The sequence below is a fragment of the Prosopis cineraria genome, unplaced genomic scaffold (assembly GCF_029017545.1).
Source record: "Prosopis cineraria cultivar Desert tree isolate PC_DT_omini unplaced genomic scaffold, ASM2901754v1 PC9, whole genome shotgun sequence".
In the NCBI taxonomy this organism is placed as follows: Eukaryota; Viridiplantae; Streptophyta; class Magnoliopsida; order Fabales; family Fabaceae; genus Prosopis; species Prosopis cineraria.
The window spans coordinates 20,975,882-21,046,051 of NW_026555340.1; the positions used below are offsets into that span (position 1 = coordinate 20,975,882).

Genomic DNA, 70,170 nt, shown 5'->3' on the forward strand with positions numbered 1-70,170 from the left:
TCAATAAAAAATAGTTTCTAAGAGAAATCAAACACGCTCTTAGTCTCTTAATTGTCATGTTAAATTTGCACTATATCTCAAATGACCACCTTGATATTAAGATTTTTTTTACAATCCACCTTCTCTGTAATTTTTGACATGATCTGGATATTTTTCTTTGCATGGTTCTTTATGACGTTATATTAAAAAATTATACTACATCTAAAAGAGAATAACTCTTGCATTATAGCTGGACACTCGTGTATATTTGATGGCAGCCGAAATATATTGTTGCTATATCCTTCTTCTTTTAAAAAATATAAAATATTTTTAACTGATTTTATTTTTAATAAAGTAATTACTCATCTTTAAACTAACTTTATCTTTTTATATTTACCCCTATTTAATAAAGTATTTTATTTTAAAATAAATATAAAGTAATTTATTTAATAGGGATACTTAAAAAATAATAATTATACCTTAAAAGATTAAAAATACCTTACATTTTTAAATATATAATCTTTTAAAATGTCTTATATTTTAACGGAAGGAGTATATTCATAAGGTCTAAATATGACCTTTTTAGATAATCATTTATCTAGCTTTGCAGTGATCATTTCTTCAGTACATGTATATATAATCATAATCTCACACTCGAGAATCATCATCTCATTATTATTATCTTGAAAACATATTAATACTGTTTTTTTATGGAAAACCAATAAATGTATCAGACATGAAAAATCTAGTCTAGAGTGCAATAATAATAGACACTCAAAACATTTAATTTTTCATATAAAAAAAATTGGAGTGCTGACGTATCAATGATTTGTAGATGAAATCTAATAATTATTTGACCAGAATTTTTATATGGGTATAATCACACAAAGAATCTGGAATAATGTGGCTAATAATCATTAATCAGTGTGAATTATGTTATGCATGAATGGCTAATAATCATTAATCAGTGTGAATTATGTTATGCATGAAGTTTACGTAAGACGGTGAGAGGCAATCACGAAATCAGTTTGCCAGAATCTCATCATGCTATTTAGAATATTGCCTCTATATGTTTAAATAATATATGTGTGGAACTTTGGATCATGTGAAATGGAATTTATGTTTTTTTTTTGTGGAAATTCAAACCTTATTTTCCATATTGTAATGGACTAGCTCTTTAACTAAATTCAATCTCCGTTGGTCAAGGTTGATCAATCTATGATATCTTTTTTTATGTATTTTTTTTTGCATAGATATGGACAAAATTTTATATTGCCGAATATTTAACATTACCAAGGCAAATTTTTTTTTTTGCGCTTGACATGGAATTAAATTAAAATAATTACGAATGACAGAATAATGATAAAAAAATCGAATATGCACGATGCTCATTTTTTTTTTCCACGCAACGTAACCATCTAGTATTTGAAATTATCATGGTAAATTGAACATTATCAGGCAAAATTAGGAATCCTGACATGAATTAACCAACCACTTAATCTAAATTACTATTCATTCACATTTGGCTTTTGCCCTATATATTTCTTATATAGGAAATTCCTTACAAATTGGGGTTGGATTACTGGTTTAGTAGCTTTGTTGTTACTCATTTCATTTCTATTTGTAAGAAAAAAAAACTGTATTATATAATTAAGAAAATCAATTAATTATATTAATTGTATCTAAAAATAAAAGAATTGGATCACAATATCCTTTATTAATTATATTAATTAAGTCTTCATTGGTTGTTTCTTATGACTGTGAATGATGAAATTATAAGGGGTAATTTAAAAAATTTAGAATAAATACATATTAAAAAATGTGATTTTGTTTGTATAAAAAATAAATAAATAACGATAAATTTTTTTTTATAACTAAAAACAGAAGAAGTACGTGTTACTCCTAAAAATAGGTTGTTTCCAACTCTCCTTAAGATGTGTGCTTTTATAGAGCCCATTAATTTGGCCCAACTAAATAAATCTGAAAAATTTTAAGGTGATATTTGAAAGTCTAATTTTTTTCTTTTTACTTACTTATTTGAGCCACCAAATATGCTTGAACAAATTTAGGCCAAACACGAATTGAACAAGCTTAGCTCAAGTACTTGATTTTCTTTTTATTAGTAATAAAATGAATTTAACATTCACTTCATCCTTTATTTAGCACTTAAAAATTCTCTTCTAAACTCTCAATTCACACATTCGGCACTCCTAAATCAAGTTTCAATGTTCCAGTAACTTTTTGTTTTTAATAATTTTTAAAAAATTATTAAAAAAATAAATACAAGAGGTTATTTGCTTCATATACTTTTATTTTTGCCCTCTCAATGCCTAGTATCACATTAGCAATGGAAGAAAAGAAAGCGTATTGTATTGTTACGTTGCTTGAAAATTTTTAATTTTAAAATAAAAATTGAAAATAATTAAAAAATAAAATAAAATTTTATTTGACATCCAAGATGTTAGAGTCAACTTTGACTATATAAACTTTTTTACATATTTAATATTTTAAGCTCAGCTCAAATTAAGCACTGTTGCCTGAATTAATTACTATCTCTAGTTTTACATAACATATAAGTGAAAGAAAATAAAATGATAAGTGAGTGTAACACAAATTATAGCAGCCTGAGCCTTTTAAAAATTATTTTAGGATTTAATTCTTAAAAATATACATGAAAAAAACATTATTTAAGAGATGATAATTTCTTAAATAATGTGTAGATTCTTTGAGAGATTAATATTGTTAGCTGTGCCAATAGTTTAGATAACAAAAGAGAAAAGAAAAGAAAATGCCTTAACAAAAACTTGTAAAGGCAAACGGTTATTATTAATTATTTTTTCTGGGGTCATTTTCGGGATTAAAACAAAAACAAAAAGAATAAATATGATATTAATGATTCGCGGTGAGTATGTGCGTGAACTCGTGAAAGCCTGGCGATGATGGCATATCCATATTTAGGGGTCATGAGAAAGGCATGACCATGAGGGACACTTATTTAGGGACAGTGTCCCAAAATATTAACTCATTTCCAATGTTACGGCACCAACAAATGCAGCGGACGGTGGTCCCCACCCTTTAATATCCTACTTGCTACAGGGCAGGTGGTCCCAGAGCAAAACAAAGTCATAAAAGAGTAGGTAGGTGATAGTCACGTGACTCGTCCCTCCAAAATTATTATTATTATCATTAATTTTGTTTAAAAATAATAAAGAAGAAAAGAGATAAGATTGGATATGCTGTGTCCTTTGCCTTTGGTCTCATTCCCGAAGATCCCCACACAGTGTGTGTCGTTGTGGCGTTGAACCAAGGGTGAAGTTCATGCCAAAATCATAGTGCCCACATTTAGAGCAACATCCTCTCTTTCTCTCTCCACGTGTCATGCCCCATGCCGTGGTCACTCATGATGACCAGGTATATTCTCTCATCATCACTTGCTTTGTCGTATATTCCCTCTTATTTTTAACTAATTTGATCCTCATTAACAAGTGCGTCCTAACTAAATTTTACGCCTATGTGATATACGGAAATACATTAGAAGGTGGTAGAAAGAATTGGGAATATAATGATTTTAATTGTTTTTTTAAAAAATTAATTTTATCATAGTTTCCGCACATGGTAGAAGGCAATTGTAATGTTTTTTTTTTTTTTTTTTAGTTTTGATCAAAGGTGTTAAAAGTAACTTACGAATATGATGGAAAAAGCTGCTACTCTCTCTGTTCCTATGAGTAACCTTCTTGATAACGCTAGTTGACTGAAAAGGGCTTATTGGACGTTAGGAATATGCATGCATGCTTGGATATCAGTTGTGGAAAATGACATTGCGAAAACTCAGTTTGGAAAATCCAGTTTAGCAAAAGCAAACATTTAATTTACGATGGGAAAATATATTGAAGTTTGAGAAGCAAAACCAATTTAGCAAAAAGTCGCTAATAGTAAGGCATTCAATGAAAATCAGAGCTTGCTGTGGGATTATTTTTGGTCGTGCTCGGTTTAGGTCTATTGTGATCCTTGTAACTTTGGAAGTAGGTATTGACAATAAGAGGATGGTGAAAAAAAAAAAAGATTTGAGTTAAAAGAGGTTATAAGGCTTGAATCTTGATGAATCAAGTTCTATTTAGGGGGAGACTGACAGGACAATGGCATCTGGCTCCTTTTTTAAATATTTTTTTCTTAGTATTATAGATATTATATATTTTTGACTTTCAAGGTTTATATAAATTTTATAGCAAAAGATAGTCATCATTTCTTATAATTTTATCAAGTTTTGATTTTAATTTTTATGTTTTTTTAATATTTTAGAGGGATCAAAAAGCATTGAAAAACTAAAACTACAGGAGTTTAAAAAATAAATGTCACCAAATCTTACTACAATTATAGAGATTGAAAATATTAAAAAAACTACAGAGAGTAAAGCAAAACTCGATAGGACTATTTGATACTTGTAATTTTCTTTTCTTTTATTTTCTCCCACTTTTCTCTTCATTTAAACCAAACCTTAAGCTTGTATTTTTATAGACCTGGCTAAACATTGCATAGATTCAAAAAATGAAATACATTAATGTGTTTTTCCTGATTTTTAAAATTATTTTAAGAGTTTTTTTTCTATTTTTTCTTCCTATATCCAAACAAAAGCTAAGATAGTAACTAGGAATACAAAATTATTCTAAACATCTGTTATTCTGTTTGGAATGTAAAATTTAGAACAATTTGTAATACCATTCATACACCATGGATGAAGATCATCATGTATAGTTGATTTTTTAAGTCTGTCTAGACACAGGCATACAACAAGTAAGTGTGTTGGTGGATCACTTGGGTTTTGTTTTTAGTTCATGCAATTTTTTAATATTATTTTCTATTTCCATGCTTTTAAAAAGATTGGGTGATATTTGTTTTCAAGTTTCATAGTTCTAGTTTTTTCAGTATTTTTTTTCCTATAAGAAGTTGAAAACAGTAAAGAAAATTAGAAAGATTAAAAGTAAATTTGATAAAATTGATAAAGATTAAATTATATATTATATATATATATAGGGAGAATGCCAGTTAAGTTTCAAAAGAAAAATTTAATGCTAGTTAAATTTCCAACAATTTTTTGAAAAATTAGTTGTAAATACCAATTTAAATAGTTATAAAATTTAAAGTTCCAATTACAATATAATATTTACATTCTAAATATAACATTGGTTTTACAATTCAAATTATTATTATAATTATTGAAATTGATATTTATAATTTATTTTGCAGAAAGACTTAACTGTTATCAATTCTTTTTTTTAGGACTTTACTGTCACTCTCCCCCGCTATAATACAACAATTATTTTTTGTTATATAATAAGGAGCTTTAAGACATAAACAACATAAACGAATTAAAGCCATTGACAACTTATTCATGCACACATGTACATGTATATATTCCATAAAGCATATATAATGTGAATATATAGCATTATGTTGAATCTCTGCGATCGCAACACCAACACGTATGCCTTTACCAAGCAGGTATCAAAATCCAAGACAAATTAAACAATACATTTTCTAACATGAAATCCGATCTGAAACGCTGTACAGTTGTTTGTCAACAAGCCCTAACCATTAAAAAAAGACTATGTAATACTAATTAATAATATAATATATAATATAATATATATATAAATGCAACTACTGCTGCTTTCTTCTTGCTTCATTCCGATGCAAAGAACAGTAATATACTCAATTTCTTTTTAAAATATAAGTGGTTTTTAATAAAAAATTAGCATAATAAATGAGAGGTACTCCCTCCTGTGAGGCATTTTATCGATAAAACATTTTTATTTTCAGGAAAATTGTTTATTTTTTTTCTCTTTTTATTTTCAGTTTTAATTTATAATAAATGAGGGGTACTCCCTCCTATAAGGCATTTTTTAGAAGTTGGGTGTTAAAAATATAAAATATTTTTAATCTTTTAAGGGTGCAATCATTATCTTTTTCTTTCAAAAATGCTCTTATTGAATAAATTATTTTATATTTATTTTAAGATAAAATATCATATTAAATAGAGGTAAATAGAAAAATAAAGTTAGTTTGAAGATAAGTAACTCTTTATTAAGAAATAAGATTTAGTTAAAAATGTCTTACATTTTAAATGGATAAGTAATAATTTACAAAAAACAAGAATCTAAATTAATAAATACAAGGGGTAAAATAAATTTTTTTATCACAAATATTAATTCACTTATATTTGCATTGGAGGGTGCATATATATAGCACACAATTTAAGTTATTTTGTAGACATTTTAATTTGTTCAAAATATAAGCATTATATAAGTATCATATGTTTTTTCAACTACATCTCCCACTTTATTGAATAATTAATGAGATTATTTTGAAACAATCAACTATTATATTTATTACTCTCAAGAGCACAATAATAAAGATGAAAATTTTTTTTTAGAAAAATTAAAATTTTAGCTAATTTTTTAGAAGCAAAATTAATCAACAATATTTATAAAGAATCGAGAATATGGGCAGATACAAACACTTCGTAGTAGCATGGGGTTCGTAGTAGCATGGGGATGGTTTTGGTCGTTGAAGGTAAAATTTAATAAATGAACTTCAGTTCTTCTGACAATATTTGGAAGTTGTCAGATGGAGACTCTGTATTTTTACGTAGTAGTATGTGAATACTATGATTTATTATTAAAAAAACATGATTTATTTAAACATAAAGTAAGACCTCGTTCTTATTCTAGTTGGTAGTTGACTAGTTATTTTAATGGACATATTCCTTAATCGCAGTGAGCTGTGTTGGTATTATCCGTAAATTATCACAACAAAAGGCCAAACTTGTTCTTAATTATGGCACGACTTCACACAACCACTGGACGGTTTCTTGTTTTATTATTATTATTATTACTACTACTTAGTCTTTTATGATATATATTTTATAAAATATTAAATCGTAGCTCATTATATATATTGATAAGTTAATTAATTGTATTTAAAATTAACATTATCTTTTTATGTCTCTCCTTTTTTTAATGTAGTGTGTCTATTTAAAGGTGAATGATTAAGTGATTTAGTTATTAAAAATATTTAAAAAAAACTCATTAATTACATATTAAAAACTAAGTATGTCTTATTATTTTAAACATTTAATTTTAGAAAAAAATGCTTTATATTTTTAATAGAAGGAGTAGTAAAATGTAGGTCTTCTTTGATTAGCTGTTTTCAAAAAATTAAAAAAAACCCACTTAAAAATGTGTTTTATGTTATTGTTCTAAAAAAACAAAAAAAGAGAGTTAAAAGTTGATTTAAATAACTAAAAAACTAGAACATCTTTTAAATGTTTTATTTGTTACTTCTTGTCTATAAAAGTGAAAAGAAAGACATAAAACATCATGTTTTCATTAATGATAATTATGTTAATAAAAAAAAACTATTCTTTTACACTTTATTTACTAATTTAGATATATTTATTAAAATAATGATTCATAAATTTTTTTCTTCCATTTTTGTTTCCAAAACTTTTTTGTTTCCAAAACTTGTTGTAAAAACTACACCAGATATTTGTTTTAAGAACATAAAACAAAAAGACAAAATCAAACAAGCCAGTAATTTTTTATTAATTAAACTATCCATCCATCACAAAAAACATGGTAAAGTCAATCAAATTCTTAAATCACAGTTGATTTCTTGCATTATGTGTGTGCGCGCTTGAAAATATCATTAGGAATCTAAGTTGGGGAGTAGTGCATTATTGAAAATGAAGAAGTGGTTAAGAGAGGCTTGTCTTCATATTTGAGAGATGAGCTTGAAGGCAATGTGTTTGTTTTATATAATGTACTCTTTCTCTTAAGAAGTTTCTTCCATGGCTGTTTCTGCAACCATCTTCTTTAGTTTTGCTATCCAATTACATTAAATGGTGATTCTATGTGTTTAATCATTGATTTTTTGGGAACATGTTGAATCAAAAAAACTAATTAGATTTCTAGCCTCTAGGGACGTTGAACTAATTCATTGTACATGAGGAAAAGTTGCCAACTTGCCAGTAACTCACTGAGTCAAACATTTTTAATAAATTACAGCTAGACCCAACCTTCATTTTGTTTATATATATATGAAAAGCCACCCTATAAATATTCTATACTCCATTTGTTAAAAATGTAAGTTATTTTTAATCAAATTTTACCCTTCATAAAGTAATTACTTACTTTCAAACTAACCATATCTTTTCATATTTATCCCTATTAATACAAACAATAAATATAAGTCACTATTAATAGACATTTTTGAAAAAAAGCAATAATTACACCTCGAAAGATTAAAAATATCTTATATTTTTAAATATCAAACTCTTTAAAAAATACCTTACATTTTTTAATGGAGAGAGTATTATATTACCAAGCCAAATTCAAGCACTATCAAGTTGAATTCGAGGACACTCTTGCAATGTGATTTTTTTTCCTATCTACAAAATTTAAACTATCAACTTTATTTAAAAAGAATCCAGTCTCTTGTATGCTAATTAACCATCATCGATTTATTTTTAATGCAATTATATGATATTTATTATATATATATATATATATATATCAATGAGTAATTGAGTATATCTCTGAGGTATTCAGGACCAATGATAAATTTTTTTAATTAAATTGTCATATACACAATATATGATCGAGATTTGAACTCCTAATTACTTTTTCGAGTTAATACAAGTATTTTTTTATAATGAAAAATTTAAATGAGTTAAGTCATTGATACTAAGATTTAGTAGTGTTGGGGTTTTTTTATTCCCTCTTTTGATACAAGTAAGTGTTGTTTTGGGGTGAAACTTGATACCAAAATTCGGATCTTGGGTTAAAACAATAACTGGGCCCGATCATCTTGCTTGTTTATCAGAGTCCAGGTTCGGTTGTAATGCTGCTTTTTGTATGTATTTATTTAAGTCATTTCTAAAAGTAAAAGTAAAAAAAAAAAAAAAAACAACACACAATAATAAAGGGCCTACATCAATGCAAATAAGTTAACAAATAATTTTTAATAAAAATTTTAAGCAAATTAGATTCAGAAACCCATTAAAGCTAAAACATATTTCCGAATTTAAATAATAGTTATATAGAGATGCTTATAAATTCCCTCATACAGATAGATATGCACGCACATATTCATGTAGCTGTAACCTCTCGCTAATATGGAAAAGTTTAATCTGGCCACATAAGATTGGAAAATAATATTACAAACAAAAATATACACAATTTAAATAAATATTATTAATTTTATATTATTAAAAAAACAAGGGAAAATTACACACAAACTATGAGAGAGAAAGAAAAAATAGAAATACACTAGCCTCTCCTTCTTCGTCCTCGACAATATTATCTGTAGGCGGGCTTACATAAACCATATGAAAAATTCAAAATATAAAAACATTATATATACAAAATTGGCACTCATTGATGTATTACTAATATTAAAAAATAATAAAATTTGAAGATTAAAACTTCCAGCTTAGGAGTCAATATGCCACTGAAAACAAACAAATGAAGAAAGTAATCAATGTGTTCCAGGCTCAACTCCAGCAGTCTTCAATGTCTCTGCAGTTCGAGGACTACCAAAACAAAAAACAAAAAACAAAAAAAGAAACACTTTCTGTCAATCATAAGTTACTATAATGAGATATTAGCATATTTGATTTATAACAATTAGATTGGTTTAATCTAATCATGAATATTGCGTATCGATATGTGACTATTTCCAACCAGCTCAATTTATGTCATGTCTCATGCTCATTGTGTTCTCTGTTATATTACAAAGCACCTCTGATTATCTTATTAAAATCAAATTGAATTCAATGAGTGTCCTAATTACATTTATTTAATGAGTGTGTCAATTATAATTGTTAAACTTTATCAATATTTGACAATTATTAAGATATATTTTCTTCAAAAAATTTAAAATAATCACACGATCATAACACTCCTTACTCATATCGTTCCCTTTAAAAATATGAGATTTGATGCTTTTTTAGTATTATATGACAAAATCTTTGATAATCGTTCAATTAAATCAAATTATTATTATTATGGCACATGAGACACACATTGAGTGAGTGTACTTGAGTCTCTCACGAGATCTAAATCTAACTGAAATCAAGTAGAGGTGGTTATATAATTAATTTGTTTGGAAACATAATAAACTTATAATTTTTTACGCCTACTTAAATGATTTTTTTTTTTAAATTTGCACTACCATTCTCTTTCATAATTAAGGAGTTTAAATAGAATTAATAATAAAAAACATAATTAATACCTTACCAAGTCTTATATTAAGTATTAAAAAATCTTTTTAGAAGGTGAAATATAATGGGGACTAGAGAAGTACAAACAAATTAAGATTGAATTGATCAGCCTGATTTGATTAGTTTTTGATCGATCAAATAAATGAAGAATGACTACTGAGTGAAAGGGTTGGGGTGGACTGGATCGGAGAGGGTGTTTTTTTGTTTTCTTGGATGTGAGCAACTTTTCGAAGCATGGAACGATTATGAACTTGTCGGCAGAATCAATGGTGACGTCAGGTTCATCCACCTCGGGCATGGATTCTCTTCTCTTCTTGTTCACATGAACACTTGGAGACCTACAAGTTGCTGATATGCAGTGTGTGCTGCTAACATCACAGCCACACTCACCATCCCAAATACTATCTGAACTGGTGCCCACTCCCCAATCCTATGTAACACATAATTTCACACTTCAATAAAACTATATAAAACGAAAGTTCTGATGATTTAGGGTTTCTATTTTTTTTTTGGGATTTATATAAAATCCTTAATCTGCAGCAGCCTCTGACAATCACACTTAATCACTAAAGACTTGAAGTATTGGAAGAATAATTAATAATGATTAAGTTGAACATTTTGTTTATAAAAGATGATGATAATTATATATTTAGTGACCTTTAGAATATTTTTAAAATTTTTAATTTTTATTTGTACTTTAAATGTGAAATTTCTTCTTTAGTTTTTTTTTTCATAGTTAAGTTAAATTTTACAAAAAAGTTGTGGGCTTAGGGTCAAGCTCGGAGCCATAATAATTCAAACCAGGCTTTAGAAAAGTACAAATACAATAGGAACGTGGTTTTTTGGGCTCGAGCTCTAATGGGCTCGAGCTTAGCCCATTAAAGTTGGACCAGCCCATTTCTTGGTTTTAATTAGAATTATGATGGGTCGGGTTTCATACTAAACAAAGAATCAGAATTCATACTTGTGGCTGGAATTGGAAGCACCATGAATGTTTGCATGATGAGCATGTTCTGCGTCCAACGTGGCAGGTTTCATTTTTGGGGTTGTCGACGTGGCAATTGATCGTCTTCCTCCTCTCAGTTGTCCCACCATTGATCTCAAGCTTCCCTGCAACACCATTCCAACAAAACACACACATATATACATAAACATAATATATATCATTTTCACATGGCAATAACAGTCATTACTATGTGAGTCTCATGCATTATATAGCACTTGTTAATTAATTACCATTCTGAAGGCCATTTTCTCTGATCACGTATGCAAATTTTGCAGCAAAATTATAGTTTTGAGTTTGCTGGTTCGGATCTTTCTCACAGAGGATGTAACCATTTATATATAGATCAAGAAGCACTTGATATAGCCATTAATTAATCTGATGACGTGGATGATTCGATGGTGTAGATAGGAATTTATTTTGCTAATTAAGGAGGAGGCTGTGGATTAACCAGAGAGCTAGGGTTGTGCCTTTAACAGCCACTTGTCAGGGAAAACATCATTGAGTAATTAATTAAGTAAATTAATTGAAGCCTTTACTTAATATTCTTCTTTATCTATGGTCACTTTGAATCTTTGAGACCCAATGGAGCATACAAACTCAAGTTTTGGATTGCCTAATGATACTCTTAATTTCCCTTCCAGTGTTCAACTTCATGCATGATTATTAAAAATCGAATTAGGCTATGCTTGTTAGGTAGTGTTAAGATGAATTCTTATCTGAGGATATTTATGGTAGAATATTTCTGATATTTACTTTAATATAATTATAATCTGCAGCCTATTGTTCAATTTAGATGGTTTTGTTAAACTTAGATTGCTTAAATTTTAAATCTTTAACTATTAGTTTTTAATATTTTAATTATAATAATATTCTTATTGTGGGGTCTTGTTTTTCTCAAAATAAAAAAAATTAGAATTAAGGTATATTTTAACCTTTAAACTTTTTTTTTTCAAAAAACATTGAGCACATTGTATTGATGATGGGACAATTTTAGTCTTAAACTATTTGTTTGCAGAGCAAAAAACCTCTTGTGTTAAACAACCATTAACATGTTATTTTTCTATTGACGTGGCATTGCGTGTGACTCATGCATAGTAATAAATAAGATTCTAACCATATCATTTGGTACTAATTTACTTTTGAACTTTTTTTTAAGAGTGCATGACACCTTAAAATTATTTTTTAGGAGCGCTAGCCACCTTAAAGTATTGTTAAAATAAAATTTAATAAATATTATAAAAATATTAATTTTTTAATATTTAATAATTTAAAATATTATTTATAAATATTCACCCAAAAATTATAAATTATTTTTAAAATATTAACTGCTCAAACTAGTTTTTTAAAATTATATATGACCTGCAATATTTTATATATCAACAATATTTTTAATATTGATTGAATTCTTTAAATTTTTTTGGTCATTCTCTATAATTTTTTTTTAATCAACTAACATTTTTCCTCCAAAAGATTATACCACTTAATTTAATATTTTTGATATTTTATAATTTTGTATTGAAAAATAAAGGGAATGAACTTCTAAATTAATGAAGAATTTTTTTCTCCCACCATCTCTTCATTATTCTCTTGTTAAGAAACTTTTTTTTTTTTTTGTATCACATTAATAGAACTAGCAATATCTTTCAAATGAGCATTTTTGCTGGCATATTATTAGTCATGATTTGTCATGCTTTTTATTTTACCCTTAACAGTGCAGCATGCAAAGAGTATTAATTTTAGGTGATGCAATATTTTGGAAAAAAAATCATCAGTTGGCAACAAAATTACAGAGAATGATCTAAAAATTTAAAAACCTAACCAATATTAAAAATATGATTAAGTTTCGATTTGCAAAAAAGGTGTAATAATTTAGGCACTATCTCAAAGAGAGACTAGAAGATCGATATAAAAAAATAATAAGTCATTTATAAATTTATAAAAAAACTTGTTTGAGATGTATATTTAGAAAATAATTTATAAAATGTAGATGAATATTTATAAATAATAACATTTAAATTATTAAATATTAAAATATTTATCATTTTAGTAATATTTATTAAATTTTAGGGTTAAGGGGTAAAAATGACTCATGAGTTTTTAAAGGGAGTATTGGGTATCCTTACCTTTAGTTAGAGCAATGTCACCCTTGAACTTTTTAAAAAGGGTGTAATTTTACCCTACCACCAAGGTTAATCGTTTGTTGATCATTTATTCAATTTTATTTGTCACGTGACAACGCCTAGCATTTTTTAAAATTAAAAAGGAAAACAAAAATAGGTGGCCTCTCTCTCTCTGCGTTCTTCTCTCTCTCCCTTCTTCCCCCCTCTTTCACCTCTCTTTGCCTCTCTCCGGCTTCTGTTTAGCAGAACCAATGGGGATCCGAAGAGGCTTGAGATTAGGGTTTAGATGCAATAAGAAGAAGGTTTTAAGCAAAAGGAGAGTAGATACGAATTAGAAATCTAAACATCTGAGGCTAAGATATGGCAACGAGAGTTCACACTCGAGAGGCAATGAACTTGACTGAGGCATTAAGCGATGCAAGAAGGTGAGAGTGTGAATAGCCATAATCAATAATGTAATAAGGGATCAGCTCTGCATCTATAGATGAACATTCCACCTCTAGGTTATAGGGTTACCTCGCTTGAGCTAATTTCTTCGACCCCCCTCAGGTTAGGTCTAGCCATGATGCCTTAGAGTTTGGTTTTCAGTTTCCTTATCTAGACCCCTACTATTCTACTAGGTTAAACAAAATTGGAGCTTAATGCTCAAATAGAGTAGTAGAACTAAATTAATTGGCTTGAAAATGATTTTCTTTGTCAGGTGGTGAAAGAAATGCTGCCTACTATGCTCATAAAGTGAAGAATCTTTTCTACCTTTTCCTTCAAGTTTTGCATTTGATTTAATTGTGATTCAATCTTTTGGCTTTTTATAATTTCCATTGCCTGATGGTGTTTTCCATCAAGCTATTTGAAGTTGTGCCATTTACCCATGTAATGCATTTGGCTGCTCAAGTTAGTGTGAGGCATGCAATGGAAAATCCTAGATTTTATGAGAAAGGCGGTGAGAGGAGAGGGGGGGAAGAAGGGAGAGAAAAAAAAGAAGAGAGATAGGGGGTCATATATTTCTTTCTTTAAAAAAAATTACAATTGCCAAGTGTCACTACACGACAAAAAAGGGGAATAGATAGTTAACCTTGTCGATAGGATAAAATTACACCATTTTAAAAGTTTCAAGGCAACAATGCTCTAGAAAACTTTTAGGACATTTTACTCATTAACACTAAATTTTATTTTAATAAGATTTAAGGGTGCCCAATGTTCTTGAAAAAGATTTTAGGGTGCCCAATACTCCCGGAAAAAGAATTCAAAGGCAAATTAGCATCAAAGGACGTGACCAAAGTCTTACCTATTACTATATGTGAGCTCCATGCGTATGTCACGTTAGTAAAAAAATAAAAAAAAAAAACTATTGACTAACATAAGGGGGTTTTTTGCTCCTTGAAAAAATAATTTAAAAAAATTACTCCACTTATCAATATAAGATGTTTAATGCTTATCAAAAAAAGTTTAGGGATAATAATGCACTTTAACCTTAAAAATTGTATGACTTAGGCCCATCATACGAGGAAAGAGAGTCGTGCTATTTATAAATCATAAATAGTATAGTTGTTAAAATATTGGATATTAGTTAATACTACATTTGGATCACAATGTAAGTGATTGTTAATTAATTTATGTTTTTTTAAAAAAAATTGGTGAAATCTTGATTTTCTATTTTTTTCACCTTTTCAATCATGCTCTTGAGACTAATAATTATAACAATTGATTTATTCAAAGCATCATCATTAATTACTCAATAAAAAAGGGTATAATTGAAAAATTATTGAACACATACTCAGTGCTCTATATTTTAAACCAAGTAAAGCTTTTAAAAAATAACTTACATTGTGGTACATAGAAAATAAATAATTAGCTATTAATCATTTAGTTAAATCTTAAATCATTATTAGGGTTATAAGCTTGAGAGTTAGAGGGGGAGGTTGAATTCTTACCTTCTAGAAAGGATAGAAAAAGACGGAAGTCAACGCCTTTAAAAAAGAAAAAATAACTCCTAATCTAATCTTTTCCTATAAGAAAAGGAGATACATACACTCACATATACAAACATGACAACGTTAAGTGTAAACCTAAAAATTCTTCAAATAAAGGAGATGACATTGCTATGGGGTAACCAACCATTGTCAGGGAGGTTCCCTTTGTTTAACAATAACATGATGAGTTCTATCTACCTTATCTGTATATGATGTCTTGAAAAATTATTTTCTCATTATAATGTACTCATTTCTTTTTTTTTATAAAACACTTCTAAATTACCTTATTAAAGTTAAGGAGAGATGGTTAAGTTATTATTTTATTTAAAAATATAATAAACTTTTAATTTTAATTTTACCCCTATTTAAATGATTTGTTTTTTAATTTACATTACACTCAATCTCATAAACAATCAATATTTTTAAAATCGGACCAGACCGGCCGATCGGACCGTCGACCAGTCTGGTTTCCAATCTGATTCAGAAGAAAAAGCCATTTTAGGGGTTGAGTTGGGTTGAGCCGTTTCGAACCGACGGTCGGATCGAGAACCAGAATCAAGCCGAGAACCAGATACGGTTTTCAAAAATCAGACTGTTAAAAAAACTTTTTTTATTTTTTATCAAATTTTTAAAAAAAATGACTAATTTTTTTAATCATTTGATATTATGTTGTATCATGTGGCTTGTTAAGTCATGATAAACTTAAAATATTTGATTTGTTTAAGTTAAATAGTAATTTAATATGTATGTCTTATATTTAGATTATTATATACATATATAATTTTTTTTAATTTAATTATTACGTCACCGGTTGAACCATGTGAACCATGAATCGTTGACTTTTTTGGTTCAATGTCCAGTCCGACCGCCGATTCAAAATGATAAATAAGTTAAATAGTTTAAACAGTTATGGCTTCAAGCCGTTTTATGGCTTAAACTGTAACATTGTAACCAATAAGTTTAAACAGGGAATTATTAAAAAAATATAATTAATATCTCATCATGTGTCTTATATTAAAGATTATTAATCTTTTCTAGAAAATGTCTCATAAGAAAGACATGAACAAGCATATTATTGTAATCATGAGTAAAGTTTATTCATTTCCTTCCCCTTATTCAGTTTTGTTTGAATTAACAATAACTTAATTCAGATTTGTCAAAACATTAACTTAATTCAGATCGTTATTAAGGGCTAAACACATGCTTTTGATTAGGGCAAGTCTATATGATTATTCAAAATTACCCATCAGCGAAACACTTTAGTGGCATCACTTTAGTATGCGAGAAATAAATATAGATATATGTATTTGTAATTAGAGAGGCAAGCCCTTAAAAGCTAACATATACAAGGAGTACTTGGGCCTGTTTCGTTTTAGTTCCATTTTTTATCTTTAAAAACTGTTTTATTATAATGAAACAAAAGGAAAATATGTTTGGTTATGTTAATTTAAAAATAATTTTAAAATTAAAAAACTAGCTGATAATGAAGATAGTTCATCATAATAATTGGTTCAACTTACTATATTTTTCAATAATCAAATGTAGTATTTTTTTAAATGAGACAAAATAAAAACAAACTTAAAATGTTTCCATTTTTTTTATTTTTAAAACAAACATAAAAATACTTTAAATTCAAAATATTTATTCAAACAATTTTTTTATTTTTCTTGTTTTTAAAAATAAAAAATAGTTTTTTTTCAAAAAGAAAAAAACTAACCATATTCATCTCTGATGTTGATGGTTTAAGCCATAACTTGCTACCTCATTCTCAATCATAAATATTACAATTTACTAATTGCTTGGTTACTTAAAATGATAGAAATGGAATAAATTAAAAAAATATGAATAAAATAAGCTAAATTATACAATCTTCCATAACAAGCATTATAAAATTTAATCTTACATATTATAAACATGGGAATCATCACCCCTATCACAAATATCATGAATTATAATTCTCAACTTTATAAATTAAATTACTTTTTTTTCTCATGTATATGGTTAAATTTTCTCCTCTCCATATCTTGATTATTTTATTTTTATATATTTTTATGTAATCCATTCCATTCTTTTCATTTTTAATAAGCAAAATGGAACTTTATTTTACAGGCTCTAAAGGCAAGGGATCCACTCTTTTTGGTTCTTTATTCTCCTTTTTTTTTGGGGACAGAATTAGAAGTTGGAACTAATAAATATTTATATTTTTGGATGATGAAATAATATAAGAATATTGGAAAAATCCAATCAATATGCTTGGGGTGGCGCGGTGAATAATCTTCTTATTCTTTTTTTTGTTGGCCAAGAATAATCTTCTCATTCATATGTTGACTTTCTCTATTATTCAATATTCCCCGTTTCTTTCTTTTTCTCTATTTTTTCCAGGCAATTAAAACGTGGTTTACAATTTGTGTGCGAGCAAAAATATCATTACAAATCTTTTGTGAGTTTGTCTCATCCTGTACCTAGGTTAAAGTTAAGAAACCAGTCATATTATTTAATAATACATAAAATTAAAATAATATTTAATATTTTATAACACATGAATTTTAAATTTAACTGCATGGTACTACATACATATAATGTTAATGTCGATATTAACTAATTTTTTATATTTATGTATTCATAAATTTTAAAAAAAAATAAAAAAATAAAAATATATTAACAACATTTACATCACATGTTGCTATATTTTTTCCTCCCTTTTTTTTAAATAGTTTTATAAATTTTTATATATTCTCTCTTTAATTTGAAACGCAAGGAATCTAAAGCATATGTTTTTATTTGAAAATTTTTATTATCAAATTTAAAAGGTTGCAATATGTGCTGTCAATAAATTTACAAGTGTTTGCTTTTTTTTTATCACTCATGGTTTTTTTTCCTGAAAAATTAATCTAAATTATAAAATTCTTAACAAATTACATTATTTATAAATGAGAAAATTAATCTTTTAATCCCCCAACTTTTAACTCACTTGTAACTCAATCCCTCAATTATAACTCGTTGCGACTCAGTCCCTCAATTTTTGATTTACTTATAATTTGGTCCTTATTTTTTAATTTTTTTTAAATTTTTTTATCAAATAAGAGGGATAAAAAAATGTTCATATATTATTCTAAAATATCCTCTTCTTACTCATTAATTTGAGATCTAAACTAACATGAAAAAAAATTAACAAAAGTTGAGGGACTAAATTGTAAGTGATTCAAAAGTTAAGGGACTGAGTTATAGGCGAGTCATAATTGAGAGACTGAGTCACAGCGAGTCATAGTTGAGGGACTAAGTTACAAGTGAATTAAAAGTTGGAGGACTAAAAGACTAATTTTTCCTTTAAATTATAAACTGTACAATTTATTTTCCGACTTCACACAGTATGTGACATGTTTCTTTTTTAAGTTCTATAGTACCTCAGTAACAAATACATGAAAATTGTTGTTTCTTGTCTACCATACTTCCAAGTTCTTTTAAAAAAAAAGAAAAGAAAAAAAAAGTATTGATACAGTAGCATAGATTCTTTTTGAATTAAATACGATTCAAAATTTGAAATTAACTAAGTCGTTAGATCATACCCTCATGTACTTTATATTGCCATTTAATTTAATATTTCTCTTCCATAAAAAAATATAAGATAATTTTAATTGAATCTTATCTTCTAATAAAATAGTTACTTGTCTTTAAACTAACATCATTTTTTCATATTTATTCCTATTTAATAGAGTATTTTACTCAAAAATAATTATTTTTGGGAATACATTTGGAAAAAACAAAATGGTTATGTCTTAAAATGTTAAAAATATCTTATATTTTTAAATATTTAATTTCTTAAAAAATGTCAAATACTTTTAAATCGATAGAATATAGAATTACATATAAGCAGGACAAAGACAGCACATGATATGCACGGTAAATTTAGATCTGTTATGTTGATTTTTTGGTATATAATCATTAATAACTTCCTTTTGACAGCCAATCCTTTTATAATCGAAAATCTGTAATGTTTGCTAGCCCTTTATTTTTTGCCAAAAAAAAAATCAATAAAATAGGAACAAGAAATTCCTCAGCCTCTCTTTTATTTTTTAACAAACCATTTAATAACTTGTATTAGTGACTAATTCAGATTTAAGCCGAAGGCTTCAAGTAGGGAAACATTCCTCCAACATGATTTTTTTTTCCCACTTTTATTTTTCTGTATTCTTTTGAAAATAATAGAAAAATAAAATATGTGCAAAAATTGGGGTGTGTATTTGGAGAGTGCATATTATGGTGAAGGCCTAAAGGATGGTGTGTTATTTATTTGTGAACAAAATTTATATATTTAATCTTATATATTTAAATTTTTTATTTTTAATTAAATTAAGATATGTAAATTTTTTACATATTATTTATCATATAACAAACTCTTGTATTATTATTTTTAATACATTAAAATCGGCATGTATTAATTTGATCAATTGCAATATAACAAACTAAAATTTGAATTTCAATTGAGAGAGGTATTCATATTTAATGTTTAGCTGGTTTTAGATAGAATTGTCTTTAATAAAAAGATACATATGAACAATAAAAAAAGATATATTAAATATATAAGTTTAATCACCTAAATTTTTTCCTTTATTATTTATAATCAGAGCTGGCTTGGGTGGGTTAAACATAATAAGTTTTAGGGCACACATACAAATGGGGGATAATTTAAATGAAATGGCTGCTTAATGCTTGTTAAGAAAGAAGTAATTAAAATATTATTCGTATGGTCATTACAGCTCAAAATAAAATTCATTTTCAACTTTATTTTAAAAGGAACTCATATATTTAAATGGAAAAATGATAATAAAATTACTCTAAAATACATAAATGATAATTTAGTTCCTCAAAAATTTTATAATTCTCCTGAAATCCCTAAAATTTTTTTTATCATTAATAATTTATATAAATTATCAAATTACTTTCATTAAAAAATAATAATTCACAAGTTTTGTTTAAATATTTATAAATTTTTTTTATATTCACAATAATACAACAGTAAATCACAACTTTATATGTTAAGTTTCTTATTTACTGTTGCATTGTTGCGAATATTTAAACAAAATTTGTGAATTATTTATTTTAACAAAGATAATTTAATAATTTATATAAATTTATTAATGATGAAAAAGTTCTTAAATATTTTAAAAAAATTATGACATTTTAAGAGATTAAATTATTATTTATATATTTAAAAAATTATTATCATTTTTATATAAAAAATGATATATACAAAAATGCACTCGAATGAATAAAATAAATTAATTTTGAGAGAGAATATAACAATAAGAATAAAACGACAAGTGGATGGTGATAAGAGTTCAAATTCTTTCGATATAATCAAATAAAAAAACAATAAATTTTCCTTAATCTTTAAAATTCCCATTGATATATATATATATATATATATAAAATATATATATATATATATTTATATAACCAATGGTAAAGCCATATTGGGTTAAGGGTGTGCGAAATTGCAAATGCACCTTTTTACTTTGAAAAAAATTACATGTAAGATATATAAATTTATAACTTTGCACCACATACTCTTAATATTTTGCACCTTTTCAATTAAATGAAAATATTTATGCTCAAAAATTTATTAAATATATATTTTTTTAATGATTTAGATAAAATATGAAGAGTATATTTATAATATAAGATTATATTAATCTGTTCAATATGATTTTTTAAAATGAAAAATATGATAAAACTATTTATATTATTACCCTTTTAGTCTTAGCATAATTATTATTTTTTAAAAAATTAATTTTATTAAATTATTTTGCACCTTTAGGGTTCTGGTTCCGCCCCTATATGTAACATACAAGCCATCATTCCTATGAATATTTTTAGACAAGTGTCATTTTAAACATAGAAGAATGAGTTAAAGTTAATAATCAATTTCAACATCAATACTATGAAATTTATAATAAATCACATTATTAATAATTAAAACCAATGTTTAAAATTTTAACAATTACTTATCTTAATAAATTTATAATTTGAAAATTATGAATTAAAATTTTTGAACATTATGTGAAATGCTGCCAAAATTCAACTCCAAACATGCAAGAAATGATTTTTTTTTAATCAAACATGCATGAAATGAAATTATGGAAAGCTCTAAGGACTTAGTGAATTGCTTCATAGATTATTCCTTTTAATGTCCCTTGTTTTGTTCGTTTCTTTTCTATTTATGAGCATGCATATTCCTTTTCCTTGGGCCGTCTTCAACTTATTACGCCAAATTTAACAAAGGACAACAATGTCACCAACATTTAGTCATTGTAAACACAACAATGCAATGCGTGTTTGTCACTATTTTGAGACCACTTTGTCACACAAATTATAAAAAGCTCCATCACATATTCACATAGGTGGGGCAGGGAACAAAAGCAAGACGAAGAAGAAGAGACATTTATTATCATCCGGACAAATACAGGGGGGTTGAAAAATAAAGCAAGGTAATTTTTGCTTAATGATAACCCAACGTCCTAAGGCTTCTTTAAATTTCTTTTCTTCTTTGGTATTTTGATTTTTAAAAGATTCCCTCTCATCCCTTTTTGATTTCAGATCGTCTTTTGAAAGATTTTCTCCCCTCCACCTTAATTATAGGAACTACCCGCGCTTTTTCTTATTCCTTTCTTCTTCTTCAATATGAATATCGTTCTTGGGGATTTTCTCGGTGGGTTTGGTGGATGATTGCCAGATTCGTTTTGCGTTTTCCTTGCTTTCTTTTAACAAGAAGAGCTCTAACTGAATTTTCTACCTTGCTAAACGGAAAATCCTCACTCTTCTTTGAACAATGCCTTCTTCGGATTCGGTTCCTTCCTGTATCTTAAAGAGGGGGATTTGCAAGGTGTTAGCCTCCCTCCGCAGTTCTTACGTCGTCTCTGGTGCTTATAGAGTTCAAAGGCACCTCCTATTCACGACCGCTCTCTGCCGTTATTTATTTCGCGTTCAAAGTCAAAATTTCCGTCTATCGTGATCGCTCTTCCCCTATTTATTGATGATTCATCTCTTTCCGGTTTTCTGTGCTTGTGGGTTTTCCCTCGTTCTGCTTCTGGTTGGGACCGTTCTCTTTCTTGGTTTCTGATCGTGCTCTCAAGGTTTGTGCTTTGTTAATTAGTATGGTTTTTCTTCGAAAGAGTTTGAATTTTGATTTTTCGGTTCAGTGGTCTTGGTCATCCAACAGTGGGAACTGGGTCGGTTTCTAATTGTTTTACTTTTCTATAGTCTTCTATGTTCAACCTTTTGTTTTATCATAATTTCCGTTTAGTCAATAAAGGTGGTTGGCGAAGAAAAAATCCTAGTTTTGAAGCAGACGCAGTTGATTTTTCTTCACAGAATAAATACATGAAGGTTTAAGTTAGGGAGCTTTCGTCCGTTTCTGGATTATATATATACATCAAACTTGTTTTTCAGCTGCTGGAAAGTTGGATTATTCTTTTCCTTATTGCATCATCCGTTGCTTTCCCATTTCTTTTGCAATTTGGAAATTGAGTTTGTAAATATTGGGTATTCCTGAAGGACTCGGTAGGTGGAGAAGGTGTTAGAACACCGAAGATGGATTTGGAAGATTCCATGAAGGGTGCTGCAAATGGTATCAGTAATGATAAAATTTTCAGAGCTGATAAAATTGATCTCAAAAGTTTGGATGCGCAGCTTGACAAACACTTAAGCAGGGTTTGGTCCAAGAACATTGAGTCCAAAAGGCCTAAAGAAGAGTGGGAGATTGATTTGGCCAAATTGAATCTGCGATATGTTGTAGCTCATGGGACCTACGGTACTGTTTACAGAGGCACCTATGATAACCAAGATGTTGCAGGTAATTCGGCTATGTACTCTTTTATGTGCTATAAAGTGTTCATTCTTTTTCTTTTTCCTGGTTCGTTATATTGTTCGCTGAATGAATGATTGGAGAGAAATTAAAATGAGTTACTCAATGTGTTTGGATACTATCAGGTTCCATATTCTCTCCTCTTTCTTTGTCATTTGTGGCCTGAAATTGGAAGGTCCATGATCGATCTGGAGCTTATAATTGTACCCTGTGTTTTCATGTCATCTTTACTTTTTTGACTTTTGTGTAATGTTCATTCAAAATTACAGGCAGTACAGTATGTTTGAGGTGCTAAAATATCTAATTATTTCAGGGCTGAGGCGCATCACACACGGCAACCCTAGGCAGGATTGCTTTATGTTACCCTACTTTGAAAAAATTGGGCCTAATCAAGGTCATTCATAATGTTGCCGTTGACTCTAAGACATATCTAATATCTCCTCATAAAACAAGGAAGTTAGGCAGCTGTGAGAGTCGTCATTAATTCAAATTTCAGAACAAACCTTTTTCTTTTAGCCTGTGATAAGGGGAAGAGGGTATAGCTGCTAGCATAATTGTGTGCATTTTCATTTCCTTAGTTGCCTAAATTGCCATCGGGCAACCTGTGATTGTTTAGATATGCGTGCCATAATTGTGCATTTACACCATTATATTGCATGCCTTGATTTTTTTAATGTAAGGCTCATAAGTAAACCTGACTTCTCAATTTATTTAATGTTTGGCCAATAATATTTAGGTTCGGAAAAAGTGTTGGATAATTACTTGTTTGAGGATAGTTACTTTGCCATTATGTTATGAGTAAAAGTTATAATTACAACTTATGTTTTGGAATGGTTTTATTGAGTCCTTTATGATTGGAATGAACTGGGGAGGTTTGACGCCTTTTGTTTTCTGCAATTTGCTGGTGCTTGCTATTCTTTATTTGACAAATGCGGTTGTTGGAATTTGAGGTTAAGTCTACGGTTTCTTAAGTTAACTGTTTGCTATTCCTCATCAAAGAAACCAAACTTAGTTTCAACGCTGAATATTCTTGTTTTCAGAAAATTCTCACTTTTCTTATGTTGAATTTCATAGTGAAAGTTTTGGACTGGGGTGAGGATGGTGTCGCCACAGCTGCTGAAGCTGCTGCTTTACGTGCATCATTTCAGCAGGAGGTTGCTGTTTGGCACAAACTCGACCATCCAAATGTTACAAAAGTAAGGACTTAGACTCTTAGAGTCTTCATCCTAATGTATTTAAAATTATGAACTAGATCTTGTTACTGAACACAGTTGATGCTTGAAGTGGCAGCTTTGAGCAGTGATGCATAATTATTTATGCTGTAGAAGTAATGAAACTTCGGATACTCACATTTTCATGGCTAAGAATTAAATGCCAAGTTTTAAGCAGGATATACTCAATGTTCTATTTATAAGGCATCTCAATAGTCACTGTATTTATCTTTACCATTTTGCTCTTTTTAAATGTTGGGAAGGTTGTTAAATACTAGAGAATTTGATTTTTAAAGTATGTATATTTAATAGGGATAAAGTTGAAAATTTACTGAATTTTTGGACGAAGTTAATGAGGTTTAAGATTTAATAACACCAGAGGAGTATTCTTTAGTGCATGCCTTCAGTTTTTTTTTTTTTAATTGTTTCTTATTCATTCTTGCTGCAGTTTATTGGAGCTTCAATGGGAACCTCAAATCTTAAGATTCCCACAAAGAACTCATCAAATGATGGTCAAGATTCCCTTCCTTCTAGGGCATGTTGTGTTGTTGTGGAGTATATCCCCTCTGGGACGCTAAAACAACTATTGTTCAAAAATAGGCATAAGAAACTTGCTTTCAAGGTTGTGATCAAGCTGGCTTTAGATCTTGCTAAGGGGTAGATACCATTTCTTTTATCATTACCCAAAAAAAAAAATGAATTTCTACTGAACTGAAATATTTGCTTTCCCTCATTTTACAGTCTTAGCTATCTACATTCAAAGAAGATTGTACACCGTGATGTCAAAGCGGAGAATATGTTGCTAGATGGCCATGGAAACTTGAAAATAGCTGATTTTGGAGTCGCACGAGTTGAAGCACAGAATCCTAGTGACATGACTGGTGAAACTGGAACTCTTGGATATATGGCACCAGAGGTATTGATTTTGGTTTAGGAAAAAGAAAAATTCTTGTTTAGCTGTTTGTACTCATTCCGTCTTTGTTTATAAAACACTTTTTGGCGAAAATATACACATCGATAAAGTTCATTAAATACACTTTATAATTTTATTTTTTTAAAATACAACTATAATGAGGGAAGAGTAATATTGAAACAAGTATAATTAATGAGACCTTATTTTTGTCAGAGTCATAGTGTCTTATACTCTCTCCAATCCAAATATAAGCATCGTTTAACAATCATCTACATACCAATAAGATCCTTACTCATGAACATATATATTGTTTTTCTTTTTTTTATCCTTAATTCTACTTTTATGATGAGTGAGAAGGTCATAAATTCAGAGACACTAGGTTCCTAAATAAAAGGGGTCAAATAGATTTTTTTTTATAAATGCTAAATTGCATATATTTTGGATTGGAATGAGTATTTTGGGACAATGAATTTCTCCAAAAGTGTGTCTTATAAACTAGGATGGTGGGAGTATTTTTCATGGGTTGGTCTTACAAAGAGATTGGTATAACCATGACTTGATTTAAAGAAATGTTCTATTCTATATTAGTGCATGGGTAACTTACATGGCTTCCATTCCAATCATGTTTGCATTCTTCTGTGAATTTGCTTCTGTCACTGTTTGCAAGCATATTGGAAGCTGGCCAATTTCTTCTGTTATATTTAATACGAACCATTATACTTTGTGTAGGTTTTGGATGGTAAGCCTTACAACAGAAGATGTGATGTGTACAGCTTTGGCATTTGCTTGTGGGAAATATATTGCTGTGATATTCCTTATCCAGATCTTAGCTTCGCTGATGTGTCATCGGCTGTTGTCCGTCAGGTTAGTTCATGCAATGAATTATTTGTGTGCAGACTCTGCAATCATCATTCTTGCATTAGTATTTTGGTAGTGTCACTGATATGATCCAAAGATAACATATGCTGTAGTGAACTCTTGGAACCATTATAGCATAAAAGAAACTCCTCGAACTAACAACATATTTTCAATTATACCTTTATTAAATATCTTACATAAATGCTTAATAATGATAATTGATATTTCAATGCATCTTTTTTTAAAAAAAATTAATAAATGAAGTATGGGTATGGTTGGAAATAAAATTATAAAAACTACTTAATGCCTTATATTTTAGATCAAATAAGGTTTTTAGAAGATGTCTTATATTGTGGTATGGACATAGTACGTTATTTAAGACTTTTGGTATCCTTTTAAGTTGTAATGTCTAGGTTGAATTAAGATAAGCTATCCTAATAACAGATTTAGCATCTAATTACATGATAGAAAAAATATTTTTTAAGAACAAAGGTTTTGTAAGTGTCTGTTATCAGTTTCTCTGATAAAAACTATAACCTATATGACGTTTGTTTCGACTCAGCATCACATATCAGAACTTGATAGCAAAAGCTCGTGCTAAAAGTTTATGTGGCTCGGCGTTCTTGTGCAGAATTTGCGACCCGAAATCCCGCGATGTTGTCCAACATCATTGGCTAACATCATGAGGAAGTGCTGGGATGGGAATCCAGACAAGCGTCCAGAAATGGGTGAGGTGGTGAGTTTGTTGGAAGCCATAGATACAAGCAAAGGAGGAGGAATGATACCAGAAGATGCCAAACCAACTTGCTTCTGTTTCGCTCCATCTCGTGGTCCCTAACTCTTCAATTCCTTGTTGAAGCTGAACACACACACACACACACACATCATTGCTCAAGGGAAGATTTTGAGAGAGAGAGAGTTGCAGGTGGTAGATTTTATTGCATGCTTTGCCACAACATACCCTAACTTGCTTTCCTGGTTAGTGGTAGAAGAGATGAAAGATCATGAAAACAAAAGGGAAATAATGTATGACACGTTTGTTTTTTTGGTGTAATGAGAAGCAGAGATTGGTTGTAAGTTTCTAATACCACTTTTTTTTTTTTTTTGGTGGTGCATCTATTAAAATGTTCCAATATAAAATCATTTTGATTCACCTACCTACATCTTCTGGTTTCGATCAAATTTTCCCTTGATGGTAAAGTTTTCAATATCATAAAGGTGGGGATTTTGGTGAAATCAGTCTTGATTAATCTTAAAAGCATTTACACTTTATCCATAGATGTCAATATCATCATGAGAAAATGATCTCAAATAATATTATATATTTATAATGGGTCCAAAAATGAAGTTAAGTTTTAAAAGGGTATAATATTTTAAATTTTTTTATTTTCTAAAAGAATTTTTAGCCTTTTTAGGTTCAGACTTGTCTTATTTTATAAAAATCTTTGGTTTTTGGCTCAACTTTGGGTTTTGACTTAATTTCAATGATCTTTTTTTTTTTGGGTTTAAATTAAGTCGTTAGCAAGTTTGATTAATGATTTAATTTATTCAACTGTTTGGTCCGATTCGGTTTAGTTCTTAAAACAATGCTAGTCAGTTAATTATAGTGTAAAAACTTCATCTATTCATATCTTTTTGAGAGTCAACTGGATCATGTGGGTTTTATATGTTGTCTAGAATAATATTTATTATCCATGGTTTTGTTAAATCATGGATTCTAACAAGGCTTGACTTATGCCAGCAGGTTAATGAAAAGAAAATTAGTAGAAAAATTCTCAGATAAATCCTAAACTATTATTTGGGAATTTTTTTTTTTAAAACTAGTCTTTGCTGTGATCTTTACGAGTCAAATTTGAAACTTTGCAACTCATTTACGTTTTTGCACAGGTTTCTTAGGGGAGTTATTATTAATAAGTAAAATTTAGAGGACTTAAAAATAATTATTTTTTTAATTTACGGCTTCTTTGTAATTTTATCGGTTATTTTTTTTTTGGTTCAGAATTTTTCCAGATTACCTTTTTTTTTTTGTACCAGTTCCAGATTACTAGACTGTGGAGTACAAAAGGAATAAGCCCACGCTTCTCTTCTTCAGGTCAATAGCCCAATTTTGAGTTCAACCTTCTTTTTCTTTTGGGATAATAAATTGACAAAACGACTAAGTTCAAATTTCAATCATTATTCTTCTGTTTTTACAATACATTATTCGATTTTAATTACTTTGACGAAGCTGTTGAATTCTATCTTTCGTTTACATAAAAGCCATATGTGATTTTAAGTTTTAGTTTATTATATTTGTTTACTCATAGTTCGCTTTATGTTACATTTTTTATGAAGCCAATGCAATTCTAAAATATTTAATATAATACTTAAATTAAACTTTTATTCATCAAATCAAACACTAGTTTTTGTTTAATCTTTCATTTAATTTTTTTCATGTTTTTTAAGTTTAATTTTCATAATTAATCCGATTAAGTTTAGCTTGATATCTAATTAGTCATTAACAAATTTTCAATATAAATTGTAAAATATTTTCTTAGAAAGAAATCATGAACAAGGATCTGTACACGCTCATTCCATTGCAATGTGTGTGTGTGTAATATTTTTGAAGATTCTTTGTTTATGAATAAAAGTCATATTGTAGAATTTTCGAAGTAATTGATGATTTATTTCTAAAAATACCACTGATAATGATATATTATCATTTATGGTGAATTATGAAATTAGGACTATATTTTTTTAAAGGTACAATTAGAAAGAGAAAAATGGTTTTAAGACATCAATTGTATTTCTCTAGTTAAAAATGAGGGAGCAGTAATATTTTTTACCCGAATGTGTTTCTTTTAATTGTTATCCACTATTACACAGATTAGGCTTTAAACTTGGTTGTATTTAATTAAAATTGAATAAAACATATCTCGTGAACTAAATAATATAGAAAGATAAGCGTGTACGATGGTCACAGGTTGATAAATAAATATCAACGAAAAAGAATATTAATTGATGCTTTTCGAAGTACACCAATAAATGCAGAAAATTTGCCGATGATAAAGTTGGTGCTAAGGGATAAGGTTAGGTGCCAAGATTGGCATTTTTTTTAATATGATTTATTATTATTATTATTATTATTATTTGATTGTTAAAAGTTAAGAAGAATTATGTTGAAATTTCACACAAAATAATTAATTATTATAAGACCATTGATAATTTTGACTTTAATTCAATTGTTAATAGATTTGTAATAATTCATTGTTTTTTATATGTGAGGCCTGTATGTAAATTTTTTTAAAAGTTATGATTGAAACAAAAATATTGGATGGTTTGTGCCAAGTTGTCACTTAATAATTCATCTTCATGTATAAGTTATTTAAATGATAAAAAGTTTTTGAATCAAAATATTGATAAACTAATCAAAATAAATTGCCATAAAAACTTATATTAAGCGCAACAAATTATTAAAAATAACTTGAAAGAATTTTAAAAATATTTGATTGAAAAAAGAATAATAAATATTGATAAATTTTTTATGAATGTAAATGTAAACACGTACTCCCTCCATTAAAAAATATAAAATATTTTTAATCAAATTTTATCCTCAATAAAATAATTATCTAGTTTCAAACTTACCTTATTTTTTTATATTTATCCCTATTAAATATCTTATAATAAATATAAATTCATTATCAATAAAGGCACTTTTAAAAAAAGGTAATGATTATATGTTAAAAGACTAAAAATGCCTCATATTTTTTAACATAAAACTCTCCAAAAAATACTTTACATTTTTAAATAGAGGAAGTATATTTAAAAATAAAGATAAAAATTGAAACCTTCTCATAATTTAAAAACTGGCATAAAATATTGCACTGTGCAACAACTCACATGGTTAATTGATATTGAAAAATGAAGACGATAGGTGCAATAAAATGTGAAATAATAATTTTTTAATGAAAAAATATAATCAATATTAATATTTATTGAGAAAAAGCGATGGTCTTTATTGGCTAACAATAATAAACACATAGGTACAAGTTTTTATATTTTTCACCTCCTTTTCATATTTTACACTTTTTATTTTGGTATTTAAACTCTAAATCCATTGGTCTTAAGTGACAATAATTTAATTGCACAAAGATTCTGAAACATAAAATTATAGCAGAAAAATATTAGATATGTGATTATTAAATTATTTTTAAAAAATTTTATATTTAAATATTTTTGTCCCTCCTGGTCCTGACTTTGCCATTAATTATTAACTCATTTATATTAGTAGTTTTAGTAAAAAAGATAGTGTAAAATCAATGTGAAAGTGGTGTCATATTCTTATCCTCAAAACTCAAAAGTGAAAGTGGTGTTAGCAATATAAGGATAAAGAAAAAGATGGTTGAAGTTGGAAATTTCACAGAAGTGCTAGTTGAATACATTTTCAATAATGAAAATAAATATGATTGTCTTTATCTCTCTTACATGATGCGGACTTTGTCCTAACCTCGCACATTTCCCTCATAATTAGGGTAATGATCACTTGTAGTTTTAATTATTTAGAACATTTCACAAATTTGCCAGTTTCATCATCTCACGCAATCTTCAAATTTGCATATTGTTAAAATAAAATATTAATTAACAACCACTCCTTTTAAATTAGAATATGCCCAGGCATTGCAAAACACCCAAAAGAACAAGTTTTCCTATTTACGTTGAAGTGTGTGAAAGTTGTTAGCTTATTATAGATTTGATAAAAATTTGAAACTTATTTTATTGTTGTCTACTTCAAATTAACATATATATTGTATAAATTTTTCACTTCAAAAGATAAAAAAGGAACAGTGTTCAAGTAAGAATAAAAATATAACTTAAGCTTGTTTGGTTTTTTTGCGTTTCACATTTAAAAAAAATTTTACTTTCAAATATTGAAAGTTATTTATATAAAATATTTTACAGAAAAGTATATTTAAACAGTAACTGAAAGTGAATTTAAAAAACATAACCATTTAAAGTTTTTGAGAAGTAAATTTAAAAAGTAAAATGTTATTGACCATATTATCTCAAGCTTAATCTCTTATTTTTTATTTAAAAAATAGTTAATTCATTAAAAATATAACTATCATTTCAATAATAATAATTAGACATCAAGCTTTTAGTATTATAAATTAAATAATTAATCATGTCAATTTTTGGCATTAATTTATAATAAAAATTATAAATCTTTATCATATTTTTTAAAATTACAAATTAAAAAGGTATAAATAACTAGAAATCAAGTTTTTAGCATTATAGATTAAATTTTATATTATTTAAAATATATATAACATTTTTTAAATATTTCAAATCTATTACATTTGTATAATAAAAATTACAAATAATCATAAGTTAATTTTTTTATAATGATACATTGAAAAGTATATTTCACTATTATAATTTAAATAATTTTCAGTGTATCAAACTGATTTTTAAAAAATATATTTAAATATAAATTTTGTTACAACAACTGACTTTCACTAAACTGACTTTTATAAATGAATTTTCATCAAATGAACTTTTAACAAATTAAAACCAAACACACTAAAATTTATCAACATACTAAAAAAAATAATGTTTGATTAAATATGAATTTCAGTATATTAATAAATCAAGTTGATTTATAGCGAGTAAATTGTAGTTTATCTACTTTTAAAATTATTTTTGGTTCTTTTTTGACTTTTTTTCGGTTGATAAAATGTATTTTTGTGACAAATATTTGAGTCTTTTAAAATAAAAAATTATTTTCCTATCTTTTCTTTATACTCTCAGGATAACAAGGTTTTGTGACATTTATGAAAACGACATGTCATATTTGCGTAAGTACTTTGGTAACATACTACAAATATTATGTGATATTGGAGGGATTGAGATTTGAGCATGATTCTTGAATGTTTAAATCCACCAAAGTGGCTCACCAAATTGAATAAGTTAGAATGGAATCGATATATAAGTATTGAAAAAGAAAAATTAGTGGACAAATGTGCAAGAAATATGAATATATATTGTAAAATTATAAATTTTAAAATAATTATATACATTATATAAATATTATATCTCACAAATTTTTTTATCTTTAAATTGTATAACATTTATTAATTTTCTTAAATAATATTTTCGAAGACCAATAAGGCAACAACAATTTAACTTTACGAAATTAAAGAGAAGACAATTTTTCACATGCTTGTCTTGCAAAAGCAAAAGGGTTAAGAAAATTGATATCAAATAATTTTTTTTTTGTAAAAGTTATCATCAAGAAGGCTAATTAATTGACACATAGGCTTGGTTATTACGTCTAGAATGGTTGATAATACCAATATTTTTATATTTTATATAGATATTATGAAACTTAATTTTTTTTAAAATTATTCCAATTATTAATTTGATCTTTAAAATTTAATCTTTATAAACTGAGTATTTGAAGTTTCAAAATCAAACATAATTACGCTACTTATGCATATAGAATTATATATCTTCAACTTAAATGTCAAAGAGTCAATCCTCTTACTTACAAGCATCTTTCATTTCACATCCATTCTTGCAACCCACTCCATGTCCGTATTCCCTTCAAATAATAAGTATTTCTTTATTTTTGGTAATTACTAGATCAAGAATAAGCCACACTAAAATAGACGAAATATTATTATAAAAAAAAGTATTAGTTTGTTCTACAATATTTTTAGTATTATAATAAAAAATAATATTTTTATATAATGGCATTGCCGTGATTTTTCTTATAATTCTGGTTTTGAATTCTTAATAATAAATGTTTTTACTAGTGTATTTAAACTTACTTATTTATTAATATCTGTTGGTTATGAAAATTAGGGAACAAACGGACAATAATGTATCTAGACATAGATAGTTTACATTCTATTGCATTATTAGTCCTTTTCTTTGTCCGATCTCTTCTGTGTCTAAAATAAAATGATCATTTTTTTATGAACTAAAACGATCATTATTAATAAATTGGAGTAGCTTTTTTGTGTCTTTATATATATATATATATAATACAATTTTAAAATATGATAAATGAACAAATTACTTTTTAATCTTTAGGTTCAGTGGCATTATAGACTTTAAATTTATTTATTGTATAAATTGTTCCTCAACTTTGGAAGATGGTGCAATTTGGCTACTGTTGTTAATACAAATTAATTTTAATCATTATTTGACTAGAAAATAATAGCAAAAGACTTCAAAAATTATAGAAAAGGGTTAAACAATTTTTTGTTCTTTTTTGTAAATTTTGGGTCATTGTCTGTAATTTTGGAATCCTTTGATGTAATTTGTGGTCTTTTTTTTTGTAATTTTTGAAGTCTTATTCTATTATTTTCTAGTCAACTAATAATTAAAATTAACTTTTATTAACAGTTGATGCCAAATTACACTGTTTTTAAAATTTGAGAGAATAGTTTACATAATAAATAAGTTTAAAGTTTCTGGTATTACTTAATTTAAAATTCAATGGGTAATTTGTTTATTTCGTAAAGGTGTATTTTTACCTTTGAAATATTCTCTAAGAAGTGTTTAGCACCTTAAACTATTTGTTAGAATAATTTTGCCCTTGAAATAATTAAAATGAAACATTTTTACCCATATTGTCAAATTCTTAATATTGACCATTAAAAATATTAACTAGAACTCTAACATTGATTATTAAGGAATTTAATGGGAAGACAAAAAATATTTTATTTTAATTACTTTAAAAGTAAAATTATTTCAATCAATAGTTAAAATATTGAATGTTCCTCAAAGAATACCTTATGAATAAAAATGCACATTTACGGTTTACTGTTGTTTTATTTACCCTTCAAAATTTATATAAAAGTAAGACACTCTTACAATATTTAGCTATTATCGAACGATTACTATTCATTTAGAAATTTTGTAATATAAAAATAGTTCTTGAAATTAAATACTTGTTTTAAAAAATAATTAATACATAATTGAAATTAAAAAGTACTCATGTTAATTACCTGCCATCCAAGTAGTAAAGTTGTAAATCATTATATGTTAATTATCTCGATGAGTTTGATGATGAGGACTATTTGAATAACATTGAAATGTTTTTTTTTCCCTTGAATTAAATTCTAGTACGATAATTTCTTCTCTCGGGACACCTTTCAAAATAATCGATCACATCAAAATGAAAACGCTATTTTTGTTTTTTTTTTGTTTTTGCTTATTGGGGCATGGTGGCATAACTGTTAATTCGACAACTTAGGATGGATTCATAGTACGTCTCCACTTGCATGGAGAATACATTCTACCAATGTTGACATGAATTTTGGTTAAGACTTGAGAGTTTATCTTTTTGTTAAGAAATATTTTTCCTCCCCAAAATTTTTTTGTCGTTGAAAGGATTCTTTTAGAATATTTTATTTTATTAATTCTCAGTATAAGATGCTTTAGATATTATCTAAATCGTTAACTTTTTTTTTTCTCAAAATGCTTTTTATTTGATGCGATCCATTATTTGAAAGGTGTTTCGAATTTATTTGAAATGAGGGTAATTTTTTAAGAAAAAAATTTAAAACATCTTTAATAATATTAATTAATTTAAATTAATTTTTTAATATATGTGAGATGATCATCAAGCCCTTATAAAAAGGATTGAAAAGATTATTTATTAAATAAAGCATATTCCCTAGAGACCTAGTCCCCCCATTATTTATCGTAAGTCATCCTTTAACTCCTTTTTGCTTGTCAATATTGTCAATCAACGTCTCTAAAACATTATCATCGTTCCAAATATATATTTTTAGTAGGCCCCCATATTGGAATCAAGACCTCCGACTAATTCGGATTTAAGCTGTATTAAGTTTTTTTGACATATTTTTATTAAATACAATTGATTATTTTAATATCTAGTATTTTTTTTACTTGTCAATTATATTATGAACTGAACACATATATCACTCTCAATATTCAAAATGACTTGCAAACAATTTTTCTTTTAAATGTGACTCTTGATAGGTAGCATAGCATATTGGTATTTTTTTACGTAAAATGACTATTAGGTCTCATAATATTAAATTAATAATAGTCATGTTGATGATATTTTTTTAAAAAAATAAGTTATAAATATCAATTGATACAATTAGAAACATGAATTCTAGTTTCAATATAAGAGACATATTTAAAATTTTAATGTTTTATATACAATTTAAACTTCTAAATTTATAATTGTTTTAATAGATTTTCTCAACTTATTTTTTTTTAAATTTTCATTATTGATTCAATATTTTCAAACTTAACTGTCCTCTTTTTCTTTTTTTGGGCTGACGTTCTTCTTTTTGTGATTATCCAAAAAAAAAAAGAAAAAGAAGAAGGGCATGTTAGAGGGAACCATTTTAGGTGCTCATTAGGGTGATGCAATCTGCATGGTTTAGATTTAAATAAATAATTTAATAATTTTTTTATATTTTTTAAAATAAAAAATTATAAAAATTATAAAAAAGTTTTAATAAATATTTTTTAACTAATTTAATTTATATTTAATTTGAAGGGTCTAATTTAATATTAAAATTTTTATATTTTAACTATCTAGATGTATTCTATATAGTTTATATTTAAAATTTTTAACTTGTAATTTTTTTAAAAAACATTTTTAAAAAGTTATAATTAAAAAATTATTTTCTCTGATTCTATTTATAAGTCATTTCTACCAACCTCATCAATACCAATACAATAAAAGTATAAAAAATAAAAGTAAGTAAAATTTCAAACATAACCCTCAAGTAAAAAGTAAAAAATAAGTCAATCATATAATACTATTTTTTCTATCTTTCTCTCTCTTATTTTTTAAGGGTAATTTGAGAATTTTAATTTGAAACAAAATAATCCCATTAACAAATGACTTATAAAATGGATTAAATTATGCTTTTAAAAAGTTACTTATATACTGGACCAGAGGAGTATATATTTTATTTTTAATATTATATTTATCAAAATAAAAATAAAAACTTTAAATTTAAACTTTGCAAATAATATAATCGAATATGGACTATTCAAAGTACATGTAGATAATAAATTTAAAAATTATAATATTAAATTATATCACTTAAATTAAATTAATACTATTCAGATGATGAGCCTATTTAAAAAAAAATTATAAATTTTTATTTTAATAAATATAAATTAAAATTAAAATTAAAAATTAATAAATTTTGAGTCATTCAAATTAAATTGAATGGCCCTTACTATATTTGATGGACGAGCATCTCGGTGCCCAGCGCTGAAGACGGACCCATGTTAGGGGTATAGATGTAAATTCAAAAGCTTTCCCTTCAATGTGGATGAACATGAAGCAACAAGCAGGTCACATTCAAGGTAAAAAAAAAAAAAAAAAAAAAAACCGAAAACAAGAGAGATGGGGGGGCCTATGGGAATTTTATCTCACACATATAATATTAAGGTAGGCATCCCCACCTTCTTCATCAACACTTTAAAAACCCGAAGATTCAGACACAAACGCTGCTAATAGCTTCTGTTTCTTTCCAGCGACGAGGAGCATGGGGTTCAAGGGGAAGCATACGTCGTTTGTTTTCACTGATTTCCTTCACCAGTGCGGCGGCTACGCCGTCATAGACGGCGGCTTCGCGACGGAGCTTGAAGGCCACGGCGCCGACCTCAACGACCCTCTCTGGAGTGCTAAATGCCTTCTCGTTTCGCCTCATCTTGTCCGCCGGGTACTCGGTCTTTCTCACTCTCACATAAAATTTTTATTTTTATTTTTATTTATTATTTTTTATACAATAATAGCCGATTTAATTAATTACACAGAAATTGATGTTCAGTTTTCTAAAACGGACATATAATAAAATAATGATTATAACAGCAGGCCGACTGCGTCTACTGCCTTCGCTTGTCATCAACTTGGGAAAATATAACAGCAGGCCGACTTTGATTTTCCTTTATTTTTAGTATCTCTGATTTTATTTCGTCGTTCCTGGTCCTTTAATAATCTAGTTTAATTCATCATATCGTTAGTCTATACTTTCTTTCAATAACAATATAAGTCATATTTTAAAAGTTTTACTTAGTTTAAAATAATATATAATATTATGTAGGTGTTGAATATTTTTTTCGAATTACACCATTATTTTATTGAATAATTAATAATAATGTTTTAAATAAGTCAAATATTATATTTATTATACTTAAGGGCATGATTGAAAATATGTATAAATTTTTAGAAAATCAAGATTTTAATCAACTTTATTTTTAACACGGTGACATATATTGACATGAAAAATAAATTGATTATGTATAACTAAGAATAAAAGGTGTAGGGGCAAAAAAAAAAAAAAAGAAAGCATATGAGAGATGAAGACAGTATTCGGTACATGTCAACAAAAAATATTAATAGAATTAAGTATATGTTAAGAAAATAAAATTAACTCCACGGTGCTAGCTCCCTGTTCTTGAGTGCATTTTTAAAATTAGAGAGAATAATGTTGCAAATAGATTAAATTAAAAAGATTGAGAATAATAAAATAAAAGGATGATGTAACTTTTAATTTTTTAAGTTTATCTTAATTATTGATTTAGTTCATCAAATTTAATTTTTATCAATTTAATTTTTTAAGTTTACTTAGGTACTTATCAGTTAAAAAAGAATTTAATGTTAAAATTTAATGATATAGATAATAAAATATTGAGGATAGTCATGCAAATTAACAAAAAAAAAAATATAATTATTTTGGTAAAAAAAAGGACTTTGAAATTAAAAAAAAGGTAATAAAACATAGTGTAAATGATTATTCTGATAAAAATTAAATTAATTTGATGATTAATTTATTTTCGTTTAACTACATATACATGTCAAGTCATTAATATTCTTTACACATTAGATTACTTTGAAAGTCAATTTGTATTCTAAACTTAAAGGATTCACATAATAATTTTTAAAAATATAAAAAATTAAGTTGATAAAAATTAAACTTGAGAGATTAAATTAATAATTGAACTAAATTTATGAGACTAAAAGTTTTATCATTCATTCATTCCTAAAATAAAATATAGGATCTAAAAATAAAACCCTTGTATTTTCTCAAATAACAATATGCCGAATATCCTTGCATAAAAAAATTGATCGTTTACATGAATTGTGACCCCCTTTGGCCATTTAATGGCCGGCAAAACAAAAGAATACCTTAGGCAGCACAAAAAAATAGACACGCTGATTAATTACCCCCCTTCCTTTTTCGACTGATCGTGTGAAAAGGAATTTCAAAGAAAAACGACGAAATTGAGAAAATTAATGAGGATTGAATCCAGAAGAACAGGTTATGTCTTAACAAATGAATCAAGATGATTAATGTGCATATATTTAATGCCTTAACTAAAGAACAGGCTTTAATAGGAGAATTGTAATAAATCAAAAGAAAATAGGCTTTAAAATCACATTTTAAAATCATTTTAAAATGATTATCTAAAAAAAGGGGTTTCATAACACAATTTCCAGTTGAACACGTACTGAGTTTATCTTGCCCGCGTGTCAGCATTTGGTAGCACATACATGGGGGCAGGGGCTGCTTGGTGCCCCTAGAAATACACGTATGGTATTGAGAAAACATAATTTTTAATTTCTATATTTTATTTATATTTTATTACAAATTTTGTAGTTTTTTTAATATTTTAAATTTATATACTTTTTTTATATTTTAGGTCTTCAAATAAATAAGGTGTATGAACCTTGGAGTAATTTAAAACACCAAAAAATAAAAGTATAGAAATTTAAAATATTGAAAATAAGTGTAAAGACATATAATAAAATGCAAACAAAATATAAGGATTAAAAGTTATTATGTTTTTTCAAATAATAATAATAATAATAATAATAATAAAAGTATTCTTAGCAAGTAAAAGACCATTATGCTAACAGGATTTTCTTAGCAGCGATTGCATTTTTATTTTTGGGCCGAAATTTTATTTTACTTTTAATTGAAGCACGAAGCATCATCATATCGTATTACATAAAAATAAAATAAGCCGCATCACAGTTTTACTATTAAAAAGATTTTCATTTTCTCGTGTATTTGTCGGCTGCACTACTCTGCTCTGCCTACACAGTACATTTGATTATTAATTATTATTAATTAATAATTGTATTAATAAAAAATTCAAAAATTACTAAACAGTTTCCATTTTATTATTTACATACTATTTAATCAGAATATTTTCAATCAAATTAATTAATAATAATTTATTTTTTTAATATACATATATTCTCTCTCTCTCTCTCTCTCTATATATATATATATGTATTTACACTCTCTCCACACATTCAAATTATTTTGACAGAAAATTAATATGCAATTATGTGTGTGACAGGTTCACCTAGATTACCTTAACGCAGGAGCAAGCATAATAATAACAGGATCCTATCAGGTAACTTCTACAAAAGCATTGGGGCTTAGATTGGATTGGGCCAGAGTTCATCGGGCTTGGGCCCAAACCCAACTAGGGTAATTATTGACACTGTTCACTTAATGTAACGCATTGTTTTTGTTCTTGCTGGGATTGGTACAGGCTACGATTCAAGGCTTCGAGGCCCAAGGTTTGTCTGAAGAAGAAGGTGAGAATCTAATCAGGAGAAGTGTAGAACTCGCACGAGAGGCTCGGGATATTTATTATGACAGATGCACAATAGATTCTTCGGATTTCATCAGAGACGGAAGATATTGGAGACGCCCAATTCTAATTGCAGCTTCAGTGGGAAGTTATGGTGCTTATTTGGCTGATGGGTCCGAATACAGGTCAGTGAAATCAATAATCGTTTGATACTAGCGATTAATGTTTGATCATGCAAGAGTTTAGGGGACAAATTGCAGCAACACTTCTAAAGTTTGAATTAATACTTAGTTTAAGTTTTAGAGGTATTATAATCGGTTTTGAATATCTGGTCTTTAAATGGTGGTTCTGCGTAGGGATCAAATAAAAGTGATGATGGTTTCTTGTGAACAGTACTAATGACTAATTGTGATTTTTCCCCTATTTGCAAGGTTTAAACCCACAACTTTGCTTCAACTGTATCGAGTTTATTTCATTTGACCCAATGTGCATCTCAGTTTTGAGTTTAAGGATGATGAATTAGTAATATGATTCTTGTGTACCTTCACAGTGGGGACTATGGTGATACAGTTACTGTTGAAACACTTAAGGATTTTCACAGGAGAAGGGTGAAAATTCTTGTTGATGCAGGTGCTGACATAATTGCGTTTGAGACAATACCAAACAAATTGGAAGCACAAGTATTTTCCTATTCTATCTATGTCAGGCTTCACTAGTTATCTGCAAATGCTCCCTCCCATCCTTATTGTGGTCCTTAGGATACTTTATCAGATTCATGCATTTAAGAAAATATATGTTTTTAATTATAAAAAAATGAGATGTATTTTCATTTTCACCTTTAGCTTTAGATAATAATAAAACTATGTTAAATACCTTCACATTAATTAAGAAAGGATAAAATTGAAAAAAGTAGTTTAATTATTACAAGGTGTCCTACCCTTACATTTTGGATCAAAAATTACTTTTAAAAGGTGTCCTACAAATAGGATTGGAGGGAGTATTTGTCAAATCAAATTTTTGGAACTTGATATTCAGTGTTGATATCAATATATCACTAAGGATCTCTCTTCAACAATGAAAATGCTCTTGAATCATGTGAGGCTAACACTAATCAGTTGACATCTACAAGTTCCTAGCTGAGAGTGATTGAGCAAGCTCTTGTTATGGTTGAATTAAATGCAGGCATATGTTGAGCTTTGGATGAAGAAGGCATAGATATTCCTGCATGGCTTTCATTTAGTTGCAGGGACGAAAGCAAGGTGGCTAGCGGTGATTCTATCTTGGAGTGTGCTTCCATAGCAGAATCCTGCAAGCAAGTGGTTGCTGTTGGAGTCAACTGTACTGCTCCTAGGTTTATTCATGGACTGGTTTCTTCTATTACAAAGGTGCATTTTAGTACAAGATTTTGCTTTCTACTGCATTTTGTTCCACTAGTTAACCGGTTCTATACTATTTTGGGTAATAAGTGATAGAAGCAAACACATTGATGACTTGGCAAGTAGTTGTCAGCACAGATTTATGAAACACAAGAATTAAGAGACAAAAATAAGACATGCTGATTCATCTTCTTATGGTCCAGATTATAAATTTATTCCTCCATATCATTTGTGTCACTCAGTATGAAATATTATGTTTTGGTAATGCGATTCTGAATCCCTTAACAATCATTGGATGAATCTGATAATTAAGATGAAAATTGAATAAAAGAACTTGGCATCCAGTTTATGACAGAGATAGAGAGGCCTTCGACTTTTTGATCCTGCAGTAAAACCTTTGTGTTAGCTGACCAATTCTATATTTAACGGAGTTTCTAAACTGATTTTTGTAATGTTCATTTCTTGCTAATTATGCTCCAAAAAGTACTCTTTTGTTCTCAAAATAGACATCTCTTAATGTCTACTATAAATGTTATGACAATTACAATAAATCTCAAAACAATTTTACAAATTTTGTGATGAATATCAGGTTACAAGTAAACCTGTACTTGCGTATCCCAACAGTGGCGAGACTTATGATCCCGAGACCAAGACGTGGAAGGTGAGTTATTGAATCTTTTTCTGTATCGTAACATTACAAATCCTATAGTTTCACCAAATTTACAGTGTATATTAATCTCTTTATTGAATAACACTTTCTTAGTTTCTCCAAATAAAAAAGAAAAAGAAAAGGAAAAGCTTAACTGCGAGTGATTTTGCAGAAAATATGTGGGGTGGTACATGAAGATTTTGTTTCCTACATAGGGAAGTGGCGTGAAGCTGGAGCTTCCCTCTTTGGTGGTTGCTGCAGAACTACTCCTGATACTGTCAGAGGCATAGCCAAGGCACTTTCTGGAAAAGCTTCTGAAGATGATGATAAGTGATAGTCTCAAGTTTCAAGAGACAACACATAAGTTTTAGTGTTCTTTTTCTTTGTGATGGAGGAAACGAGAGTGGTGCAGAAAGTGGTCACCTCTCTGTCTTTCACTATCTTTTTCTGATATGGCATGCACCAACATGGAGATTATATGTGTACTAGTTTACTAGGCCTGTGAGGTTTAGGGTACCAATGACGAAGATACATTTTATGTTCTATCACCAGCCCTTCCTGAGGATTTCTGCACACAAGATTATTCAAGAGATTAGAGGTGAAAATTTGGATCAAGCCAGCAGCTACTTGAAAAAATTTAGAACTAAGCTTTAAAAAAACAAGATGATATTCAGGTCATTCGGGCTTGGCCCGTATAATTTTTTTTTAAAATATATAAAATCTAACAAATATTAATTAATTCTTTATATTTTAGGTTGTTTTATATTAAAATATTATATATTTGAATCTTATATATCGGTTAAGTATAATAAAAATATATTTTATATTTTTTATAAAATAAAATATTTAATTTTAAAAATAAAAAATAATTAAAAATAATTTTAAAAATAAAATTTAAATATTTGGACCGTGAGTAGCTTAAAGGAATTTAGGATGGGCTTGATTATTTGAACATTTCAAGGGTCGGCTGTGTTTGAGTTTGGGCTTATAAGAGATTACACTACATGGACAATAGATAATGATAATTACAAGTGCTTCTTCACCACTAGACGCTAAATATACCAGACGGACAAGGGAGTCATATCATTTTAGTTAGAGAATCTTGAAAATGAAGCAGAATTAATGGTAGAACTTTCACTTCTTGAAGGGTCTTATTTTGGCTTGATTCAGAATGGTCTGGATCTTTGCTAAATGCGCTCAACTCCACACAAAAACTAACAAGTAGTCCCTGTCATCCCATTAGAAATATAAGTCACTCTTAGTTAGTTCAAACGTACCAATAGTAACTAATTAATGGCTACTTAAAATATTAAAATTGTTGTAAACTTAAATTATTGTCTAATATGATCCCTGTAATTATGCTAAACTCACTATTATAACTTTTACAATCTCTTACAACCCCTACATTACAGCCTCTAATATCGGGAAAATATGAAAAAGAAATTTAATGGTCTAAGGAGCCTATGAAATGACTAGAATAAAGAACTAAATACATGTCTATGACTAATTTATAGAATATATTATTCATGATGGGACATTGTTTTATAATTTCTAAGTATGTAGAACACCATAAAACATGTTCATTTGAATTTCAATCGTTTTTTCAAAGACATTACAGTTTGCCTCACAGCCTTTAGTCACTCACACCCTCTCATTTAAAAAGGAGATAAGCATTATTACATGCAACTGTCTTTAACTATACACAAGAAATCAGAAAATAAAACAGAACAAACAAACAAAGAAATATTCACATCAATAAAAAGTAAAATAATAAATTAACAACACTTCTCACGCGCAATGTTACATCAAACATTTTAACATTGCAAACATATATATTTTAATTAAAGAATGCAAACATAGAGATGGAGCGGCCAAATCAAACAGGGCATATGAATGATTTTAATCCACAATTTTACTTTATATTTTAATTTTAATGTGTTCCATTGCAATAGAATTCTTATTATAAATTTGTCAGATTTTTTATCCCTGTTGTTGTTTTTAGTTAAATGATTTTGCACTAAATAGATGATTCAAAGATTAAAGCAGTCTACGTAATTAGTTTGTTATTAATTCTAGTTTGCCGATGATCCTATAACACATATAGCGGGTCTTATATCACATTATATTGATAAATGAATTTTTGGAGAGTTATTCTCTCATGATCTCACTTCATAGGTTTTTGGGAATAGATTCATCACCCTTCAAACAAAAGTGATGTTGTTTTTTTTAAAAAAATTATTTTTAAATTAAATTATCTTTTTCATTATTATTTGTTGAGAATTAACAAAAAATTCATTGTCTTTTTCGTTAATATTCTTCTCTTTTAATTTTCTTAACAATCCCACGGCCAAAAATATGAAGACAAGATGAGATTCTACTTTTTGACTAAAATGCTTCAAACAAAACACGTGATTCAGTTTATGTAATTTGATTTTTGAATTTAATCTTATGATTTCTATAGTCAGTTTTAAGTTATTGTGCGTTCAGGATTATAAAGTAACTTTCAAACATTAAACAAGAACTTTATTAATTAGACTACAAGTTTTAATGCTATTTTTAATTAAACATAATTAATTTTATGGAGATTTTGTGTTATATCATAAGTGTTAAATAAAAAATTAACAAGGATAATATTATCTTTGCATCCCAACATTAAATTATATTTAGGTTTTAGGGAACTTGATTATAATTTATAAATTTTACAGGATTTATTTATAGATAAATCTGCAGTTGGGGACGAACCTGTAATGTTTTCAAAAAAAAAAAAAAAAAAAACATTGTCGTCGAGTTAAAGCTCATCTTAGAGGCTGGGGCATATCAGGAGGAGCTGCAGCAGCGGCTGATCCGGCCATGGCCGCAACGCTTAAGGCACCTCCTATGGTTTCGGCTTGTCCATCTTCTGCAACTCCCACCATCCATAAGGAATTCAAAGCCATGGTGAAAAGCCCACATATTTCGCTACTTGAGAACAGCAAAACCATGAAGGAACTCACACAACTACACTGTGACATGATGAAGAAAGGTCTATGTCGTAAAGCTTCTTACGTTAACAAGCTAATTTCCGCCTGTGTCGAAATGGGTACCTATGAGAGCTTGTCCTACGCTCGGAATACGATCGCATTGTTCAACGACGATGAAGGTATCCTTGGTTCGTTGTTCATGTACAATTGTTTGTTAAGAGGGTATGCTTCCATTGGACTCTGTGATGAAGCAATCTTGCTTTACAATCAAATCTTAAATTTGGGCATTGAGCCTGATAAGTATACGTTCCCATTTTTACTCAGTGCATGCTCGAAAGCTATGGCGATTTCTGAGGGGATTCAAGTTCATGGGGTAGTTATCAAGACGGGTTTAGAGAAAGATTTGTTTGTCAGGAACTCTTTGATTCATCTGTACGCGGAATGTGGGGAGATTGAATTGGGACGAAAGGTGTTTGATAAAATGCTTGAGAGAAATGTCGTGTCATGGACTAGCTTGATCAATGGTTATGCTGGGAGGGACTCAGCAAAGGAGGCCGTGTCTCTGTTCTTTGAGATGGTTGAGGCTGGTGTTGAGCCCAATTCAGTGACCATGGTGTGTGTTATTTCTGCCTGTGCGAAGTTGAAGGATTTAGGATTAGGTAAAAGAGTATGTGCCTATATTGGTGAATTGGGAGTGAAGCTTAATACCCACATGGTGAATGCACTTGTTGATATGTACATGAAATGTGGAGATATTGGTTCTGCAGAGCAACTTTTTTATCAATGTGCTGATAAGAATTTGGTTCTCTACAACACTATCATTTCAAACTATATTCGCCATGGGATGGCAAGAAAAGCACAAGTAGTAATACACGATATGATGCAACAAGGACTGAGACCAGATAGGGTAACGTTGTTATCAGCAATTGCAGCCTGTGCACAGTTAGGCGATCCATCTGCAGGAAAATCATCTCATGCTTATGTCTTGAGACATGGCCTTGAAGGTTGGGACAGCATAAGCAATGCCATTATTGACATGTATCTGAAATGTGGCAAAAGAGAAGCAGCTTGCAAAGTTTTTGAGCCTATGCCAAACAAGACAGTGGTGTCGTGGAATACCTTACTCGCAGGTTCTATTAGAGATGGTGACCTGGAACTAGCTTGGAGAACCTTTGATGAGATACCAGCGAGGAATCTTGTATCTTGGAATACCATGATTGGGGCGCTGGTTCAGGAGGGCATGTTTGAGGAAGCAATTGAGCTGTTCCGGGAGATGCAGAGCAAGGGGATTAAACCAGATAGCGTGACAATGGTGGGTATTGCATCTGCCTGTGGGTATTTAGGAGCTTTTGATCTTGCCAAGTGGGTCTACTCTTACATTGGGAAAAATGGCATTCACATTGACTTGCAGCTTGGTACAACTTTGGTTGATATGTTTTCAAGGTGTGGTGATTCCGAAAGTGCTATACATGTTTTCAGTACAATGGAAAAACAAGATGTGTCTGCTTGGACTGCTGCCATTGGGGCAATGACTATGAAGGGAAATGCCGAAGGAGCTATTGAGCTTTTCAATGAAATGCTGGAAGAAGGTGTGAAACCAGATGAGGTTGTTTTTGTGGCACTATTAACAGCATGCAGCCATGGTGGCTATGTGGAGAAAGGAAGGGAACTTTTTAAGTCAATGAAGGAAACTTATGGAATCAATCCTCAGATTGTTCACTATGGATGCATGGTTGATTTTCTGGGCCGAGCTGGGTTTCTGGGAGAAGCTCTTGATCTCATCCAAGGTATGCCGATGGAACCTAATGATGTGATCTGGGGCTCTCTTTTAGCTGCTTGCAGGATACACAAAAACGTTGAATTGGCACAATTTGCAGCGGTTAAGATCACTGAATTGGCCCCTGAAGAACCTGGGATTCATGTGTTACTATCAAACATATATGCTTTTGCAGGGAAATGGGATGACGTTGCAAAAGTTAGGCTGCGGTTGAAGGAAAAAGGGGTTCAGAAAGTGCCTGGATTAAGCTCAATAGAGGTTCATGGTATGATTCATGAGTTCATATCTGATGATCAATCACACCCAGAAAAAATAAACATTGATTTAATGCTAAAGGAAATAAAATGCAAACTAGCTGAGGCAGGGTATGTTCCAGATATAACTAATGTGTTGCTAGATGTTGATTTAAGGGAGAAAGAGCACTTGCTTAGTAGACACAGTGAGAAACTAGCCATGGCTTTTGCGTTGATCAACACTGGTCAAGGCAGGCCCATAAGGGTAGTTAAGAATCTTAGGATGTGCTCTGATTGTCACACATTTGCAAAATTAGTGTCAAAATTATACAACAGGGAAATCACTGTTAGAGATAATAACAGGTACCATATTTTCATGCAAGGATTTTGCTCCTGTGGAGATTATTGGTAATAGGATTACAGAGATTTTTACCAAAATAAACAAGAATTACAAAGAGGAGTTTTGATATCTGATACTACAATTCAACTTCCCTCTTTGTCAATTTAAGCTAAATAAGCATCGAGTCATACAGAGAACTGAAGGGGGGATGATCACGGAAAGAGATGTTCTTCTGATATACAAAAGGAAAAATACGTCAGTGAAACATTTTGCCAAATCATTGATAGCCAGTAATCAAAATGGCTTCATGATGAACCTTCTAATGCTGGAAAAATGGAATCAACAAAAGCATGGTGCATTGGGTCCTCCTTCCAGAGTTTCGCAACATGAAGATGAGAAGAGGTCTTCCGATGGACTTCTTCAAGAAGCCAGATGCTGGCTTCCGCTTTGCAAGGATGAATGATGTCGTCCAAGGGCTTATACTCATCCTCACTGTCAATTCTCAACTGGTCCCACTGCTTAAGGAGAATATTTGTGAGGTAATGAAGGGGCTGACCATATAATTGCTTCATGGATCTGCCTAATCCCATCCATGAGGTATAGGGGATGACAGAGCCACGGTGTCTTGGGATTGGGATCTGCTTCATGTAATCCTGATACATTGCTGCTCTTCTGATCAATAAATCTGCATGCAAGCATGAGTTAAATAATAATTGCATTTACAAGAGTGTCAAATGGTCGAATGGCTCAAAAAAAAAAAAAAAAAGCCACGTGAAACACAAAAGAAGCCTCAAGGCTGCTTCAGGGTTTTATGTTTCTAAAGTGATTTTTGGGTTGGCGTTATATAAGAGCTATTGCAAAACAAAGGGTTGCAGGACTGCAGAGTTAAGACTTGTATATGAACGCATATTCAAAGCAACACCTGTAAGGTCTTTCAAAATGCTATAAACACTTGGAAGCCTAGAGGATAACAATGACTCCAAGATCTTCAGCTTCTTAATTTTCTTAGCAATGAATTTTTTCCCCATTTTCTTCCTTATGATGCTCTGTGCTTGAAAGCAGTCATCAAAGCCCATTTTGTGAATTGTATGGTTGAAAATTATATTGCATTTTCATTGAAAACCCATTGCATGTAAATGGTGAAAAATATGAAAAGTTTACGGAAGGATAAAATTCTCACTGCTAAGAAACATCAAACGCCAAAGAAGAAACCACAAACACACAGGCAAACATGCTTATGTAAAACCAAGCACCAAAGTTGTACTGGTAGCTTATTAATCTTAATCCATGAGATCTGTGATCCATAAACTGCAGAAAAACGATTTCTTAGAACAATATCTTCAATGAAGTTCTGGTCAAATAAAAGGAAGAAAAAGAAAAATAGCTAATATAGGCTATAAAACTGGATGATACACTAATACAATACGTTTGCGTAAATAGTTGAAATTTCTTGGCTCCTTTACATGTTATATAAGGTGATTAATTTTAAGATTCACAGTTGTTCAATTGAAATCTGTATATATCGAAGTGTTTACAGAAAACATGGCAGATCAGTTGTCTTCTTTACTATCAGTCGCCTTATTTACTGTACTGATATAATGTCAGACAACTCATTAGAAAAGAGAAGAGCCAGATTCCCAGTAAGCAAATACCTTCAGACAGTACATCTCTGGCAATGTGAGATACTGTTAAGTCAATAGCAGTCTTGGTATCGTTACCATTACTGACCTCCATCTCTGAGTCTGAAGAAGATTCATCTGATGCTGATGAGACTTCAACTTGATCATCCCAAGGAAATGACCTCTTCATGGTGTTGACTTTAGAAGATAAAAATCTACACACACACACACGTATGAATTTGCCAATTGCAAACTACGAGTTAAATAAAACCCACCAAGAAAAGAAAAAAGCACAGTAAATTTAACCCAAGGTTTAAAGGTGAAAGGTGTCCTTAGTGCACTAAACCACTAACATGACTAAGGTGAGAAGTGCTAGAAAGGACATACCAAACGAAGCAAGATGCTAAAATAGGCAAAAATATAATATATATATATATATACACACACACACACATATATCTTTCTTTTGGCCAGAATTATACTATGTCGAAATATATATATATAAAACTTGGAATAACATTTAACGTATAAATTAATATTTAACCCTTCAGGCGAGAAATGCTAGCGAACGCCCAAATGAAGTAAGAAGTTCAAGTAGTAAAGAAATATGCCATATAAACAAGACATAAATATATGAACATTTTGTTCGTTATTTTCAGGTTTGCCAGTATCTCCACCACAATTACAACAACACAACGACAACAGCTTACACCCATAATTCATGCGATTAGTACAATTCTTCCATGTTCAAACTTTTTGGGGCCAATAATAAACACAGCATTAAACAAACAACTGCATCAGTACCACATGATTGATACAATGCAGTCGCCCTACAACTTGCATGAAACCAGAAATATCTTCAAAGATAATATCATCAGCACCACAAAATTCTTCCATGTTCAAACCTTGAAAACAGTTTGCCCCCTCTCCTTCACAATTAAGTGGGTCTCATTCCCACGGGTTGAAATGAAACAGAAACAAAAGATGCGCATTTCCTATTTTGCATAGCTATTGAAGACATTTCATCAGGCACCAGACGTGCAAACTGAAATCAGAGTCAGCAAAAGCGGAAGACGAAGCAAAATTGAAACGAGCATAATAGCATATGTCTGAGAAAAAGAGATCGAAAGGGGACTTACCTTGAGATTGGTGACAGAATCTGTTTGACAGTTTCCGGAGGAGGATGATCAGGAAATCAAACCTTGGCGTCTGACCTAAACAAATTAAATGCGTAGATCGAAGCAAGAACCGAGGGATCTTGGGAAATCCATTCAAAATTCTCAGGGTGGGCTTGGGCTGTTCCTGGCTGAGGCCGAGGTGGAGTAAAAAGAGACGCTTTTTGAGAATAACACGTGGCAGCCATCGAAGCAAGCATCATTCCCAAACCCCACAGCTACGGGCAAAAGGATTCAGTACACTGGTTATAAATTGACAGTTCAAACAAGTCCCATCAATCTCAGCCGTTCGCTTGATCCAACTGTCTCACAAATTCCCACGTCATCATCTCCTCTCCAGAAGAACAGGATCTCGACCGCACGATTGTTGGATGCGTAATCCAATTACTAACCTGGCGTAATCCAATCATATGCAGTCCACAGCCGTGGGGAATGGAGGACAAACGCGTGATGATTGTGATAAATATTGGCGGGACGCAAGAAAGACAAGTGGCTTATGATCATTTAAGAAGAGAGGTGGTGCCTTTCAAGTTAAAAATAACCAAAGAGAAATATAAATGGGAATCCATGACGTTATGGGAAGGGGATACCTCTCTCTCTCTCTCTCTCTCTCTAATACATTCTTCTCCTACCTTTTGTATCTGTTCTAATTTCTCTTCTTCCTAAACTTTATAATTCTCCTTTCTCTGCTTATTTTCTATTTGTTATCATCTTTTCTTGTTCTTTGTTGTTATGAAGAGATATTTGAATATATATTTTTAAATGATCAATTTAGTTCATGACAAATGGTGGTTTTATTGAGAGACAATTGAAGCTATATTGAGTAACCAAAACATAGGTAGCACAATCCATGACTTCGATGGAGCAAGAAAAACAACATTATGATTCTTCTAGACATGATCGAATTGACGCTACCCTTATTGCGATGAAGGATTATTATCACTTGGATAGAATTGAAGCTAAACTTGCTGCTTTGATGAACCGTTTGGGTTTGGCTTATGAGCTACCATCTTCTCAAGAAGCTGCTACTCATCGTTCTTGTTGATGTTCTGAGACTAGAGAGGTCCCAACATTAACAACAACTATCGAGTCCATTCTTAAACAAAGTGAGGGTGTTGACGATCACTCTGCCACTTTAATGTTGTGCAAACCGATGGTTAAAGAAGACACCATTAATGGCCATAATTTTATGCACTCTGTTGACTCTATCTTCATGAGCTTCAAGACATGTTTGTCATCGCTTTCAATGAATGTAGATGTCTGACTCCGACCTAAGGTTACCATGTTCGAGGGCTCCATTACTGAGTTCAAGCTGCATTGCCTCTGCTAGCTCTAAGATTGTCGCTCCACAAACTCGTTAAGGTTCAAAGGGTACCCACGTTGGAATACTATTGCTGGGCCTGAGAAATATTGGCCTAATCCAAGCCTCTTCGATGCATTATATTTTGCTGCCCTAAGAGCTCGTTCATCCTCTTTAGTTTGCAAGCATATGTCAGCCAAGAGCATGACTAGATACTTGTACCTGCTCCAGTAGATGCTCTCTGCATGGATGAAGTGTTGCGCACTATATGAGCCATTACATAGGTTAAGATCACGCATCAGAGGATTTTTCAAGACTTAATATGTGGCATGATATTTGATTCGAATATTTATATTGTCCCTTCTATTATCGTGAAATGGCATCTACCAACATTATTTAAGTATTACTTTGCTATCGCTGGTGAATTAAATGGTTATGGGATTCATTTATATGGTAGTGGATTTATACTTGCCTAACTATTTGTTCAATATTTGACCTTGGTATTCCTATCTCCCTTCTTCCTAGCATGACTTATGGCCTCAAAGCATTTTAGTTTTAGTTTATTGACTATGGAGAATTTTCATGATTTGGAATTACTTTAAATGGATTTCTTGTTAAGCAGCAACTATTTTCCCTGGGTTGATTAATCATTTAATATTTGATCATGGACCCACCTTTACCGTCTCACACTATATTTGTTCTAGTTCCCTGCCATTCAAGTTTTTTCATAATACCCCTTATATTTCAAATGGTGATTCTGTCAAGCATGAGTTGGTAACTAGTATGCTGAACTAATTAAATTCATTCTGTGTTCAACAAAGGCTGCCATGTTGCTTTAATATTATTTAGGCATAGTAGTTGTACTTGTGAATGCCTTGCACGAGTTGATTGGGTATGGCTAGTCTTTAGGCTACAGGTTTCGTCACTTAATAAAAAATATTGAATTAGTACTTATAGACTAAGATGTAATAGGTATAGCAATCGTTCAATGGGTATATGATTCTGGCCCCTACATCCTTGTTCTCCTTTATTTCCCAGTATACATTAAAACTGTTAAGTTTTGGCTCTTGTCACTTAAAAATTCTAACTATGTTGGGTTTGCCTAATGGTTGCAAGTTCTGTGGTGCCTACCTAATAATTTTTCCACTTTGTTCTTACTTTTAATTACGGTGTTGGATCCTGGAAGTCTTATAAAAGCTTGGTACTTGAATGAAATGGGTGCATATTATCATTTTTCATGCTGGAATTGTTGTTTGTCATGTGATCATACTTTAAGTATATTGCTAAGTGAGTTTACATCTGATTTGTTCAGTGGCCATTCTATAAGGGACATGAATACTAAGTGTGAGCATAAAGTATTTGACCAAATAACTAAAAGGGACATAAATTCTTGAGTTGAGACGATTGCTACAAGTGTAGACATTTTTAATGTGGTATCTGCAGGACAATACTTTGATGGATTGCCAATTATAGATATGGTGACATGTATAAGTATGAATAATACTTACTTATAGTATTACATGTTAAGGCAATCATTAGAGCCTTTTGAGCAAGGTGTGAACATTGTAATTGATATAATTACCTTAGAAATATTTTTTGTTACAAAGTCCTTTCTCCAAAACTCTTTAGTTCTCTCAGAATTTTCAAATTGATGTTATATCTCCATCATATTTGTTTGAATGGCTTCATGCTGCTTTTATGAAACATCATGTATCTAAAATACTCAATGATATTAAATGGGGGCCTAGAATATCCAATGATATGGCTGCACCCAATGGGCATTTTAGGGTTGAGTTAATTATTGCGAATGTCAGAAATGGCATTATGAAATCTGCAAGACATAATTGTACAAAGAGCTTAATTTTTCAAATCCCTCTTATTGCTAGAATGACTTCTTATAGTCATGATTTATGGGAATTAGTCACAAACACAAATGTGATTGATATTTGTAGAGGCTTAGTCTGGGTATATTTGGATTTGTTTAAGGTGGAGTTCCTTCATGCATTCATAATTGAGTCTCTTGGTCACTTTTTCATGCTATTTTCACTTACACATTTTGACCTTGAGGACAAACTCGAAGTTTATGGGGAGGGTAATATGACGAATGTGATAAATATTAGTGGGACCCAAGAAAGACACATGGCTTATGATCATTTAAGAAAGGAGATGGTGCCTTTCTTGCTTTGCATGATGCTGTTAGAAATAATCAACATGAGAGAGAATTATAAACAGGAATCCATGGCTATATATGAAGGGGATGATGAAGGAGTAGGGTGTGGATGATTTTAGTGATACTCTCTCTCTCTCTTTCTCTAATGTATTCTTCCCCTTCCCTTTATGTCTGTTCTAATTTCCCTTCCTCCTCAACTCTATAATTCTACTTTCTTCACTTATTTCCCATCTGTTATCATCTTTTCTTGTTCTCTGTTGCTATGAAGAGATATTTGAATATATATATATATATATATATATTTTCAAATGGTCAATTTAGTTCATGACAAAATGAAGAAAGGCGAAGATAAGGACAGTGAAGGACGACTGGACTACCATCATCGACATTAGTGCCAGTGAGAACTCAAGAAGCAGCAATACAGGAAGAGTGGAAGAGAGAGTAGTGGCTGAGATTTTGAATGAAAGGAGAGTGCGTGGTGGCATCGACTCATTAGATATTTATTTCAAAAATAAAATAAAACTAGTATTATAAATTATATGCATTAGTTGACAAAAAATGTGTTTTATATATTATAATATATATATATATATATATTAATCAAGCTAATCTTCATAGGCTTTAAACTATACCTCGATCATAAATACCAAGCCTATTTAATTAAATAAACTTTTAAATAGAAATAAATTTGGTATATTTGAACAAGAGTTAAGGATCATTTTTGCTTTTTAATTTTTTACCCAAAAGGTTAGTGGACATTTTGAACTTAAATAAGGGTCAATTTTATTCCTTAACGCTAATGATTATCTTACTCGTCCTATTGCTATTTTCTTTACCATTAGTAAGCCTTGTATTACCTTTTTTTAATACTTCCTCCGTCCTAAATTATTAGACACTTTTAAAGAAGATTTAATGTCCCAAAATATAAGACACTTTGAGAATATTAAGGTTTTATTAAATAAACTTATTCTAATACTACCCTTTCTCTCTTTATAATTAATTTTCATCCATTCTCTTTTTAATATATTAAACGATGGGTATTTTTAAAAGTTTATATTTTTTTGTTTGGAAAAATAAGGTTGTTAAGTATATTTAATTAGTTTTATTGATATGTGAGATTTTGTCTAAAAGTGTTTTATAATTTGGGACGAAGAGAGTATAAAATATTCGAGTTTAGGGCACCACTATCCCTTTGAGATAAAGTTGAGAAGTAAAAATAACTCTCAATTAAATATTTTATAATAAAAAAAATTAAAGAATGCAATGTGGGATATACTAATAATAAAAATACAGCGAGTTAATATCAAGAGTATTGAGAAAAAAATTTATAACGTTAAGGGACAGAATAAACTCTTATTTGAGTTTAAGGTACCCACTTATTTGACTTTAAGGCACACGGTGAGTCAATACTAACAATACGTTTTCAAACAATAACAACTATGCATTTTTCCAAACATAATATTTTCAAATAACAATTTCTTTTAATAAAACATACATAACCAATCACACAACACACATTACGACATAAAAGTAGAGGTTATCTTTGCTTCTCATAAGTAAACTTTCCCTTACGTCGCTCACTTCTAGCAATGCTAATCAAACAATCTACATAATATATAACATCAAACAAAATTAATATTTGTGATTAAACATTAATCACATTTTAATCCTAGGGTTAAGCTAATTAACCTTATAATCTTAAACACTTTTCCATAAAACTAACCTTCAAACTTGATCATTCTTATCATTATTGGACCTAAATATCACTTATTTAATCTTTAAACAATTAATTAACACTATTTAATCTCACCTAAAACAACTTTAAGTTTTCAATTTAAGTATCTCATTAGCATAATCATCATTAAAACTACTTAAACAACACTTATCTAACTTCAAGCAAGTCTCATAATTTGAACACATCACAATGGCATCTCCAAAAATGAAAACCCAACCTTAACCCAACATAAAATAGCTTAAAGAGAGGTTTAGAGGATAAAAATGATATCAAAGAAGTTACCTTGAATGATTAAGAGCCTAAAATCATGTTCAATGATTACTAGCCTTCAAACCCTAATAAAGCTCTTGATTTTCACCCAAAACCCTAAATTTTCTCTCTCATTCTATTTAGATTTTTAAATACATCACTTATGATGTTTTTATATCGCGCGTTGCGGGGCATGACATGAAAATAACACATTTCATTTAAGCTCACAATGTTAGATCCAATTAAACCCAATGCCTAATTTGGACTCTATTTAACCTCATAAATGGTCCTAGGCCCACTTAAAGTCATAATTAAATACCTAACTATTTAATTAACCTTCAATAACCTTCAATTAAAGTTGCATTATGTGACTCCATCATCTGTTTTCCATTTTTATCCTTTTCCCTTCTTTTTTTCTTTCTAACCCTTCTATCAAGATTTTGATTGTTTAATTTTAATCTCTTATAAAATTATTATTAAAATTTTAAAATTATAAAGAATATAAAATAATAAAATTTGAATAGCTAAAATTTAATATAAACAATTAAAAAATACAATAAAAACAAATAAAATGAAATATTTTATAAAAAATTAAATTTGGATTGTCTAAATCTTAATTTCTTGATTAGTAGCTAAGAAGAAGAGAAGGGAGAAGATGGGAAGAGAAGATGAGAGAATCTTCTCCATAAAAAAAGTTAAAGGAAAAATTGCATTCAATCCCCCAAAAAAAATTATTATCAAGAGATCCCACAAATTTTATAAAATATTCCAAAGTTTCAAATTATGCACAGGTGATTTGATCAAGGGTATTGACGACTGGACAAACACTATTTATATCTTGTAAAGAAAAATGATAATTTATAATAGTAAGTTATAAGTCACTATTGTTCAATTATCAATACCTTTAGTCAAGTTATCAATGTGTAGAATTTAAAACTTAAGAGTGTTTTGTAAAATTTATGAGACCTTTTGATAATAAGTTTTCTCTTATAGGATTTGAATGTAATTTTTTCAAAGTTAAAAGCTTATTGATTTTTTTAAATAATTAATGAGTTTTTAAAACTTTTCTTAATTTATAAAAATATAAGAAACGACTATCAATTATGTTATAAAAATTTTTTTCCACTAGCTTAAAGACATTTTCATTTGCACTTGCCTCACATACACTTGCCTCTCGCTACCGCGGCTCTCACTCACTCCCATCCTCCATCTCGTTCTTCGCCGCCGGTCCTCTAGCCATCACCGTCGCATCTTCAGGTATTTCCTCGCTCTCTGTCTCGTTCTTTGCCTTCAGCCTTAAGCCTTGAAGCTCAGGTGCCCAGTACTCCGTTGTTCTTGAGGGCAATCTTCTCAGGTTCGTCCTTCCGTTGGAACTAGGAACCTTCGGCCACCTCTCCTTCACCTTCAATCTCCATCAGGTTCGTCCACTACTCCTTCAACCACAACCCCTTCGCCTTTAATAGCTGTTGCCTGCTGGTTTTGCATTTTGATGACTTGAATCTGGGACTCCTACTGATTGAATAAGGTGTACATTTTTTTCCTTTAATCCTCCTTCAGTAGTTAAATTTCTTTTTTCCTTCCACACTTTCCAGGGCCGCAAATAAATTTTGATGATTCTGCATTGGCCAAACAATTTGGAATCGTGTATTCGGAAAAGAGATTTCGTTTTGGTACACATTAGACGAATACTAATAGAAAGTCGCTTAACATTGAAGAATAGAGAGGTCGCAAAACATTTTTCGGTGTTCACTTTCCTTCTTCCAATTATAGTCACTTTGTATCAGCTCACACGCTAAATTAGGTATCCACATTCAAAAGGAACAGCCCATCTTATTTGATTTGATACTGAGACATGGATTGATTCGATTGTGCATTTAAATTTTTGGTATGCTATGGTTGGTCCTGTATAAATTGTTTTGGTCGTACCTGTAAAAGTTTGGGGAGAACTGACATTTCCTTGGCTGTCTTTTGTGGTTTGTGAAATTGTCTGGGTATTGTTGACATGCTTCTTGCTGCATATGTGAACTTTGTGATAGTTGTATGTTAAATTTTGGGCTGCGTCTTTTGGTATGAAGTGCAGTGTGTTCTTTTCTTATAAACTGTCACACATCTTTCTCTTTTGCTTTGAGTCTCTCATTTTCCTGATTGCATCTAAAGCAGACAAAATAATTATTGTATGCTGAGAAAGAAAAATTAAGCTGCATGTTTCTGTAAATAATTATTGTTCTTTTTCTTTATGTAAATCACCTCATACCTGTAATCTCCTCCTTTTATATTGCTTCCCTACATCTGGAGCTTTATTTGTTTCTCTGCGTATTCCTTGAATCAGTGTATATAGCATAGATAGGGAAGACGAAGGAATCAATCCCACTTGTTGCTGAATGTTGTGCTTTTGATGAATAAGAGATACTCTGGAGAGGGTTTCCAGGACAGAATCCAAACGGTACTTAAACCCTGGTTGTATTATTTTTCATAGAAGAATGCAGAGTTCGCTGAAAATGCTGTCTAAGTTGCAAATCCTGAAACTCATTCACCATTGTCTTCCTCAAAGGCTTACCAACAGTAATGGGTTGTGCTACTTCTTGTACGGCAACCCACTTTGTACAATGGTCGATTCTCAGCAAGCTCCTGAGTCACCAGAACTTCCAGTTTGGGTCAAGTTACCTGACAACCAAACCCCTGAAAGCTCAGATTCTGATGATGACTTCGTTATCCCTGCACTTGCTGATTGGGTTGATGCCCATATGCTTAATGGTCGAACCCAAGTAATGAGACTCTCTTTGAGGGAGGACAAGGATGAAAATGATGTCACAGCAATCAGCACAGTTCTTAAAGAACCACATCCTTCTCCAGACAAAGTTGTTGAATCGCTAAAAAGGTATGAGTTTCTTGTGTCAGAGAATCTGGTTCAAAAGATTTTGAAAAGATTTTGCAATGACTGGGTACGAGCTTTAGGGTTTTTCACATGGGCAAAAACACAAACAGGCTATGTGCATTCTCCGAAATTGTACAACTTCATGATCGATATTTTGGGCAAGGCAAAGAAATTTGATCTTATGTGGGACTGTGTTCAGGAAATGTATCAACTTGAAGGGTATTTGACATTAGATACAATGGTTTGTGTAATGAGGAGGCTTTCCAAGGCAGAAAAGTATGAAGAAGCTGTGGAAGCATTCCAAAATATAGAGCGGTTTGGTGTGAACAAGGACATAGTGGCAATGAATGCACTTATGGATGCATTGGTGAAAGAAAATAGTGTTGAGCATGCTCACAAAGTTCTTTTGGAGTTTAAGGACTCGATTTCTCCAGATTCTCTGTCATTCAATATCCTGATTCATGGATTTTGTAAAGCTAGGAAACTTGACCAAGCCTATAAAGTAATAGAGGACATGAGGAAACATGGGTTTCACCCAGATGTTATTACATACACTAGTGTCATTGAATCATATTGCAGAGAGAAGGATTTCCGCAAAGTGAGAGAAGTTTTTCAAAAGATGGAGGAAAACGGTGTGTCTCCTAGTGTTATCACCTACACTATTTTCATGCATGCTTTAGGGAAGGCTGGGCAATTATCTGAAGTTCTGGGTCTTTATGAGACAATGAAGAGCAATGGTTGTGCACCAGACCCGCCATTTTATTCCTCACTGATATTCATTTTTGGCAAAGCGGGCAGGCTTAAAGATGCACGCGATCTGTTTGATGATATGCCAAGGCAAGGGGTTATTCAAGATGCGCTCACGTACAATACCATGATCTCTGTTGCTTGTGCGCACTCACAGGAGGAGACTGCTCTTAGTTTGCTAAAGGAAATGGAAGAGAAATCATGTAAGCCAAACATCGAGACTTATCATCCATTACTGAAGATGTGTATCAAAAAGAAGAGAATGAAGGTGCTGAACTTTCTGTTGGACCACATGTTCAGAAATGACGTGAGTCTTGATTTGGCAACTTATTCACTTTTGATAGCTGGTATGTGTAAAAGTGGAAAACTTGATCGTGCTTGCTTGTTCTTCGAGGAAATGATCTCACAGGGGCTAGATCCAATGCGCAGTACGTACAATAAATTGTTGGGGGTGCTCCAAAGCAAGAGTATGCTAAAAGAAAAGGAACATATTGAGAGTTTGTATCATAGAAGCAAAAATGCATTGTAAATTTGGCTGACCTAGTTTCAGATCCAGCAAATATTTTGCCAGTTATGAATCACTGAGCTCCATTTTTGTTTTTCACTTCTGATTTTCATAAAATTTTAATCTCCTTCTCTTAGTAGGCAGCATATGAGCTGCACAGCAAGGCAAAAAAAGAGAGAGACTTGAGCTTCTGGGTATGTAATTTGGTTGTGATGGATCACTATTGTAGCTCGTAAGCAGTTACCAATAAGGACTTACAGACATCAGGCCCTTGACTTAATAGAGCCAGAATGCCTATTTTGCATCGGTTACTGCATTGCATGCACAGTTCAGACTTTGCTGGGGCATCTTGCTGAATGGAAAACCATCAAAGGAAGAAAAGATCTGGATGAACCTAGAAAACGGTATATGGAAAGATCTGGATCAATTATCATTTCTATTGTATTGTTGATGTCTGATGCAGTTTCCTGCAGCACTGTGGAACGAGATCTTAACAAATTATTGGAACTCCATATCACTGTATTTTATATCCCTTTACTAATTCACTGTGAGGAAAGTGAGGAAAATGATATGAATGAAGTAGGCAGTGAATAGTGATAACTACTGAGAATTTGTATGGTTTCATAAGAACCAAAACTACATGAAACCAAAATCTGGGTAAGTAATGCGACTTTGAATTGATGCTCAACTTTTCACCCTTCAGAATGAACCCAGAAAACAGTATATGGAAGGAAGATCTGGGTCAACTATGATTTTTACTGTACTGTTGATGTTGATGTTTGATGCAGTTTCCTACAGCTCTGTGGAAAGAGATCTTAACCAATTATTGGAAATTTGGAACCTCATCATTGTGTATTTTATATCCCTTTACTACTTAGAGTATGTTTAGTTTCATAAGAACGAAACCTACATGAAACCAAACAAGCATTGAGATGAAAGCTGAAGGTTTGATGTGAGAGTGACGATTGCTTTCAAGTCTTATCTTAATTCCATTATTTGATGAAGACGTGAACTCTCTCCATACATTCCTTCATAGCTCCACAACTGTTTGAAGCTGACGAATGCTAATATGAGCACGTCACAAATTTTTCCATCAGTCGAGATGGTACATGGATCAAGCTTTCTTAACCACAATTTTTTTTCGGGACGAAATGATTTGTAAATGACGATAAAATTAAATAGTCCTGAAAAAAAAAATCAATTTTATATCTGTTAGTAACTTTTATTACTGATGTGGATTTAAGTTCTTTTCGTATCACGGTCCTATATTGAATACCAAAAAGATGAATGTTCTTTTTCAACAGAAATAAGTTGCCTTAGTACAAGAGGCTAGCCATTAGCTAATAAATAGTAGTTGGGCCCTTTGAATTACACGAAGTTTGATTAATGAGTTACACTGTTCAATAACTCTTAAATAGTGTGACTCGTTAGAGTTTCCATATTACGCACGTGTTTATATTGCTTTCGAAGTATTTAAAAACAATATTTATCTCATAGATGAATGAAGTAAAGAATGACAATGATAATGTGTTTGGATTAATAAAAATTTAAATTTAAAAAAAATCTTTTATTTGGATACATGAAAAATTTTGAATTCAAATTAGAATTTATTTGTAATTTCAATTCTCTCTACACCCTAATCATTTAAAATTTTAATCACTTCAAATATATTATTATCTTTGTGTTTTTATTATTAATATCTCTATAACTCTTTTGTCTTTTCTCATATTTTATTGATTATAGAAATAAAAATAAATCTATCATTTTAAATTTTTCATTGTCATTTTCAATTTTAATTTATCTCTCTTCTTTATTTGAATTTTTTTAAAAATTATCTAAACAAATGATTTTAAATACATGAATTTTAAATGTGATATTTGAAATGCAAAATTTCAAATCTACAATCTAAATTGAAATTTATCAATCCAAACCCTACCTTACTGTCTATGAATCATGGTTCAACTAACTCTACACTACACATGAACTTAAAAGATCTAATGGGTTGGTGCGATTCCTCCTTCATATTTGTTTCCTTTGTCCCCCCTTTTGGTAGCTAGGTAGATTGAAGGAGATGAATGTTGTGTGGTAGTGAGTAAATTAAGGAGATATTTTTTGTTATATATATTGCCCACCAAATACCAATATTCATGAATTAGAGTGCCTTTATTTTCAGTCAACTTCTTATGTTTGGAAATTCATCAGAAACAGGCTTTTGTAACTTTCATCAGAACACATTAGAGTGAAGTTATTCTTATATTACTATGCTCAAAGCCATGTTTTGATCAAAACTACCATATTTGAGATTTCATTTATAAGGGTTTAGTAAAGGATAATAATTTCCTCAGCATATATTCACTTCAAGAATGAAGATTTTCATGGTCTTGAAACTAAGATATACTTCTCTGGTCCTATTTATAAGTCATTTTTAATATATTTCACTAGTACCAAAGAAAACTTTATAACTCATTAATTTCATTTTAAAATTTAATAAGTTTTCAACTTTGCTCTTGTTAAATATATATACTTTAATAATATATTTTCTCTTTTCAATATTCAATGGAGGGTAAAATAAGGAATTTATAGTAAAAATTTAATTACTTGACTTATAAATAGGACAAAAAAAATTTTTTTACTTTGTCCTATAAATAGGATCAGAGGGAGTATGGGATAATAAGAAAAGGGGAGGATGGCAATAAAGTCTTGAAATAGTAAATTAATGGCAATTAGGTTCTTAGTAAAAAATTTTAAAAAATAATTATAAATATCACTTTAAATGGTTACAAACTAAAATTCAAATTATAAACCGATTGTTATATTTAGAATTTAAATATTTTATTTGCAATCAAATTTTCTAAAGTTGCAATTGTTTAAGTTGATAATTACAATTTATTTTTCAAGAAAACATGTCAAGGACTTAAATATCATTTTTTTTTTGAGAGTTCACGATCATTTTCCCTGAAAAAAATATTGTGACATGAAGTTGAGATATTCTAGAAACTTTTGGGTGAATAATTGTCCTTGGAGAATCAGCAACATGAGGTGGAATTAGAACTAAGCAGTTCATAATTGGTGTCTAGTCTAATATCGAATAGCATGGGGCATATCATTAAATATGACCGTAGACATTTCATACCATATGTCTTAATCTTTTATCAATTATGATTCTTGGAGAGCTCAAATATCTTAAGAGTTATAAGTTGAGATTGAAAATTCTTTGTAGTAAGATTTTTTCATAACTACAGACAAAAAACCCAGTTAAGTTTTTACAAAATAGTCCATATAATTCAAAATAGGATTAAATAATAAGAACATTATATATAAGTCCCATATAAATATAGGTCTCAACCTCTGATAAATACTAAAGTTTTTAAAATCTGATTGTGCTTTTCCTTTAGATAACACATACTATTACTATGTTTTTCATTAGAACCTTGTTAATCATTGGTGAAGTAATTGCATCATAGATGTCTCATGTGCTCTAACTTTATATATGGGTACATAAAAGATTTAAAAAAAAAAATTCAGGCGAGTTACTTCTTTGAAACTTATTACAAGAGCAAGTCTTAAGTTTCAAATACAAAAAATTTATAACTTACATATCAACAAAGTTCTTAAATCGACAACAAGATTCAAACATATACTCTTATGAGATGTAATGACTTGCATCTCTACTGACTCTACCAGCCTCTCTTGGCAACAAAAAACCAGTTACTAGTATGGCACTGAGCTCTTAGTTTATCAATGAAACTGTGTAGTTACAGATATGAATTGATGCAGGAGGATCAATGAAGGTTGGTGGCATGGGGATTAAAGTTGGGGGAAGGGAATATTTTGATAGCATTAAGGAGAGAGCACCAAACATGTATGTTTGTTGCTGCTTTATTTGGAAACAGAGGTTTAATGTGATGATGGATGATATAGGAACACGCAAGTAATTGTTTGGTCAGACATAAATGATTGATAAGAATTTTTACCATTAGAGAATGCTTGTTTACAATCTTTGTGTGAGCAATTCTTTAGCCACTTTTTCTGTGTTTGACTTGGTATGAAAAATATGTTGGTAATTATGAGGTTTGAATTAATTCTATTCTTAATTTTGTGCATGTTTAGTTTTATTTATATTAGAGATTTTTAGTCCGGTTTTAGTATTGTTGAGCGTAATTAGATATAGCTTTTTCAAATATTTTTTTTCATCCACGGATAAATTCAAACCCAGTAACCTATATTTAAGCGACTCTAACTCTTTTTACTAAAATCAAAATTATGATTTTGATAGAAGTATATAATCATATATTTTCACCTAAACAATGGTTTAGATGGTTTTTAGCGTGAAACCTAACATATTTTTCATTATTAATTTAGCTATTATCCTATAATTGCTTGAACAACATTGGATAGGTATCACAAATCAAAAACAAAAGTATTCATGCCTATTAAATTGTGGTGCAAAACAACAAAACATTAACATCAATATAACTCGATATAATGTTTCAAATTATAACATTATTTACAAGTTAAATTATTCAAATCATTTTCCTATAATAATAATAGTTATTATAATAATTATAATTATAATTATTATTATTATTATGTCTGAATTTTGGGACAGAGCCTCCTAGAAGGGCACATGCGCATCATCATGTAATTATGCAGAAATGAAATGTGCTTTGATGAAGATTAGCATGAGCAAAGCGTGCAAAAAAATGCATTAATTATATCTAATTTGGTTTCCCAAAATTACACCAACCTGGTCCTGTATGTTTCCCTCTAATTATGACCTTAATAGTACTTTTTAATCATCATAGGCAAAAATTATCACGCAAATTAATTACTTTACTAATTTTTTTCCTATGAAGGAGTAAATATTTTGGTACAAGTACACTTCAAGTCACACACCACATCATCGCTTCAATTCAATCCTTTGTAGTGCTACCATCCTTTTCATGAATTACCAATTAATTAGCTATTATTTAAACATATAATCCAACAATAGTGGTTTTTTTTATTTTCTTAAATATATTTCAATAATATCAAATATTAGATAATTAAATAAAAATACGTAAACTAAACTTAGAAGTATCGATATAAAATCTATAGAAAGTCACGTATTCCATAAGTTATGACCATATATAATATCCACTATCAAATTCCATGTGAATTTAAGGCCAGTTTAATTTTTGCTTTTAAAAAATGTTTTTAATTTTAAAAATAAAAAATATTCAAGTAAGTGATTTGAAATCAAATGTTTTGAAAATTGTTCTATTTTTTAGTTTTGAAAAAAAATAAAAAATTTCTCTTATTTTTTATTTTGTTTGTGGTCAACAACTTATTTTTTATTTTTTAGAACACACTGCATTTTACTATTATAAATTCTCTTTAGCTATGATTAACAACTATCACGGGCCATCACTATTGGCCATTGGAAACCAACACTATCGATCATTTTTTAATTTTAAAATTATTTTAAATTAACATAATTAGATTTTCATTTTGTTTTTTTAAAATAATTTTCATAAATTTATTTATAAAATATATTTAAAAAATAGAACAAAAGCAAACAAGTCCTTAATTTGTAATGTTTTTGAACTTTCTCTGTATATTTTATTTTGTATAATTTTGATTTTGTTTGTTTATTATTATTTTACATATTTTAATAAAACTTGAAAATTAAAAAGATGAATAAAATGCTGGAGAAGCTTTTGCATTATTTTCACTTCCATAGAAAAAGACACCTAATTTCTACAAAAAAAAAGAAATAAACAATTATTTATGCAAGCTTAAATGCAGTAAATAACCACATAGGTGTGGCATAAATAGTAATGATTTGGACTCTTTAAGCATCATTCCAAAATTTGATTCATGAATGTGTGTATGGAGAGTATCTCTTATCGATTTCTTGAAAGATTAATCTTACAGATGTTGGCTATGGAGATACCTTGGAAAATGATAAAAATAAGAGCAGTATTTTAGACAATGAAATTGAGAAACTAAAAAATTAATCTCATATATTTAATTTTTCTCATTTTGATTCCTTGAGTCACAAATTTGAGAAACTAAAAATTTTATTATCTCTAAAATTTAGGGAGAATGATAGAGAAGTCTTAATAGGATTAATTAATTTAACTTAGGTCTCAAGTTTTAAACTTAAGAATTTGTAAGTTTGACTCTTAATTTTACTATTTAATTGTGATAAAGTTACAACTTGTTTTTTAAATTTTAACAAAATTAATTATATTAAAATTTAAAAAATAAATTATAAATGCATTACAATAAAGTTATGAAACGAGATCCAAATTGGTAATTTTTTAAATTTGAAACTTAAATTAAATTAATTAATCTCTTGAACTCTCTATCATTCTCGCTAAAATTTATGCCGGAATGTATTATATATATATATATATATATAACGAGTCTAGTTGAAATATAAAAAATATATAAAAAAAAACGAGGTAAAGTGTAGTATTGCTTTAACGTTAGAATAAGAAAAACATAGGAGAGATGCGAAAGGGAAAAAATGTTTGTTGCAGAATTTGCTTAGAGAAAGTGACAGATGAGGAAAGGAATTTAGAAAACCAAAGGGCCTCAAAACCCAAAACCCATTTGCAATGCAAAAGAAGGGAACACAATGGGGTCTCTATCAAAGCTGAAAATAAAGCAGCAAACAAAGAATAAGAAAGAATAATAACAGTAAAAAAATTAAATAAAAAAATACTGAAAGAAGAAAGAAAATCTGGTGGCTTTGACTGCCTCGTAAAACATAATTTTACAGGGTGGGTGGTTTGGGAAACAAAAGGCAAAAGCAAACACAGCATATCTCTTCTTGTTCTTTTCTCTGATTTTTCTTTTTTCTTTTCTTTTTGTTTTGACCTTTTTTGTTTTTATTACATGCGGGTTTCAATTATGAGCCAAGATTATCTTGTTCAAGATTCATCTCATCACTTGCCAACTTTGGGGCATGCTCTTAGTACTTGATATTTCTTTAATACAATTATTATTTAATATATTATATTATCGAGTCAGAATCATATATTTTGTTAGATTAATCCATTTTTAATAATTATCCAAATCCTATTTAAGCATTATTGGTTAAAAATAAGGTTTTTTAATTGTAACTCTGCAGTGTCCGTACATTTTACTTTTTTTTTTCCCCTTAATGTTATTTGATGTCTACATTTTGGATTTGAATTCAATGAGTGGTACAAATTCACTTAATCAATGAGTGTTTCATGTGATATGATAGCCAACATCGATTCAATTGATAACAGTAAAAAATTGTTATATAATATTTAAAAACGGCTAAAACTTACATTTCATATAATTAATCTCAATAGATTTCACGCCTAGCTTTAAAAATCTAAAAAATAATTATTTTTTCACAAAATAAATAAAAAATTTTATGATGTTCTGGTCTCTTGCGGCTAGCCCATTTGGTAATGTTGATTTTATTAATTATATTTATTTTTTAAATTTTTTATTTATAAGTTTTATTTTTTTAAATATAAAGAGTAGACCTTGTCAATGATGGAGATTGTCTCTTTCAAGATATTAATATTGTGGACAAGTGATAGACTTCTTTCAATTAATTTTTATTTATTTATCAAGGGCAAAAAGGACAAGATCTCAAGGGAATAATTGTTATTTATTTTATTATTGTCATTTTGATGAAAAGCATAAGAAGAATGTCAAGTGTTCAAATTTATGGGATTAATTAAGATAAAAAGATATAATAAACAGATACACACACACGAATTATTTTTAATTGCAATTAACTAAATTCTATTTGCGTTAAAAACGAAAGAAATAAAAACTAATCTCTCACCCCATTTTTGGGAGATAAAATGGTCATGAATAAATATAAGGCATTCATAAGATAAATTATTATTCAACTAATTATTTGTTGTCAATTCTGATGAAAAAGAAAATAAATAAATACCCTACATGCCCAAATTGAATAATACCTAAATGATGGTACAGCAGACTGAATACATGTGGTCCCATCCCAACTACATAATGTTTGCTTTTGTTAATTCCTCAAATATGTGGCCAAAAATTTTTCACCAATAAAATTTCAGCCCTTCATTATTAATAGAGTTAATCACGGCTAAAAAGTTCCTATACATCAATTAATTAATTAAGTAGGTGTCATATTCAACTCGCATGCATATATTACCCAAAAAAAGAGAAAAAAAAATAAAATACAAGATATATATCTCATGTCTATGTTAAATTCTCATATGGACACATGATACATCTAATCTCTGAATTGTCTATATTTATAAAGTAAAATTATACAAATTTTATTATTTTTTATTTTAATATTTTTTTCAAAATATGAGTCATTGAAATTTTAGAATCTAATTTAAATAATTCATATTAAATATGGACCACCCCTGTATTGTTGAAATGTCGAGGGAATCTAGATCATGTTAGATTCACTATTAACTTGAGCATGAAAATTAATATTGCTGAAATTCATAATATTCATTATGTCTGTTTTGAATACTCCAAGATGCTTTTCTTCTTGATACTACTCGATGGTGTGATGAATGGAATTACTTTGCAAAGAAATAATGCATGGTTTATCTTCAATTGTTGTAGATAGAAAGTTGGATCGCAGATTAATTTTGTAAAATTTTAAGTACTTTGAACTAATAATTATAATTTTTTAAGAAGAATAAAATTTGTCTCATTACAATACTACCAGAAAGAGTTTTAGAGTCTATCTTATACTTTTATTATAGTATAATATATATGAATTTATTTTAAATAAAAATGATAAAATACGCTAAAAGTAATATTGATTTATTTCACAAAAATATATTTTTTAAAAAAATTATTTATTTTGTCTTGAAAATTATGAATTTGTTATATTCGAAGTTTAGAAAATTGACTATGTGCATGTTACTTGTTTCACTACAAAAGCTCATTTCTTCATCATATTGCAAGCGCCACATTCACCAAAAAAAATATACGTGGGAGTTATGATAGTTGGCATTGATTAGATACATATTTAATATATTTATAATTTATAATAATATAATATACAAGAGAGAGTGTTTTAGTTAAAATAGGTGTAACTATTATCGTTCATCTGGCCAATCTAATCTAACGCATCTGTTGATTGTAAGGTAAAAAAAAAAAAAATATTAACTTTCAAAATAGAGATATTAATAAAAAGTACTAAATACTCCACTTATCTCAATTTATAAGATACTATCAAAAAAGATTCAGTATCTCAAAATATAATATTTTAAAATATAAGACACTTTGATAAAAATAATATTTTATTAATTATATTTGTTTTAATATTACCCTCCTCCCCTTATTATATCTTCTCTCTCCATTTAAGGTTTCACAAATAATATTATATTAAATAAATAATATTTTTGAAAATTTATAATTATATTTTGAAAAAATAAGATTATAAAGCATAATTAACAAAACAGGGATTTTCATTTTACTCTCGTATTTATTAATAATTTTTCAATTCTTAATTAACAAAATGGGTGATATCTAAAAATTAAGAGGGTGAAGATAAAATCTACTCATTTCAATTCTAAATGTATTCCATCGGGGTTAATTTATTAATCTACACATATTATAAAAATAAAAAATTTATATACTTAAGGTTATTGTTTTTAATTAAATTAAGATATGTATATCATTTATAGATTATTTATTTTATAATAAATTTTTTTGTTAATATCATTGACACATTAAAATTCACTTATCTTGATTTGATTGAATGTAAGTACATTAAATATATAAGGCTAAGCATTTAAATCTTGCCCATTATAAAAATCAGTTAAATTGGTTATTTATCACTAATGAAGTAAATATTTGCAATAGTTTTCCTAAAATACCCTTCCCAAGGAGGGAGAGAGTAAAAAATTTGACTAAAGTATACAACGTTAGCCTCTTAATTTTATAAAGCATCTTTTTAATTTTTCAATCCTAATATTATTAGCTTCATCTCAATAAACTTTTGCATTAGACTTTTAAATATTAACAAAATATTTTTAAATATTGACATATTAAGTTTATTTTTTTAAAATAATAATGATTGACACAAAGAATAATCATTTAAAACTAATGATGTTAAGGTTAAAAGACTAAAAAGATATTTTAAAAAAATTAAAAACTAAATTAAAATTATATATAATTAGAAGATTAGAAATATATTTTATTAGTCAAAAAATTTTAGTATAGTATTTTGCAATAAAATGTGTAATAAATGGAGTTAGTTTTCAGAAAAATAAATAAATAATGAAGTAGACAAAAGATTTGAAAATTTCAAGAAACAAGTGATACGAAAGGGATTAGTTATGAATGTTGTCAATGATGTAAACATATATATATATATATATATATATATTTATATATATTTATTTATTTATTTATTGAAAGACGACAAAAAGTGGGATTTTATCATATGGCAATAAATGCAGAAATCAAAGGAATGGAAAACTGGGGAGAATCCCACAAACTTTTGTCTATCTTCCTTACGAGGACACATTCAAGAAAATGCGCATCAAAATTCAAAATATGAATGAAATCATCTCTCTCTCTCTCTCTCTCTCTCATCATAATCTCATTGAATCGCTCTCATCATAATCTCATTGAATCGCTTATATAATAGAGAGAGAGAGAGAGAGAGGATATAG

General features: G+C 29.3%; 5 protein-coding genes and 1 pseudogene across 14 annotated transcripts; 4 read left to right on the forward strand and 2 right to left on the reverse strand.

The window, feature by feature from the left end:
* Window positions 1-9,513: 9,513 nt before the first annotated feature.
* Window positions 9,514-11,571, reverse strand: LOC129319945 (uncharacterized; annotated as a pseudogene).
* Window positions 11,572-21,729: 10,158 nt separating this feature from the next.
* On the forward strand, window positions 21,730-27,269 carry LOC129319875 (serine/threonine-protein kinase STY13-like). 3 transcript variants are annotated; one of them, XM_054964970.1, is made up of 7 exons: window positions 21,730-21,842; window positions 22,909-23,206; window positions 24,293-24,414; window positions 24,878-25,086; window positions 25,171-25,345; window positions 26,072-26,206; window positions 26,832-27,268. In XM_054964970.1, exons 2-7 carry the CDS (start codon window positions 22,945-22,947, stop codon window positions 27,036-27,038), a joined length of 1,110 nt encoding a protein of 369 aa, XP_054820945.1. In that variant the 5' UTR covers window positions 21,730-21,842; window positions 22,909-22,944; the 3' UTR covers window positions 27,039-27,268. The 3 variants fall into 3 exon arrangements, with proteins under 3 accessions (XP_054820945.1, XP_054820946.1, XP_054820944.1); XM_054964971.1 differs by lacking the exon at window positions 21,730-21,842 and adding an exon at window positions 22,475-22,487 and having other exon boundaries at window positions 26,832-27,269; XM_054964969.1 differs by lacking the exon at window positions 21,730-21,842 and adding an exon at window positions 22,720-22,740 and having other exon boundaries at window positions 26,832-27,269.
* A 9,355-nt stretch (window positions 27,270-36,624) lies between these two features.
* On the forward strand, window positions 36,625-42,436 carry LOC129319652 (homocysteine S-methyltransferase 3-like). Its single transcript, XM_054964743.1, has 8 exons — window positions 36,625-36,909; window positions 39,557-39,613; window positions 39,755-39,981; window positions 40,347-40,511; window positions 40,952-40,956; window positions 40,991-41,181; window positions 41,762-41,833; window positions 41,994-42,436. The coding sequence occupies exons 1-8, from the start codon at window positions 36,733-36,735 to the stop codon at window positions 42,153-42,155; spliced, it is 1,056 nt and encodes a 351-aa protein (XP_054820718.1). The 5' UTR covers window positions 36,625-36,732; the 3' UTR covers window positions 42,156-42,436.
* Window positions 42,437-44,576: 2,140 nt separating this feature from the next.
* LOC129320268 (pentatricopeptide repeat-containing protein At3g22690) lies at window positions 44,577-48,170 on the forward strand. 2 transcript variants are annotated; one of them, XM_054965623.1, is made up of 2 exons: window positions 44,577-45,003; window positions 45,106-48,170. In XM_054965623.1, exons 1-2 carry the CDS (start codon window positions 44,672-44,674, stop codon window positions 47,201-47,203), a joined length of 2,430 nt encoding a protein of 809 aa, XP_054821598.1. In that variant the 5' UTR covers window positions 44,577-44,671; the 3' UTR covers window positions 47,204-48,170. The 2 variants fall into 2 exon arrangements, with proteins under 2 accessions (XP_054821598.1, XP_054821597.1); XM_054965622.1 differs by having other exon boundaries at window positions 44,577-48,170.
* On the reverse strand, window positions 47,139-50,153 carry LOC129320269 (protein RDM1). 5 transcript variants are annotated; one of them, XM_054965629.1, is made up of 5 exons: window positions 49,890-50,153; window positions 49,656-49,758; window positions 48,784-48,965; window positions 47,448-47,816; window positions 47,139-47,363 (listed from the first exon to the last, which is right to left on the reverse strand). In XM_054965629.1, exons 3-5 carry the CDS (start codon window positions 48,938-48,940, stop codon window positions 47,344-47,346), a joined length of 546 nt encoding a protein of 181 aa, XP_054821604.1. In that variant the 5' UTR covers window positions 48,941-48,965; window positions 49,656-49,758; window positions 49,890-50,153; the 3' UTR covers window positions 47,139-47,343. The 5 variants fall into 5 exon arrangements, with proteins under 5 accessions (XP_054821604.1, XP_054821603.1, XP_054821602.1 ...); XM_054965628.1 differs by having other exon boundaries at window positions 49,555-49,758; XM_054965627.1 differs by having other exon boundaries at window positions 49,555-49,795.
* A 6,388-nt stretch (window positions 50,154-56,541) lies between these two features.
* On the forward strand, window positions 56,542-60,194 carry LOC129319262 (pentatricopeptide repeat-containing protein At3g22670, mitochondrial). 3 transcript variants are annotated; one of them, XM_054964266.1, is made up of 3 exons: window positions 56,542-56,797; window positions 56,972-57,180; window positions 57,709-60,194. In XM_054964266.1, the coding sequence occupies exon 3, from the start codon at window positions 57,860-57,862 to the stop codon at window positions 59,528-59,530; it is 1,671 nt and encodes a 556-aa protein (XP_054820241.1). In that variant the 5' UTR covers window positions 56,542-56,797; window positions 56,972-57,180; window positions 57,709-57,859; the 3' UTR covers window positions 59,531-60,194. The 3 variants fall into 3 exon arrangements, with proteins under 3 accessions (XP_054820241.1, XP_054820240.1, XP_054820242.1); XM_054964265.1 differs by lacking the exon at window positions 56,972-57,180; XM_054964267.1 differs by lacking the exons at window positions 56,542-56,797; window positions 56,972-57,180 and adding an exon at window positions 56,882-56,904.
* The last annotated feature ends 9,976 nt before the right edge of the window (window positions 60,195-70,170 follow it).

Excerpts from the sequence above, each read along its gene's own strand:
- LOC129319875 (XM_054964969.1), top strand. Across the intron at positions 25,346-26,071 it reads TTGGATATATGGCACCAGAG|GTTTTGGATGGTAAGCCTTA; the intron begins GTATTGATTTTG and ends TACTTTGTGTAG. Across the intron at positions 26,207-26,831 it reads CATCGGCTGTTGTCCGTCAG|AATTTGCGACCCGAAATCCC; the intron begins GTTAGTTCATGC and ends GTTCTTGTGCAG.
- LOC129319652 (XM_054964743.1), top strand. The coding sequence starts at position 36,733 with ATGGGGTTCAAGGGGAAGCATACGTCGTTTGTTTTCACTGATTTCCTT. Across the intron at positions 39,614-39,754 it reads TAATAACAGGATCCTATCAG|GCTACGATTCAAGGCTTCGA; the intron begins GTAACTTCTACA and ends GGATTGGTACAG. Across the intron at positions 39,982-40,346 it reads GCTGATGGGTCCGAATACAG|TGGGGACTATGGTGATACAG; the intron begins GTCAGTGAAATC and ends GTACCTTCACAG.
- LOC129320268 (XM_054965622.1), top strand. The coding sequence starts at position 44,672 with ATGGCCGCAACGCTTAAGGCACCTCCTATGGTTTCGGCTTGTCCATCT.
- LOC129320269 (XM_054965629.1), bottom strand. The coding sequence starts at position 48,940 with ATGAAGAGGTCATTTCCTTGGGATGATCAAGTTGAAGTCTCATCAGCA. Across the intron at positions 47,817-48,783 it reads CAGAGATGTACTGTCTGAAG|ATTTATTGATCAGAAGAGCA; the intron begins GTATTTGCTTAC and ends GCTTGCATGCAG. Across the intron at positions 47,364-47,447 it reads CATTTTTCCAGCATTAGAAG|AAGAACATCTCTTTCCGTGA; the intron begins GTTCATCATGAA and ends TTTGTATATCAG.
- LOC129319262 (XM_054964266.1), top strand. The coding sequence starts at position 57,860 with ATGCAGAGTTCGCTGAAAATGCTGTCTAAGTTGCAAATCCTGAAACTC.